This window comes from Nansenia antarctica (genome assembly GCF_963989245.1).
Source record: "Nansenia antarctica genome assembly, chromosome: 1".
NCBI classification, from domain to species: domain Eukaryota; kingdom Metazoa; phylum Chordata; class Actinopteri; order Argentiniformes; family Microstomatidae; genus Nansenia; species Nansenia antarctica.
Window position 1 is genome coordinate 52,137,528 of NC_137674.1, and position 71,820 is coordinate 52,209,347.

Sequence of the window (71,820 nt, forward strand, 5' to 3'; positions counted from 1 at the left end):
CCAGCCTCCCCTGGTAGTGAAGAAGCAGAGTCGTCATCCCTCTTCATAACAGTTCCCTCTCCTCTGTGAAGCACTGTTACTACATCACTGTTACTACATCACTGTTACTACATCACACTGTTACTACATCACTGTTACTACATCACACTGTTACTTCATCACTGTTACTACATCACTGTTACTACATCACACTGTTACTACATCACACAGGTACTATATCACACTGTTACTACATCACACTGTTACTACATCACACTGTTACTACATCACACTGTTACTACATCACACTGTTACTACATCACTGTTACTACATCACACTGTTACTACATCACACAGGTACTATATCACACTGTTACTACATCACACTGTTACTACATCACACTGTTACTACATCACTGTTACTACATCACACTGTTACTACATCACTGTTACTACATCACACTGTTACTACATCACACAGGTACTATATCACACTGTTACTACATCACACTGTTACTACATCACACTGTTACTACATCACACTGTTACTACATCACTGTTACTACATCACACTGTTACTACATCACTTCTTCTTTCGTGTAACGTCAGAGGTCCAACTCGGTGTCGCGTAGCCATGCCCGCATCTCTGGTTCTAGGTCGAAGAGGCTGGCTTCTATAAGGGGCAGATGGTGATTATGTGGTCGGCAGTCTGCTCTGGGTCACCGCACTCGCATGCCGCACTGTCCGCCAGGCCCCACGCCTTCATTGATGTTTTAAAGCGACCGACACCAGTTTGTAGACGGTTCAGTGTGGTCCATTGCCGGCGTGGTAGGTCGTCTCCTCCAATGGCGCCATCTCCTGGGTCCCAGATGTAGCGGTGGATTCGGGAGGGCCCGGCTGACTCCCACTCCTGCTTCCAAGCTGCTGCCAACCATGCATCTCTGGAGATGTCCTCAGAGGTGGAGTTGAGCATGGCTTGTGCTCCCTTGTTGTAAGGGTGGCGGGTCTTGAGTCGGCTTGGAGGTGCTGGTGTTATGGTGGTGTTGTGCAGGATGTGCCAGTCATGCTTTTGTGCCTTCCTGGCCAGGGCGAGGGTGGCAGCCTCCCGTCGGAGGCCGGCCGGTGCTATTCCCGCGAGGACTGGCAAGAGGGACACAGGGTAGGCTTCAAGCATCCAGTTATTATTCTGAGGGAGGTATTGATAGCCACGTCGACCTTTCTCGCATGAGGGCTTCTGCTCCAGACTGGGGCGCAGTATTCCGCTGCAGAGAAGACCAGGGCTTGGGTGGATATTCTTAGCGTCTTAGCGGAGGCTCCCCAGGTTGTACCAGCAAGGCGGCGGATCAGCGCGGCCCTGGATGTCACTTTGGCCTTGACTTCTTCCAGGTGTTGCTTGAAGGATAATGTCCGATCCAGGCGCACTCCAAGGTACTTCGGGGCTTGCTGGACCTCCAGACATTTGTTGTCAACGCGCACCTCAAGTTCCCTACATCACTGTTACTACATCACACTGTTACTACATCACACTGTTACTACATCACTGTTACTACATCACACTGTTACTACATCACACTGTTACTACATCACACACTGTTACTACATCACAACGCTTTATTGATCGACCTTTTGACATTAGAGAGAGATAGGATAAGGATATGGATAGGGTTTGGTTAAGGTTAGGGTTTGGTTAAGGTTAAGGCGTTGGTTAAGGTTAGGGGTTGGTTAAGGTTAAGGCGTTGGTTAAGGTTAGGGTTTGGTTAAGGTTAAGGGTTTGGTTAAGGTTAGGGTTTGGTTAAGGTTAGGGTTTGGTTAAGGTTAGGGTTTGGTTACGATTAGGGTTTGGTTAAGGTTAAGGGTTTGGTTAAGGTTAGGGTTGGTTAAGGTTAGGGTTTGGTTAAGGTTAGGGTTTGGTTAAGGTTAGGGTTTGGTTACGATTAGGGTTTGGTTAAGGTTAAGGGTTTGGTTAAGGTTAAGGGTTTGGTTAAGGTTAGGGTTTGGTTAAGGTTAGGGTTTGGTTAAGGTTAGGGTTGGTTAAGGTTAGGGTTTGGTTAAGGTTAGGGTTTGGTAACGGTTAGGGTTTGGTTAAGGTTAAGGGTTTGGTTAAGGTTAAGGGTTTGGTTAAGGTTAGGGTTTGGTTATGGTTAGGGTTTGGTTACGGTTAGGGTTTGGTTAAGGTTAAGGGTTTGGTTAAGGTTAAGGGTTTGGTTCAGGTTAGGGTTTGGTTAAGGTTAGGGTTTGGTTAATGTTTGGTTAAGGTTAGGGTTTGGTTACGGTTAGGGTTTGGTTAAGGTTAAGGGTTTGGTTAAGGTTAAGGTTTGATTAAGGTGAACTGTTTGGTTAAGGTTAAGGGTTTTGTTAAGGTGAACTGTTTGGTTAAGTTTAGGGTTAAGTTAAGGTTAAGGGTTTGGTTAAGGTTAGGGTTTGGTTAAGGTTAAGGGTTTTGTTAAGGTTAAGGCGTTGGTTAAGGTTAAGGCGTTGGTTAAGGTTAGGGTTTGGAAGGGTCTAGTTAAGGTTAGGGTTTGGTTAAGGTTAGGGTTGGTTAAGGTTAGGGTTGGTTAAGATTAGGGTTTGGTTAAGGTTAACTGTTTGGTTAAGGTTAAGGCGTTGGTTAAGGTTAGGGTTTGGAAGGGTTTAGTTAAGGTAAGGGTTTGGTTAAGGTTAGGGTTGGTTAAAGTTAGGGTTGGTTAAGGTTAGGGTTGGTTAAGGTTAAGGTGTTGGTTAAGGTTAGGGGTTGGAAGGGTTTAGTTAAGGTTAGAGTTTGGTTAAGGTTAGGGTTGGTTAAGGTTAGGGTTGGTTAAGGTTAGGGTTTGGTTAAGGTTAACTGTTTGATTAAGGTTAAGGCATTGGTTAAGGTTAGGGTTTGGAAGGGTTTAGTTAAGGTTAGGGTTTGGATAAGGTTAGGGTTTGGAAGGGTTTGGTTAAGGTTAGGGTTTGGTTAAGGTTAAGGGTTTGGTTAAGGTTAACTGTTTGGTTAAGGTTAAGGGTTTGGTTAAGGTTAACTGTTTGGTTAAGGTTGGGGTTTGGTTAAGGTTAGGGTTTGGTTAAGGTTAGGGTTTGGTTAAGGTTAAGGGTTTGGTTAAGGTTAGGGTTTGGTTAAGGTTAAGGGTTTGGTTAAGGTTAAGGCGTTGGTTAAGGTTAAGGCGTTGGTTAAGGTTAGGGTTTGGAAGGGTTTAGTTAAGGTTAGGGGTTGGTTAAGGTTAGGGTTGGTTAAGGTTAGGGTTTAGCTAAGGTTAGGGTTTGGTTAAGGTTAGGGTTGGTTAAGGTTAGGGTTTGGTTAAGGTTAACTGTTTGGTTAAGGTTAAGGCATTGGTTAAGGTTAGGGTTTGGAAGGGTTTAGTTAAGGTTAGGGTTTGGTTAAGGTTAGGGTTGGTTAAGGTTAGGGTTGGTTAAGGTTAGGGTTGGTTAAGGTTAGGGTTGGTTAAGGTTAGGGTTTAGTTAAGGTTAGGGTTTGGAAGGGTTTAGTTAAGGTTAGGGTTTGGTTAAGGTTAGGGTTGGTTAAGGTTAGGGTTTAGTTAAGGTTAAGGGTTTGGAAGGGTTTAGTTAAGGTTAGGGTTGGTTAAGGTTAGGGTTTAGTTAAGGTTAAGGGTTTGGTTTGGGTTAAGGTTTGGAAGGGTTTAGTTAAGGTTAGGGTTGGTTAGGGTTAATGGGTTGGTTAAGGTTAGGGTTGGTTAAGGTTAACGGGTTGGTTAAGGTTAGGGTTTGGAAGGGTTTAGTTAAGGTTAGGGTTGGTTAAGGTTAACAGGTTGGTTAAGGTTAGGGTTGGTTAAGGTTAATGGGTTGGTTAAGGTTAACAGGTTGGTTAAGGTTAACGGGTTGGTTAAGGTTAACGGGTTGGTTAAGGTTAGGGTTGGTTAAGGTTAACGGGTTGGTTAAGGTTAGGGTTTGGAAGGGTTTAGTTAAGGTTAGGGTTGGTTAAGGTTAACAGGTTGGTTAAGGTTAGGGTTGGTTAAGGTTAACGGGTTGGTTAAGGTTAACGGGTTGGTTAAGGTTAGGGTTGGTTAAGGTTAACAGGTTGGTTAAGGTTAGGGTTGGTTAAGGTTAACGGGTTGGTTAAGGTTAACAGGTTGGTTAAGGTTAGGGTTGGTTAAGGTTAACAGGTTGGTTAAGGTTAGGGTTGGTTAAGGTTATGGTTGGTTAAGGTTAACAGGTTGGTTAAGGTTAACAGGTTGGTTAAGGTTAGGGTTGGTTAAGGTTAACGGGTTGGTTAAGGTTAACGGGTTGGTTAAGGTTAGGGTTGGTTAAGGTTAACAGGTTGGTTAAGGTTAGGGTTGGTTAAGGTTAACGGGTTGGTTAAGGTTAACAGGTTGGTTAAGGTTAGGGTTGGTTAAGGTTAACAGGTTGGTTAAGGTTAGGGTTGGTTAAGGTTAGGGTTGGGGGCAGCAGTGTCAGCTTCCACTTCCTTGTTCCTGTAGGTATTGACAGCTGGCAGAGAGCCAAACCCACAACACATGGTTGGTGTGTGAACCTCCCTCTATTCTCCTCTCCATTCAGCTATGGAGAGAGAGACAGAGAAGGAGGGAGGGAGAGAGAGAGAGAGAGAGGGGGGGGGGGGAGAGAGAGATAAAGACATAAAGAGTGACACCCAGAGAGAGAGAGATAAAGAAATAAAGGGGGAGAGAGAGAGAGACAGAGAGAGTGAGAGAGAGAGAGAGAGAGAGAGAGAGAGAGAGAGAGAGAGAGAGAGAGAGAGAGAGAGACCCTCTCTGACTGATAGACTCACGCTGTGTGTCTGTGCATGGTCGTTATCACAACAACAGCTCATCCAACTGTAAGAAAACAAGATTGGAGTTAAGCTGAGTGAAAAGGCTGACATGGAAATATTACCAGCGGAGTGATATAAATACAACTGGACCAGACTTCCTGCTCTACTCTCCTTTTCCCTGGTGGTTTGTGTCGCAACAATTGCAAAGGGACAGCTGAGCCCACACCCAAAAACAGCCCAGACACAATGCAGCTTGGACACTCTCAGCCTCAATACGAGGAACACATGCAGACATGTCTGTTACTCTAAACTCACAAAAGCGGGGGGAAAGTAGAAAGTATAAAATGTTGATCTGTGTCAGAGTTAGCAGGGTTACATTGTGTTGGTTATGACTGTATGACAGTTTTGTGTCCTACAACATTAACACATTAACATTCAAAATCTCACATTCAAAACCTCAACCCTGGAAACACATCAGGCTAAATTCCAATGAATTAGGCCTAAGTGAGAGTTTATGATGACATTATTGTGACGATTTTCTGAATGAATTTTGAGAGGCTTTTCTAGAAACACCATGTGATTATATGCCTCTCAGACATCTATTTTTCTTGACAATGCGACATTAGGTTATCTATCTTTTCTGTGAATAAATAGAATAGAATATAGTTTGTGTGTTTATACTGATGGTGGCTAATACGCCCTTAACATCATCACACAAATCAAGTAGGCAAGGCAAGGCAAGTTTATTTGTATAGCACATTTCATACAACAGGGGTAATTCAAAGTGCTTTACATATAGCATTACAAAATACAGAAAAAGAAGGATAGTAAGATTATTTTATTTTTTTAATGGCAAGAATGGATACAAATAGAAAATAAATAGATAAACATAATAAGACATTGAATACAAAATATACCGATAAAAGTGTTATTACTGCAACTGTATTCAAGCGCTGCTGTTCCCGATATGGCGTGTGAGATTACAGGTACTGCGTCTGTGTTTAGTACACCGACTGAATCGGACAAGCATAACAAATTCCAGAAAAATATTCATTCACACAATTACATAGCGACCGTGCACGTCCACACGCACTCCCGGAGCGCTAATGGAAAAGTTACTGGAGAGAGAGAGAGAGAGAGTGTGTGTGAGAGAGAGTGAGTGAGAGAGAGAGAGGGTGAGTGAGAGAGAGAGAGCAGGATATATCAGGATATATCAGTCGCCATTACTGACTGGGATGAGAGGGGAGGCAGCGCAGGGCTCGGATTAACGCGCATATCACTAATAACACCACATCTATGAACACAATCCCATTTGGGACAGTCAAGGGAGATACTGGAGGTTCCACGTGACGCGGACGTTCTCGAGGTTTCGACCGATCGAGTTTTTGGGGACTGGATAACGACAGTTGGAATGCTGCTCTCTGTTCCGTGGTCTCGGGGCTGGGAGCGACCATGTTAGGTAGGGGAATGTCTGTTGGAAAGGACCGCATCGACTTTCTTCACACACACTCTGGATTAAATGTGTCCGGGTTTTATTCATTTCAAGTTAGCTGAACATCAGAACTGTTGGGGAGTGAACGACATATTCAGAATAGATGGTTTTCCTAGAGCTTTCGCGTCCTGCGAAATGTGTGAAATTGTATTGTTCGGCTACCTCTGTGTCTGTCTCTGACTGTAGCTGCTAGCTTAGCGCTTAGCTCGCCGTGGCAGCAAGCGGGTTTTTTTTCGTAGTATCGAGGGGAAGGCCCGCTTTCACCAACTGGTTTCCCCAACCTCAGCTGCAACAGGACAGGTAGTCTAGCATTTTGTCCTGTGGTCATTCCTGTAGTTTACTGGTGACATAACATTTGAATGCACGGTTGTGTGCACCGTTGTGTCTGTGTTGTGTGACTACTAAAGCCTGCAGCAGAGACGGTGTTGAGGACAGGCTGGAGTCGGAGGACTGACTGCCTGTGTCAGCTAGCAGCCTTCACTGGGCTAGCTGGCCGGAATGACTTTATGTTCATATTATTGCCAGGCGAGTCCGCAAGTTTTGAGCCGTTTTTAGAGTTTTGTCCCCCCCCCCCCCCCCCCTTGATGCTGATAGCTGCATAGTAGTAGAGACTGTACAAGTCTAGTCAGTCTGCTCTGAGTACGTTTGCAAACGTTTAATGCTTGTCTATGAGATTGTTGTGTGCATGCCATTTGCCAGCAGTCATCACCGAAGGGGGTGCAGCAGGGCTCACCCTGTCCGAATCAGAGAGAGAGAGAGAGAGCATTGTAGACATACATGTATGCCAAATAAGGATCCAGACAACGTGCAAACATGTCTATGCTCCGCATTTCATTTCGAAATATTCTGCCTGGAGCAAAAAGTGTTGATGTTTTCGTCCTTCAACGCATCAGATTGTTGTTCCCCTCCGATCTGGTTCTAATAACCGTGCGACTTAAGTTACAAACTTGACTGACTTGCTGGTCTGTTTGCTTTGTGACCTGTCATGTTTGGGTGTGTTTCGGAGCCTGTTCTCAGGTGAAGAGACTGACAAAAGCCAATCCCCTTGTTGTCAAATATGTGCAGTGAAAAGTGGCTTGTCACTATACTGTAATGTGATAGCTGACAAGATGCTTGTACAGTATCACATTTGTGATATTTCTCTTATAGTTTCTCTTTATCGTTCTTAGAGCCAAGTCGACTATTTTATTTCTAGGTCACTGCCTTTCAAAGGCTGAAGTTGCATGCCATGTTTATCTTCCGCACAAATTGGTTGAAAGACATATCTTTTTCTCCAACCATTTCTTTGTTAAGGAAAATTACAGGGCCAGTGATAACATTATTTCTCGTTTCTTACATACTGACCAGTTTCAAAAGCAATTATATTTCCTTTTATCAGTATGGCCTGTGTGTCTGCACTAGGCTGTTTGACACCCATAGAAGTTTATGTGACTGTCAGATCTTTTAGGCTACACCTAGTAGGAGGTTAGCTGAATGCTAGATTTGATAATCATGGTTTATAATATTGTCACACTTTATATTAAGTTTATACCGGTGTCTCAACACTAATTCATCTGTTATTACATATTAGCCTATTACATTCATGTATTACTATGCTGTTACTTATAGAATAGTGATACGGTACATATTTGCATACGTTATATAATAAAATGAACAAGGCTGTTAGTAATGTTAGTAATTGCATAGGAATAGAGGTAGATACTACCATCTTTATTTACAATTACATTTACTTATTATACAACATGATGATCAAATTTTCTAGTTTCAAGTGTAATTACAGTGTTACTACACAGACCTGTGTAAGGGCAACTTAATGTTAAGTGTCACTACCCATAACATTTTTCATTTCAATAGCAACATAACATTTCATTATAAGCTTTCTTATGTATGTTTTTTAATTATGACCTCTGTTTTTCAGGAAGGTGTTACAAGGGGAGATAGCCAGCTGCCCTAGCCCAGCTTGATGATCTAGGATAGAGGGATTCACCACTAAAAGGGAAAGCCATGATGAACCTGCCCCTAAACTAACCCAACCCGATGGCATTGGAATGATATGTGCTGTGCTGGACACCTTTCCCAGGAAGTGACAAAGCGATGACCGGGGGGATATAATGGCCAAGAACAAGGAGGGACGCCCCCCATCGTTCGCCATCAGTGTGGTTGGACTCTCAGGGACAGAGAAGGATAAGGGCAACTGTGGCGTGGGCAAGTCCTGCCTTTGCAACAGATATGTGCGCTCCAACGCGGACAGCTACTACACTGAGCACACTTCTGTGTTGAGCACAATTGACTTTGGGGGTCGTGTAGTAAACAATGACCACTTCCTGTACTGGGGGGAAGACATCCACCGGGGGGATGATGGACTGGAGTGTAAAATCCAGATCATTGAACAGACAGAGTTCATTGATGATCAGACTTTCTTGCCTCATCGCAGCACAAACCTGCAGCTCTACACTAAACGGGCTGCAGCCTTCAAGCTCCAGTCTGCGGAGAAGCTGATGTACATTTGCACTGACCAGCTCGGCCTGGAACAGGATTTTGATCAGAAACAGATGCCAGATGGAAAGTTGAACATCGATGGGTTTATATTGTGCATAGACGTGAGCAAGGGCTGCAATAGGAAATTTGACGACCAGATGAAATTTGTCAACAGCCTTTATTCCCAAATGGCCAAATCGAAAAAGCCCATCGTCATAGCTGCGACAAAATGTGATGAGTGTGTGGAACAGTATCTTAGGGACCTCCAGGGGTTTGCGGCGAGCAAAAAGAACCTAATAGTGGTGGAAACCTCGGCTAAATCTAGCGTCAACGTAGACCTATGTTTCAACGCACTGACTCAACAGATGGACAAAACGCGAGGCAAACCCAAAACCATCCCCTACCTGGAGGCCTACAAAATTCAAAGACAGTTGGTTGCCACTGTGACGGACAAGTTCGAAAAACTGATCGTGCAGACCGTCAGAGATTACCACACCACTTGGAAGACGGTCAGCAACACGTTAAAAAGCCACCCAGACCATGAGGAATTCATCAATCTGGAGGGGACCAGGAAGGCCCGCAATACCTTCAACAAGCACATTGAACAACTCAAGCAGGAACATATCAAGAGGAGGAGAGAAGATTACTTATTCAGCCTGCCAAAAATCCTCAATAACCTGCTCAGTAACCTGGAGGAGCTGGAGAACATGAGCTGGTCGGAGGCTCAGAACCTGATGAAGACCAGGAGTGAGTTTCAATTCTGGTTTGTGATACTTGACCACACTCCCTGGGAGGAAACAGACCAGGTTGACAAAATCAATGACAGGAGAGTGCCCTTTGACCTCCTCAAAACGATGGAAGGGGAGAAGATCTACCAGAACCATGTCCAGCATTTATTCTCTGAGAAAAGGAGGGTCGAGATGAAGGACAGATTCAAGAAGACGTTGGACCGGGTCCATTTCATCAGCGCCGGACAGCCCTGGGAAGAGGTCATGTGTTTTGTGATGGAGGACGAGGCTTACAAGTATATCAGCGAATCCGATCGCAGGGATGTTTACAGCAGGCATCAGCAGGAAATAGTTGAAAGGGCCAAAGAGGAATTTCAGGAAATGCTTTTTGAGCACGGAGAGCTGTTTTATGACCTGGATTTAAACGCCACCCCGAGCTGTGACAAGATGAGTGAGATACACACAATTCTCAATGAGGAACCAAGATACAGAGCGCTGCAGAAACTAGCCCCTGACAGAGAGTCTCTCCTACTCAAGCACATTGGGTTTGTTTATCACCCCACCAAGGAGACCTGTCTTAGTGGACAGGCCTGCGTCGACATGAAGGTAGAGCAGGTTTTAGCGAACAGGCTAGTGCAGCTAGACCATGGGCGTTCTAATCTCTACTATAACAGTGCCAACATTGATAAAGTCAATCTGTGTCTCTTGGGAAGGGAGGGACTCGCACAAGAACTGGCTAATGAAATCCGCTCCCAGTCCACAGACGACGAATACACACTGGATGGGAAAATCTACGAGCTGGAGCTTCTTCCTGTAGATGTCAACTCCACGTTGCTCTTCAGCCATACATGGGCCTCGACATTCAAACCTCACGGAATCTTCTGTGTGTTCAGCTCCATAGAGTCACTTAACGGCATCGGTGACTGCATAGGCCGAATCAGGGCGGAGTTAACACAGAGCCGGAGGGATAGATTCGCTCAGCCATTGCCATTCATTCTAATCCTAGCGAACCAGAGAGACGCTGTTTGCAAAAATATGCCCATCTTGAGGCACCAGGGCCAACAGCTAGCGAATAAGCTACAGTGCACCTTCGTAGACATCCCCTCTGGGACGTTTCCTCGGAAATTTAACGAGTTTCAAATTAAACAGGCTCTCAGAGGAGTGTTGGAGGGGCTAAAGCACAACATTGACGTGATGAGCCCTCTGCCCTCCATCAAAGACATGTCAGAAACAGATCTGAGGATCGTTATGTGTGCCATGTGTGGGGACCCATTCAGTGTGGACCTCATCCTCTCCCCGTTCCTGGATTCCCATTCCTGCAGTGCCGGGCAGCCCGGTCAAAGCAATACGCTGATCCTGGATAAAATCATCGGTGACAGTCGCAGGAGAATACAGGTCACCGTCCTCTCCTACCACTCCTCCATTGGGATCAGGAAGGACGAGCTGGTCCACGGGTACATCCTGGTCTACTCGGCCAAACGCAAGGCCTCCATGGCCATGCTCCGGGCGTTCCTGGCCGAGGTTCAAGACTCCATCCCGGTCCAAATGGTGGCCATCACAGACAGCCAGGCGGACTTCTTCGAGAACGACGCCATCAAAGAGCTCATGACTGAAGGGGAGCACATCGCCACGGAGATCACAGCCAAGTTCACAGCGCTCTATTCCCTGTCTCAGTACCACAGGCAGACGGAGGTGTTCACACCGTTCTTCAATGAGGTGCTGGAGAAGAAGAGTGGCATCGAGAGCTCCTTCATGTACGACAGCAGCAACAGGGACTGCACAGGCGGTAGCGAAGACGTCTTCCCTCAGTCTCCGCACAGCCATTCCCCGGCCTACAGCTACTACCCAGACTCAGAGGACGACACAGAGGCTCCTCCGCCCTACAGCCCCATAGGAGACGACGTCCAGCTTCTTCCCACGCCTAGCGAGCGCGCTAAATACAGAATCGACCTCGAGGGGAATGAGTACCCGGTCCACAGCACACCCATAGGTGACCATGAGCGCAACCACAAAGTGCCTCCCCCCGTCAGGCCCAAACCTGTCCTCCCCAAGCCCAACGTCAAGAAACTAGACCCCAACCTCCTCAAGACCATTGAGGCAGGCATGAGGAGCAACAGGCGAACAGCGCGAGGCCCCGCGGCTCACGGTGAGGACGTGGAAGCCTCGGACAACTACGCAGACCCTGTGGACACACTGTTGAAGTCAAAGGGCTTCAGCGATCACGACATCTACGCCGTTCCCGAGGACACGCAGAGTCGGATCGTCAAGATGCGCAACTCGTTCGGGGGGCTTCATGTCCTCCACGGGGACGAGGAGAACGGATTCGACCGCAAGTCCCAGGCGGGCAGGAGGCCTTCCAAGTACAGGCACCGCTCCAAGATCCTGTTCAGCAAGACCAAGTACTACCAGAGACGCGTTCACTCTGACATCAGCGATGACGAGTCGGGCCCGGCCATGCAAAAGAAGAAAAAGGGGAGGGCCCACAGGGGGAGTGAGGAGGACCCCCTGCTCTCCCCCGCAGACCCCTGGAAGGGAGGGATAGACAACCCCGCCATCACCTCTGACCCCGAGCAGGATGACATGAAGAAGAAGAAGAAGAAAACGCCAAAGACTAAGGAACCTAAGAAGGTAGATTTTTTTGTGTGATAATGTATTACTTATGTGAATCAGGGGAGGCTGTTGGAGCTAGAAATCAGAGGATGGAATGGAATGAGGTATTGCTATATGTTGCCTTATTACACATCTCATTGCTCATCCTCACAGCTCTGTCCTCAACGGTTAAAACAAATATATTTTATCTTAGTGAGGCTAACCTGGATAAATAAATAAATAAAAATGGGACCAACATTTATCATTTCAGTGTATTGCAGATAGCCTCTCAGATTTATGAAGTCGAGGAATTTCTGGGCATCCCGTATTGTACTGTCTCTCCCCTCCAGTTGGCCAGATATGGATGGCATTTGGAGGAGGCAGATTTGAGGGTGGAGAGGAAATGCATAGAGAGAGAGAGAGAGAGAGAGAGAGAGAGAGAGAGAGAGAGAGAGAGAGAGAGAGAGAGAGAGAGAGAGAGAGAGAGAGAGAGAGAGAGAGAGAGAGAGAGAGAGAGAGAGAGAGAGAGAGAGAGAGAGAGAGAGAGAGAGAGAGAGAGAGAGAGAGAGAGAGAGAGAGAGAGAGAGAGAGAGAGAGAGAGAGAGAGAGAGAGGGAGGGATGGAGAGAGAGAGGGGGAGAGAGAGGGAGGGAGAGAGGGGGAGAGAGAGGGATGGAGAGAGGGAAGAAGGGAGGGAGAGAGAGAGAGAGGGAGGGACGGGGAGGGAGGTAGGTAGGTAGAGAGAGAGGGATGGAGAGAGAGAGGGAAGAAGGGAGGGAGAGAGAGAAGAAGGGAGGGAGAGAGAGAGAGACACATCCCTCTCTATCCCTATCTAGTCTTTCGTAACAAAAAATTGTAAAGTCATGAATCACAGTAGAGATATGGGTACTGGGAGTATTGAGAGTCACAGACACTATCTAGCCTCTATCCTAACTTCATTTCTCATAAGCATGATGATGAATGGCTTATAGCAGCAACACCAGCATGAATAGTTCACTTGTCTCGTTCAACATGTTGTGGGTCTTTGATAATCAGGTCTGTTCTGGAATAGAATAGAAAAAAAAACCTCAGATAGGAAATGTGAGGTCTCTGTCAAGGTATTGGGACTACGGTAATCTCTTCCAATTAGAGCTCCAGTATTTTGACACTTTGAAGAAGTGAAAATCCGCACCTCAGCTTGTACTAATTCTCTCTCTCTCTCTCTCTCTCTCTCTCTCTCTCTCTCTCTCTCTCTCTCTCTCTCTCTCTCTCTCTCTTCCTTTCTCTCTCCATCCCTCCCTCGTCCTGTTTATCTCTCTCTCTCCCACCTCCCCTCCTCTCTCCCACTCCTCCTCCCCTTCTCTCTCTCTCTTCTTCCCACAGCCAAAATCAAAGCCTCCCAAGCCTTTGTACCCCCCTACGCGTAGGAACTGGGAGAGCAACTACTTTGGTGTTCCATTGCAGAGCCTGGTCACCCCTGAGAGACCCATACCCCTCTTCATAGAGAAGTGTGTGGACTACATAGAACGCACCGGTAGGTTCCGTCACTCCTCCCCCGTCAGTGTTGCTGTTCCGAGTGCCTTTATAAGCCGTAAGGATGAAGCGGTTGTTAACCTGTCACTAAAGCCTTTCTATTGTATTCCGTTCTATTCTATTAGATTCTTTGATCTATGGGCTCACGCCCTGACAGAATACATGGGAAATAAATGCATCCCTTCTTTCTCTCTTTCTCTCCCTCCCTCCCTCTGTTTGAAGTAATCAAAGCCCTGGTATGACTGTGTAGGTGGAAGCTGCGTAGTTGAACCCCTGCTTTCAACTGTGCAGTAGTATTGTATCAGTTATTACCCAGGAAAGAAGGATGGATTTAGGAGGTTTTGAGCTGAGCCTTAAGCCCTCACACAGATCTGAGAGGATGTGAAACACCTGCCGTGGTTTCACCTTGTTTCAGTGCGAGACCGTGGTGTCGTGTCTCGGAGAAAGGCACGTGTTTTGACACGCATCACTGCCTCTGCTCACTAACCAATGACGCAAGCTTCAATGATTGTTGAATATGTGGACTTCCTGCCACGGTAGATATGCTACACTAGAGAGATGCGGTATAGATAGATAGAGAGAGGGGGAGGGAGGGAGAGAAAGATGACCTTTATTGCATGTAAAGTACATTTTATTGTGGTGTTTTGTTTTGTTGTGTCTGAAGGCAACTTCTCAGCCCACTATAATGCGGCACAGACGGCCAACATGTTGTCGTCAGATGAGGGAGGCTGCCTTTGACCCCGCCATGTTGGGATCTTGTTGTTTAATGTCTAGAAAATGTGTTTTGATATTCGGGTTGAATTTAATATGAACTTGTTGTGGCTGCTCATAAAATCTGTGATTAAATCCTTCTAATGCAGTCTGTTGTTGCTGAAATAATGCGTTGGAGTTTATCTCTCATTCTCCAGTGACCTCTGTCTCTACGCCTAAGGAGAACATTTGTTAGGGTTATTATGGTATGGTTGCTTGCTAGGTAGGGAGTAACATTTCTTAAGAAGTGCTTAATCCCGTACTTAACTCACTATCCTTTAATAGCAGGATTCTGAGATAAGAGTTTTGAGATTAATTCAGCCCTTGTGTATCAAAGCAGCTTACTCACTGGTACTGCATGCTCTTCCTGTCTTTGTCCTGAGGCCCCCACTGAGCAGTCAAATGATGCAGCGTCACCCCTTTTTCAGCGTAACTTAGGGTCTCGACTCGCTCGCATCTTTACAAAGTACCTCAGTCACCAGTTTGATGCAGTAACACGAGGTGTGGGGGCGGGGTTGGGAGACTCTGTTAGGTGCTTACACACTCAATGGAAAGTTTCATTAAACGTTTCCTCCTTTTCCCCCTTCCCGGTAATGAATTGCATTTGGAGGGCTTTAGAGAGAGAGTGATTTTTAAATGGCTTTTTGACGGAGATGCTTTCGAGAGAACCTCATTGGCTGTCATTCCCTCTGCACTCTGACGGACGCCACCGCTGTGCCAGATGTTTTTGTCGGGTTGTTGTTTTGTCTTTTTCAGTTATTTATTTATTTAAAGCTGCCGCAGAAAATCTCCCACTAGGTTGGTGGGTAATGAGATCTTATTTGTAAAACTGCATTGGACTCTAGCTCACTGCCTGAAACCCGTGGCCTTCTTCAGTATTCCAAGTGTTTGTTTACTTCCAGACCAATATGTTTCCTGGCTGACGTTAATCTGCCAACCTACGGGCAGCATGACAACACTGCTGGGTGGGGGCCCGTAAGCTGATTATGTGTGATCTGCCTGTAGTGGAACGGAGTGGCAGGCAGAATGAGACCAGTTCCTGTCGCTATCGGAAACCCTCCTGTGAGGCTGGGAGGGCAGCGTGGCCTTCAGCCTGGTCAATGGAAACATTGATGACTGGTCGTCAGTAGCCACCGGGCAGGGGAGGCTGGTGGAGGTAGAAATCGGAGGACAGCCTCATTGTGATGGCATGGCATGAGGACTGGAACGGAATTAGGAATTGATGCCCGTCCTCCGATTTCGACCTCCACCAGCCTCCCCAGGTGCCCTGTAGTCCATGTGTTGCATCCCAGGTCATGGTGACCCGGAGACCCTAGGTTGTTTATGTTTATCTTTGTTGAGCCTATAGCCTATTATTTCACTAGGTCAGTTGACTGAAAATGTATATATTTTTTTAAACAAGGTGACTTGGACAAGAGTTGCACGGGGATCGATGATTAAGCGTTACGGTTCGTGACAGGTTAGAGTGAGACTTTGAAGGTGTGTGCGTGTGAGCGTTCGTTCCCGTGTGTGTAAGAGCAGTGCAGCTTGCCGCAGCAGTGTGGCTAGGAGGTAATTGTTACTATTTGTGGTGTCTGTGGTTGTAAGTAGGGCACTTTGTGGCGGTGGGGGAAAGCTAGCAAGCTGAACCGTGTGGTGAGGGTTCTTACCATCACACGCCTGGCCTGGATGTATGGAGACCTACTCTGGTGGTGGAGAGAGAGAGAGAGAGAGAGAGACTCTGTTAGCCCCACTGTGTGTGCTGGCCAGTCCAGAGTCTTAGTGCAGCATGCCGTGTCCATGCGCCCGCGGCAGCATGCGTCTCTGGGCAGATCCCCGTCAGTCCCTCCATCTTCACATGTCAATTCAAATGAGCGTTTGCTCCCGTAGTTGCTGTTCCAAGGCGTCCTTGTTTTGCGTACGGTGCGTACATTTCAGGTTCACAGACGATGCCGCTTTTAGAGACAGAGGGCGTAGAGACTGGCGTGTGTTCTCCACAGTCCCGCTCAAACGCCTCGTTCTCAAGAGAAGTCCCCTTACGCCTTCCCCACCTATTTATGTAACATTCCAACTCCTCCGTATCTGACCCCCCCGACGTCCTCTAACATGCATCTGGTGTGCATTAGCCCTCCACCGCAGAGCGCACTGGCTGTGTCATTAGACGGCAGGGGGCGGGGGGGGGGGGGGGGGGGGGGTGTGCTGTGCTCCGCGACCTGGCTCTGGGTCGGATGGCGTTGGATGGCTCTGCGTGTGCCCTGGGCAGTGTGTGAGCAGCGCAGACCTCCATTAAGCGAAGGCTTTGAAAGCTGCTCTGTTCACTTGTGTTTCCCTGGCCCTTCATGAATAGGGTGGATCTGGGCTGGCGGGGGGGGCTGCTCTTTAGGACTCGCGGTCCCACGAGAAATGGATCATCCTCTTTGGCCTTTTTCTTTCTCTTTGTCGCATACACCAATTCTCTCTCCCTCCTCTCCTCTCTCTCTCTCTCTCTCTCCTCTCTCTCTCTCCACTCTCTCCCTCTGTCACACAAGTCCCGCTGTGCGTGCCAGCCTGAACACGCTCGGCACACCGAACCTGAATGGAAATGCGTCTACTCCTTCCTCGGCTTTTCCATACTTTAGCTCGCAGCTCGATTCGGCTCGCACTTTGAAAGATAACTACTGAGCTGTATCACGCCAGGTCTGTGCAATCACTCTGGCTCCTCTCCTCCTCCATTTTGTGATCCAGTTGCTCGTTGGTTGCCCAGAGAGAGCGGCGAAGCTTCAGAGAGAAAATGTGTTGCCTGTGTGTTGGTTAATTGGATGTGATTGCTCATTTAGTTTCTTCAGCATTCTTCAGGCCCTTGATCAGTGCCTGCCTGCCGCTGTTGTTGTGTCCTGTCCTCCTGTCCCCTGTCCTCCTGTCCTCTGTCCTCCTGTCCCCTGTCTTCCTGTCCTCCTGTCCCCTGTCCTGTCCTCCTGTCCCATCCTCCTGTCCCCTGTCCTCCTGTCCCCTGTCCTGTCCTCCTGTGTCCTGTCCTGTCCTGTCCTGCTGTCCCCTGTCCTGTCCTGTTGTCCCCTGTCCTGTCCTGTCCTGCCGTCCCCTGTCCTGCCGTCCCCTGTCCTGCCGTCCCCTGTCCTGTTGTCTCCTGTCCTGTTGTCTCCTGTCCGGTCCTGTCCTGTCCTGTCCTCTTGTCCTGTCCTCCTGTCCTGTCCTGTCGTCCCCAGCCCTGTGCCCCTCTTCCCTGCACGGTCCACTCCTCTCCTCTGGGCTCTGTGCAGTGATCCGAGCTAGCTCTGCTGACTACCAGCAGTGTTTTAGTCGTGGTTCCACAGCCAGAGTGTGCCCTCTCCCTGGCCTCTCCCCCCCCCCTACCTGACAGAGGCAGAGCAGATGGATGAGCTCAGGGGGAGGGACCGCTACCGCAGGGCTGCTGCTCCTTCTGCACCACCAGGCACGGGAGGAGCAGAGAAGCAGGCCAGAGGAGGCTACGTGTTGTTCCAGATGACTTGTGTCATTAGCCCTCTGAGCTAAAGACTAGTCCTCGGTTTACGCCATCGTCCGGAAGCCGAAATCGGAGGCAGGGCTCATTGGAATGCACAGAACAGAATGAGTAACACGTGTTCGATACTGTTCCTTAATCCTCCCAATCCTCCGCGCGTTCCAGCGAGCACAACCTCTGGTCTACCTCCACCAGGCTCTGTCCTGATTAACTTTCTACCCCGTAGCCTCTGGGATTAGCTGCCTCCTCAGTGGACTAATGCTTGTCAGGCTAGCGCAAGGTGGCTACTCACTCACTCACTCACGTGAGCAGGTACCTAGGGCTGGGTGGTACTCACTCACTCTCTCACTCAGGTGAGCAGCGCTGGGTGGCTACTCACTCACTCACATGAGCAGGTACCTAGCGTTGGGTGGCTAACTCACTCACTCACGTGAGCAGGTACCTTGCGTTGGGTGGCTAACTCACTCACTCACGTGAGCAGGTACCTAGCGCTGGGTGGCTACTAGCTCACGTGAGCAGGTACCTAGCGCTGGGTGGCTACTAGCTCACATGAGCAGGTACCTAGCGCTGGGTGGCTACTAGCTCACATGAGCAGGTACCTAGCGCTGGGTGGCTACTAGCTCACATGAGCAGGTACCTAGCGCTGGGTGGCTACTAGCTCACATGAGCAGGTACCTAGCGCTGGGTGGCTACTAGCTCACATGAGCAGGTACCAGCGCTGGGTGGCTACTAGCTCACATGAGCAGGTACCTAGCGCTGGGTGGCTACTAGCTCACTTATTTACTCAGCGACGCTAGCAGCGAGCCTAGCCGTCAATGTCAAACACACCGGAGTGCGACAATCGCAGTCTAGGAAAGAGCACCGCAGCCTCCCGTGTTGGAATGTAGAAACCCAGGAATGTTTTTTGCTGCAGTTGACTGACAAGTGTACTCCGGATGAGGGTGTATTCTTGTTTAAGTGCATTACAGTAACGTTTCCTGTCCCATATTGAACGACAGAGGCCTATGATATCATGAGTGCACGCTGGATGAGTGAAGGCTCTGTGTGGGAGATGCATTCCTGTCTTCCTGTACCAATCAAATGACATTCCTCGTGATTAGAGCACGCTGTCCTGATGGCCCCGAAGCTGACCCCGAAGCTTTTGCGGGTCCGCTGGGTTTGCTTCCGACGCAGGGTTCTACCACGTGTTCCATACCGTTCCACCAACCTCCACCATATTCTAGCAACGTAAACAAAGTGTGTTGGAGGCCAGTGTGATGGTGTTGGAGGGATCGTCCATGTCTCAGTTCAGACTGGGCCACTGTGGTGCCACTGGTGGGGTGGTTTTACTGATCTGTGGTGAGCAGTGATAGTGTGTTGAATACGTGTGTGTGTGTTGTGCGTATTGTGCGTATTGTGTGTATTGTGCGTGTTGTGCGTGCGTGCGTGCGACACACACACACTCTGCGGAGCAGAGTAGAACGCCGTGGAGGATTTGATTTTCAAGCGATTAGTTCCGGCCCATCCTGGGGCTTCAGTTGGACTGGGAGAGAGAGAGGAAGAGAGGGAGGGAGGGAGGGAGGAGAGAGCAGGGTAAAGGGAGCCCTAGTAGGACTGGGAGAGAGAGAGAGGGGGGGGGGGAAGAGAGGAAGGGAGGAGAGAGCAGGGTAAAGGGAGCCCTAGGCTGCGGTCCCCTTTCTCTACCCTTTCCCTCTGAAGTGTGCACTTGCTCACTTGTCCTCCTGGTGGATTTCAAAGCCCTGGTGTAAGTACAGTAATAGGGTGGAAACTTCCTCCAGCCCCAGTCCATGCTTTTAAGTACATGAAGGGGAGTGAGCGAGTGCACACTTCAGGGAGTAGATAGGATGTGAAATTGGATGGCAGCTTATAGAGGGAGGATTGTCTCCAGGCTGAGCATTAGCAGGCCCTTTGATTCAGCACTGTTCTCTGAGTCTGGTGCTGTGGTGCTGGGTAGCTGTTTGTAGCTGTGGTGCTGGGTAGTTGTGGTAGCTGTGGTAGTTGTGGTAGCTGTTTGTAGCTGTGGTGCTGGGTAGTTGTGGTAGCTGTGTTACTTGTGGTAGCTGTTTGGAGCTGTGGTGCTGGATAGTTGTGGTAGTTGTGGTAGCTGTGGTGCTGGGTAGTTGTGGTAGCTGTGTTACTTGTGGTAGCTGTTTGGAGCTGTGGTGCTGGATAGTTGTGGTAGTTGTGGTAGCTGTGGTGCTGACTAGGGATGCTCCGATTTATCGGCCGCCGATTTCACTCCAAATGACTCGATCGGTGATCGGCAAAAATGGCCGATCGCAAAAAACGTTATTTTTTTATTATTATTTTTTTTTCTTTTCCTGGGGAAGACAGATAACTGAACAGAAAACATAGGAGGACGTAACAGTATGTAAACCATGAAGGCCACGTTTATGATGTCTTTTATACAGCCATATCGACTGACTTGGGCTTCAGGCCCTAACTGGGTGATAGGCCAGACCTTTACTATGCCATAAAAATGGGTCTGCGTTTGCTTGGTGCCTAATGGATCAAAACTTTTGTCTAAAAAGCCAAAAATATGTATTAGGGGTGCAACGGTTCTCGGTTTTTTTACGGACGGTACGGTTTGCGTTCCACGGCTCAATTCACTAGTGAACCGTGACGGTTTTCGGTTTCCGTTTAAAAAAAAAAAAAAAAAATTTTACCTTTATTTTGCCAGGAAGTCACATTGAGATTAAAACCTCTTTTACAAGAGAGACCTGGCCAAGACAGGGTCAAAATAGTAGCTTAAAAAAACAGTTCAGATAACAAGACAGGACATAAGACAGTGGCAACAATACAATAGACAAACAATGGTAGGGGTATTTACAAGGTGATTAAAACATTGAGAAGTCTAACCAAAGCAGGTACAGCGAGCGGTGACCACATCCTTTAATCTACGCTTGAAGATACTTATGGAAATAAGGGCCTCTAATTTAAAAGTAGTCTGTAGGTCATTCCAAGACCAAGGGCCATAATAAGACAAGCTTGCCCTTCCAACATTGTTCATGATAAGTGGCACCTTGTATTGTAGCCATCTACGAGACCTGAGACCCGAGCCACTCGGTATAGGGATGAACTTCAGGCCCAGATAATTCGGTAAGAAGCCAGAGATGATTTTAAACACAAGAGTGTACCAGTGTTGGAGCCTTCTGACAGAAAGAGATGGCCATCCAACCAGACTATACAGTGTACAGTGATGGGTCCTGAAGGCACTATTGGTGATGTATCTTAGAACCGAATGATACAGGGGGTCTAGCTTGGATAAAGTGGACAGAGAAGCAAACCTATATACTGTATCACCATAATCCAATTGTGAAAGGAAAAGGGCGGAGACAAGACGTTTTCTGGAAGCCAAGGAAAAGCAAGATTTAAATCTATACAGGAAGCCCACTGTACGCTTAAGCTTTATGGCGAGAAGATCAATTTGGCCGCGTTCGTAAATTAGCTCTGAGAGCGCCGGAGCGTCCACGTGAATGCCTCGAACGCGGCCTTTGGTCAGAGGTCGAGTTGGTCTGGAACGTTTGTTTCTGAACCGAACCGTACCGAAAACCGTGACCCAAAATACCGAACCGTACCGAACCGTGGGCCAACTGAACCGTTGCACCCCTACTATCCAGTCAGTAGGCCTACAGTTATGTATTTAAAAAAAAATCGGTATCGGTTGATCTTGAGGAAAAAAATCCAGATCGGAGCATCCCTAGTGCTGACTAGTTGTGGTAGCTGTGGTAGTTGTGGTAGTTGTGGTAGTTGTGGTAGTTGTCGTAGCTGTGGTAGCTGTGGTAGCTGTGTTAGTTGTGGTAGCTGTGGTAGCTGTGGTGCTGACTAGCTGTGGTAATTGTGGTAGCTGTGGTAGCTGTGGTGCTGGGTAGCTGTGGTAGCTGTGGTAGCTGTGTTAGTTGTGGTAGCTGTGGTAGCTGTGGTGCTGGGTAGCTGTGGTAGCTGTGGTAGTTGTGGTAGTTGTGGTAGTTGTGGTAGCTGTGGTAGTTGTGGTGCTGAGTAGCTGTGGTAGCTGTGGTAGTTGTGGTAGCTGTGGTAGCTGTGGTGCTGACTAGTTGTGGTAGCTGTGTGGTAGCTGTGGTAGTTGTGGTGCTGGGTAACGGTAGTTGTGGTAGTTGTGGTAGTTGTGTTAGCTGTGGTGCTGACTAGCTGTGGTAGTTGTGGTAGCTGTGGTAGTTGTGGTGCTGGGTAGCTGTGGTAGTTGTGGTGCTGGGTAGCTGTGGTAGTTGTGGTGCTGGGTAGCTGTGGTAGTTGTGGTAGTTGTGTTAATAATAATAATAATAATAATAATTCATTACATTTATATAGCGCTTTTCCGAGGCTCAAAGACGCTGACAATACAGGAGATACGGAAAACACAAAAACAGCAAGCAACATGGACACATGGAACACAGAATCAGCGAACGGGGAGGGGGGGGGGGGGGGGGTGGCAGGGATGGGGGAGATGGCTAGGGGTAGGGGAGGCTGTAGGCATGGGAGAACAGGTAGGTTTTGAGGTGGGATTTAAAAGTGAGGAGTGAGGGTGAGTCTCTGAGTGGTTGAGGGAGAGAGTTCCAGAGGCGGGGTGCAGCTCGTGAAAAGGCACGGTGACCGAAGCCTTTGAGTTTTGAGGGTGGGACAGTGAGGGGAACAATGGATGAGGATCGGAGGGTACGGGTAGGGCGGTGGGGGAGAAGGAGGTCAGTCAGTTAAGGGGGGGCCAGGCTATGGGAGAACAGGTAGGTTTTGAGGTGGGATTTAAAAGTGAGGAGTGAGGGTGAGTCTCTGAGTGGTTGAGGGAGAGAGTTCCAGAGGCGGGGTGCAGCTTGTGAAAAGGCACGGTGACCGAAGCCTTTGAGTTTTGAGGGTGGGACAGTGAGGGGAACAATGGATGAGGATCGGAGGGTACGGGTAGGGCGGTGGGGGAGAAGGAGGTCAGTCAGTTAAGGGGGGGCCAGGCTATGGGAGAACAGGTAGGTTTTGAGGTGGGATTTAAAAGTGAGGAGTGAGGGTGAGTCTCTGAGTGGTTGAGGGAGAGAGTTCCAGAGGCGGGGTGCAGCTCGTGAAAAGGCACGGTGACCGAAGCCTTTGAGTTTTGAGGGTGGGACAGTGAGGGGAACAATGGATGAGGATCGGAGGGTACGGGTAGGGCGGTGGGGGAGAAGGAGGTCAGTCAGGTAAGGGGGGGCCAGGCTATGGAGGGCTTTGTATGTGAGGATGAGGACTTTGAATTGTATACGTTCTTTGATGGGGAGCCAGTGGAGAGAGTGGAGGACAGGAGTGATGTGGTCACGGGAGCGGGTGTTTGAGAGGAGGCGTGCAGCAGAGTTTTGGACCATCTGGAGTCTATGGAGGGAGCGGGAGGTGATGCCGGTGAGTAGGGAGTTGCAGTAGTCAAGGCGGGAGGAGATGAAGGCGTGGATGAGGGATTCAGCAGCGGGGGGGGAGAGGCAGTGTCTGATTTTTGCAATGTTTCGGAGGTGGAAGTAGGATGTCTTGACAATAGAACTGACGTGGGGATCGAATGAGAGGGTGGGGTCCAGAATGAAGCCGAGGTTGCGAGCCAGGGGGGAGGGGGTGATGGTAGTGTCGTCAATGGTGAGTGTGATGGGTCCGGTTTTATTGAGGATGGATTTGGTGCCGATGAGGATGACTTCGGTCTTTTCACTGTTGAGTTTGAGGAAGTTGTGTGTGAGCCAGGTTTTTATTGCAGAGATGCAGTTTTCGATGTGAGTGAGGGGTGGGTTCTGGATGGAGTTTGTGGTGATGTAAATCTGGGTGTCATCGGCGTAGCAGTGGAAGTCCAGGTTGAATTGGCGGATGATGTGACCGAGGGGGAGTGTGTAGCAGAGGAAGAGCAGGGGGCCGAGGACTGAGCCTTGTGGGACCCCCTGTGTGACAGAGGAGGAGGAGGAGGTGTGACCGGAGAGGGAGATGAACTGGTGTCTGTTGGTGAGGTAGGAGGTGAGCCAGTCCAGGGCGGTGCCCTCAACACCCAGTTGGCGCAGCCTTTGAAGGAGGATGGAGTGGGACACTGTGTCGAAGGCTGCGCTCAGGTCGAGTAGAACTAGGATGTTGAGGGCACCTGAGTCTGCAGAGGTGAGGAGATCGTTGATTACTTTGACCAGGGCTGTTTCAGTGCTGTGATGTGGGCGGAAGCCAGATTGAAGGGGTTCATACAGTTTGTTGGATTGGAGGTGGGAGTGAAGTTGGGCAGCGACAACGCGCTCTAGGGTTTTGGAAAGGAATGGTAGGTTGGAGATGGGGCGGTAGTTGGAGAGATTGGCTGGGTCAAGAGTGGGCTTTTTGATAATGGGGGTGACAGCGGCAAGTTTGTAGCTTGAGGGAACGTGGCCTTGGGATAGTGACTGATTGAAGAGGGCAGTGAGGTGGGGGATGAGGGCAGGGAGGCAGGCCTTGGTCAGGGTGGTAGGGAGGGGGTCGAGGGAGCAGGTGGTTGTTTTGGAGGCGGTGATGATAGTAGTGATGAGGGAGGAGTCAACAGGGGAGAAAGTAGTGAGAGGAGTAGGGGGAGGGTAGTCAGGAGGGGGGAAGATGACAGCAGGGGGGGCGGGGGTGGTGGAGTTGGAGATGGAGGCAGTCAGTGAGCTATTGATGTGGGAGATCTTGCTGTTGAAGGCGTGGCGAAAGGAGTTAGTTGTGGTAGCTGTGTTAGTTGTGGTTAGGGGTGGGCATCGATGATCGATGATCGATTAATTGATCGATAAGGTCTTGGTCGATCACAAAATATTTTGCTCGATAATCGTTTTTTTTATAATAATAATAATAATGGAAATTAGTTTGTCCACGTTATGTGTGAGAAATGAACTTTGCATTTGCCTTCGCATTGAATTTCACAACGCAGTACGGCATGACGGAAGTTCCCGTACGTTAGTGTAACCTGACCTCCAGTAATAGGTGCGCGATCTCCACTACTTCCTGAAAGGCACCTTGCATGTTCAATTGATTAATCAGCTGTGCGGTAAAACACACACTGCTTGGAAAATGGCGAAGCGAGCGAAACGAAGCTTAGTGTGGGAGCATTTTGATCTGAAAGGCGACCTCGTTCATTGCAAACACTGCGCAGTGACCTATAAATATAATACGACGACGACCCCGATGAAATACCACCTGCAAGCCGCACACCCGACCCTGACTGCTCCTTCGCTATCGCTACCTTGTACTTCTCAGCCCTCCATCATGCCTCATCTTATACGCGGGAAGTGTGATGCACAACGAGAAGAGAAAATAACGATGTGCCTTCGGAGCGAGTGTTTTCTGCGGCTGGCCTAACTGTCACCAGATTGCGTTCGTCTCTCACCCCTGAACATGTTAACATGATCATCTTTTTGAACAAGAACCAGTAGGCCTGCCGCCTACAGTCTCTCGCTGGAGTTTAAATAGTTGGACGCTCTTAAGGACACTAACGTTTTCAGTCATCCTCCTATTTGTGAGTAACAGTTTTTTTACTGCTCCTATTGTGAGTTACTTATTTTCTATATTTTTATTTATAATGTAAAATGTGTTTTTAAGTTAAACAATTTAGGCTACTCACTGCCTTGTTTAAGAGGATTGTTATCTGACTGTAGTGTCTAGTTAATGTGAATGAATGAATGTGTGCATTGTGCAATTCTGCAATAGCAACACAAATGACGTTTTTTCCCCAAGGAAAACATTTGTTATTTCTGCCGTAGTTTTTTTTATTTTTTATTTTTTAATGAAAAAAAACCTTATTGATTAATCGATAATTGATCGTTAATTCGTTACGATTATCGAACAAAAAATGTTGATCGTTTGCCCACCCCTAGTTGTGGTAGCTGTGTTAGTTGTGGTAGCTGTGTTAGTTGTGGTAGCTGTGTTAGTTGTGGTAGCTGTGTTAGTTGTGGTAGCTGTGTTAGTTGTGGTAGTTGTGGTGCTGGGTAGCTGTGGTAGCTGTGTTAGTTGTGGTAGCTGTGGTAGTTGTGGTAGTTGTGGTGCTGTGGTAGTTGTGGTAGTTGTGGTGCTGGGTAGTTGTGTCTGTCAAGCAGTGCTGTTGGGTGGAGGGCAGGGGGGGCAGTGCTGTTGGGTGGAGGGCAGGGGGGGCAGTGCTGTTGGGTGGAGGGTGGGGGGGCAGTGCTGTTGGGTGGAGGGTGGGGGGGGCAGTGCTGTTGGGTGGAGGGTGGGGGGGGCAGTGCTGTTGGGTGGAGGGTGGGGGGGGCAGTGCTGTTGGGTGGAGGGCGGGGGAGGGCAGTGCTGTTGGGTGGAGGGTGGGGGGGGCAGTGCTGTTGGGTGGAGGGCAGGGGGTTAGACGGCCCTGCCGTCAGCTGGCCTGATGGAGCCTGTGAGTCACTCCCTGCTGACTAGCCCTGACTAGCTATCCTCCCTTCTCCTCCCCTCCAGCCGCCCCACCCCTCTCCCCCCCTCCAGCCCCACCCCTCTCCCCTGACCCTCTCTTCCTCTCTAATGCCCTTCCTCTCCTCTCCTCCCCTCCCCCCTGTTCTCCCCTGTGACACTGGGGATCTGTGTCCAGACTTGACTGAGCGATTTGTCGGTCGACACAAACAACAATTAATTATTCATGTGGGGACGTCTTCTCTCAGAGCTCCAACCCTAGTCCTGACCTCTGCTGTGGTGTTACGCCTCATACTGTCCCCCTGGAACATATGACCTTTTCTGTGGTGTTACGTCTCCTCCTGCCCCCCCTGGAACCATCTGAACCCTTGCGGGAGGCAGAGAGGGAGTTTACTTGGCTACATGTCACACATGGCTACATGTGTCACACATGGCTACATGTTTACTTGGCTACATGTCACACATGGCTACATGTTTACTTGGCTACATGTCACACATGGCTACATGTTTACTTAGCTACATGGCTACATGTTTACTTGTCTACATGTCACACATGGCTACATGGCTACACATGGCTACATGTCACACATGTAGCTTTAACCTGGTGTCCTTGGTCTGATACAGGGCCCTGCAGAAGTAGTCGGATAGTGAAGCATTTTTGTTCTTTCGGCTCGACACTACAAACGCTTGGATTGGAAATCAAACAAATGACTTAAAGTAGATATTCTCATCTTTTATTTGATATTGGTATTTGTGTACATATTGGTTTTCGCCATTTAGAAATAACAACACCTTGTATTTTGTTGTAAGCCGCTTTGGATGAAGGTGTCTGCTAAATTCCAAAAATCGAATGTAAATGAGACAGGGAGGGAGGGAGGGAGGGAGGGGTTGGGGTTTTGCGATGACGCCGCTGCTTTGCTTCATCAAGGTCTCCCGGGCGACCGTTTAGTGGTCCATGTTCTACAAGACAAGATCCTGTTATTCCTTTTGGCAGCCTGTCCACAGCTCTCTATTTCCCATTCCCCCCTCTCCCTCTCCCTCTCTCTCGTTCCCTCTCTCTTCCCCCCCCCGATATGCTCCCTCCCCTCCCCCCTCCATCTCCCTCTTTCTCCCCAGGGCAGGGGCAGGCCAGAGAGGCAGTGAGTGAAGTGGGGGAGGCTGGGAGTTGACAGAAGTGTCCACACGTCAGTTGTGTTGGTCTAACTGGATCAGGCTGGGCACCACTGATCCCCATGGGGAACAGAGGTGAACCTCCAGCCTTCAGCTCTCCAGGCTAACACCGTTTTGTTGCCCTGTTTGGATGCAGCCAGTAACACCGCTGCTGTAGCTGGCTGGCTGGTTTGACTGTAGCTGGCTGGTTTGCCTAGCTGTTGTTGGGTGGTTTGCCTGGTTGTGGCTGGCTGGTCTGTCTAGCTTTGGCTGGCTGGTTTGGCTGTAGCTGGCTGGCTGGTTTGGCTGTAGCTGGCTGGTTTGTCTAGCTGTTGTTGGGTGGTCTGCTTGGTTGTGGCTGGCTGGTCTGCCTGGCTGGTTTGGCTGTAGCAGGCTGGGTGGTCTGCCTGGCTGGTTTGGCTGTAGCAGGCTGGGTGCCACTAGTCCTCCTGCTCTTGAGGTGCTGCTGGCTGGCTGGCTGGCTGGCTGGCTGGCTGGACTGGCCTCAGGAGAGGGTCTGGGTACCTGTGTACAGGCCTGCCCCTGATGCCTCTTCTTAAAACCTGTTTCTGTTGGGATTTGTTTCCAATCTGGGGTTAATGTAATGTTGGGGTTAATGTAATGTTGGGGTTAGCGGTGAAATCGTCATTTTCCTCAGTTCTGTCTTTTGCAGCATGGTCAGATAGTGACAACTGGTCTGAGGAGAGCCCAGTGTTGGCTCAGGCCTGGCCCAGGAGAGCCCAGTGTTGGCTCAGGCCTGGCCCAGGAGAGCCCAGTGTTGGCCCAGGCCAGGCCCAGGAGAGCCCAGTGTTGGCCCAGGCCAGGCCCAGGAGAGCCCAGTGTTGGCCCAGGCCAGGCCCAGGCCAGGCCCCCAGTCCTCTGTCCACACCACAGGCAATGGGGGTGACCCTGTTCTGCTGCCTGTCAGCACTCATCAGCTTCACGATGGCACAACACTGTCAGAGACGCTCCTCACACACTCACACACTCACACACTCACACACTCACTCACTCACTCACTCTCTCACACACACACACACACACACACACACACACACACACACACACACACACACAGCCAGAAACCCTCCCCTTGCCGACAGACCTCAACCTCCACGTCTATCAGGCTGGGTAGCTCCTCCACCTCGTCAACAGAGAGCTGCCAGTGTGTCAGCCAGGCCAAGTCCCGTCACCCCAAGCCAAGATTATTCTTTCCTCCATGCAAGCCAACGGATCTTGTTTATGTAACAGTTTTTCATGGTGCTAGGCTGTTGATGGGCCTTGGCAAAGCATTCTTAATGTTGCCACACGCACACACACACACACGCACGCACACACACACACACACACACACACACACACACACACACACCCACACCCACAGCGTTAGTTGGCTGACGGCTGCACCACAGGTATTAAGTCTTCACAGGGCTTGATGGAGTGAAGTGTTTGAATGAATGAGCAGATCATTGTGCTAAGCTGCGCTAACGTGTGTGTGTGTGTGTGTGTGTGTGTCCACGCTCACTAGGCAGACAAATCCGCACAAACTCTTCTCTCTTTCTAGGGCAACCGAAGAAAGTCTTAAAAGAGAAAGTTCCCAGAATGTGAAGAATTTAGCAGAAAGTTGTAGAAATGTTTAGTCAGTAACAATTGAGGTTTACGTCTAATGCAGTAAAAGCCATAAACAGGCTAGCGTAGCAGGAAGTCCTTTTCTGATGAGGATATTGGCCCTAGGCCTTATCAACCATGGTTTGCCTATTAGGAGTGTTGAGTGTTCAGAGTGTTGAGTGTTCAGAGTGTTGAGTGTTCAGAGTAGGGGTGGGCATCAATGATCGACGATCGATAATTGATCGATAAGGATCTTGGTCGATCACAAAATATTTTGCTCGATAATCATTAATAAATTGGATTATTATTTTTCTTTTTATAATAATAATAATGGAAATTAGTTTGTCCACGTTATGTGTGAGAAATGAACTTTGCATTTGCCTTCGCATTGAATTTCGCAACGCAGTACGGCATGATGCAAAAAGTTCCCGTACGTTAGTGTAACCTCCAGTAATTCCAGGTTCCCCTCAACAAAGAGGCACTGAGAGCGTCTTATAAAAAAGTTCAAGTTTATTACACAGTTGTAAAAAAAGGTTAGCAGAGCAAGCTCGGAACATGGCGAAGCGAGCGAAACGAAGCTTGGTGTGGGAGCATTTTAATCTGAAAGGCGACCTCGTTCATTGCAAACACTGCGCAGTGACCTATAAATACAACACGACAACGACCCCGATGAAATACCACCTGCAAACCGTACACCCGACCCTGATTGCTCCTTCGCTACCTTCTCAGCCCTCCATCATGTCTCATCTTATACGCGGGAGGTGTGATGCACAACGAGAAGAGAAAATAACGATGGCCATCTGCAAATTAATTGAAACAGATATTCTGCCGCTCAGTTTTGTCGAGGGTAGAGGATTTCGTGCGCTGATGCAAATAGTCGAGCCAGCATATCCTGTTCCATCGCGACGTTCTATAACCAGGCGCATAGAAATGCGCTACCAGGAGTCGAAGCAGTTGTTTAAGAGGATTGTTATCTGACTGTAGTGTCTAGTTTGAATGTGAATGAATGAATGTGTGCAATAGCAACACAAATAACGTTTTTTCCCCAAGGAAAACATGCTTGTTATTTCTGCCCTATTTATTTATTTATTTATTTTTTTAATGAAAAAAAAAGCTTATCAATTAATCGATAATTGATCGTTAATTCTTGCGATTATCGAAAAAGAAATGTTGATTGTTTGCCCAGCCCTAGTTCAGAGTGTTGAGTGTTCAGAGTGTTGAGTGTTCAGAGTGTTGAGTGTTCAGAGTGTTGAGTGTTCACAGAGTTGAGAGCCTTGAGTGTTGTGTTGAGTGTGTTGAGAGTGTTGTGTTGAGTGTGTTGAATGTGTGTTGAGTGTGTTCTAGTACAAGCCTGTGTTTGTTCCTCTCCTCATCCATCATATTTATCTCATTATATCCTGCAGAGGATGTTAATGGGTCTCACAGCTGTTCTTCCTCTTCTGAAGATAACGTGTGTGTGTGTGTGTGTGTGTGTGTGTGTGTGTGTGTGTGTGCGGGGGGGGGCAATACGGAAAGTGGAACAGTGATGCTTATCTTCCTCATTCTCCGTCACTTGCACACACACACACACACACACACACACAGTGACTGTCTATCCATAGCCACCGATTCCTAAGAAAGTGTGTGTGTGTGTGTGTGTGTGTGTGTGTGTGTCACTGTCTTCGTGTTTGTGTGTCTGTGCGTGTGCGTTCCAAGTCCGTTGTGTTTGACAGGGTCAGCTGACCGCGGCCTCCAGGCCCGGCCCACCTCAGACACTGGGCTGTGAACAGAACCGGGCCATGCTGGACCATGACGGGGCTTTGACCTGGGAAAACATGTTTTGGGACCAGAGACGTGTTTCTCTGGCAGGGAGCTAGGGAGCGTTTGTCTCTGCTGCCACCAGGGTTGTGTGACGTGTGTTTTGTGTCTCAGCTGATCGAACGACCTGATATAAACATGGCCGTCAACAGAGTCAGGGTAGGAACGGGCGTCTACTCTGTGTATGGGGCTGGTGGTGACATTAGGACCAGGCTAGGACTGCTGCTTCTCACCCCTGCTCTCTCCCCTTCTGATGACGCTCTTGTTTCTGCCCAGGCTGGCCAAGTGTTCAGCCTCCATCCTGCCATCTCTCTGAGACGTAGAGAGAGGTAGAGGTAGAGGGGAAGGAGTGTGTCGGAGCCTAGTCAGTGTTTATGTTAATGACTCACTGCTCTCCTCCGGTGCAGTGTGACAGACAGCCTGCTGCTGCAAGCCTCAGATAAGAGCTCAGAGCCCTCTGCTCCGCTCCCTCCCTCCCTCACTCCCTCCCACCCTCCCTCACTCCTCTCCTCCTCTGCCCCACTCCCTCCCTCCCTCCCTCACTCCTCTCCTCCTCTGCCCCGCTCCCTCCCTCCCTCCCTCCTCTCCTCCTCTGCCCCGCTCCCTCCCCCACTCCTCTCCTCCCGTGTTAAATCTTCTTCTCTGTCAATCCTACGCCTGTACACATTCCTCTGTGATAACACCTTACACACACACACACACACACACACACAGGCCTGCTACAGACAGACAGATCGGTCTGCCAGCTAGGCTGGCTCTCTTTCTCTGAGCTCATCTTTCTCTCCTTTATTTTGAGTCTCTCTCTCCCCCCTCCTCTCTCTACCTCCCTCATCCTTCACTCATGTATTACCTCAGCCACCCTAGCATCCAGGCCATGCGTGTCTACCCTAAACTAAGCTGTGGCCAGAATTCATAGTTGTTGTGCTGTTTGGATTATGCTGCCAAAAGGGAAATGCTTTTGTAAAAGGAATTTGATTTTGTGGAATGTTGCTCAAACCTAGCCAGTCCCTCAGTGTTAGTGCAGGAGCCACAACTGAGGAGGCCTTGTTGTCATACAACTCCTGTGGCAGGGTACACGGATCAGGCCTGGCGCCAGATCTGGATGGGCTGCTTTAACCAACTGCTATGAATGTTGATGTCACGCTAACCCTAACCCATCTATCCTACCTCAGTAACCGCTAGGCTAGGCTAGGCTAGGTCTATGCTGCCTCAGGAACCACCAGGCTAGGCTAGCTCTGTGCTGCCTCAGGAACAACCAGGCTAGGCTAGGCTAGCTCTATGCTGCCTCAAAAACCGCCAGGCTAGGCTAGGCTAGCTCTATGCTGCCTCGGGAACCACCAGGCTAGGCTAGGCTAGCTCTATGCTGCCTCAGGAACCGCCAAGCTAGGCTAGGCTAGCTCTATGCTGCCTCAGAGACCACCAGGCTAGGCTAGGCTAGCTCTATGCTGCCTCAGGGACCACCAGGCTAGGCTAGGCTAGCTCTATGCTGCCTCAGGAACCGCCAGGCTAGGCTAGGCTAGCTCTATGCTGCCTCAGAGACCACCAGGCTAGGCTAGGCTAGCTCTATGCTGCCTCAGGGACTGCTAGGCTAGGCTAGCTCTATGCTGCCTTGGGAACCACCAGACTACGCTAGGTCCTAAATCTCTGCCACATTTGGTAATACACTATTGGTAATATCCCGGCCCTGGTGGGGTTATTGTCTGCAGCACGGAACAGCCAGTCGAAGAGAAGGATTTAGTAGAACCGACGCTGTGAGGAAGGAGCGTCTAGATACCTATCTAGTTAGCGCTGGTGGAGTAGTCCTGTCCTGTCCTGTCCCTTCCCCCCGCGGTGGGAGCCAGAGTGATTTATGGAGCCGGCGCAGCAGGCTAAGGGCAATTATGAACGCAGCAGGGTTTTGGGAGCTGATGAGTGGGCGAGGTTTCTCTGCCTGTTCTGCCTCTCCACACAGAGGAGTGGCTGCATGGCAGGACGCTGGGCGAGGGTGCTGTAACCAGCTCTAAACAGCTGCATCCCACCAACACAGCACTGTAACAGTATATCCTATTAGCCCTTCAGTCGCGTGGGTTGGCAGCAGGAAAACAATGGAATAAAGCTATGAAGCTACTGAACCAGAGAAAGTCGGGCTGTTTTTCGGCCATATTAAGATTCCGGTGTGTCACTGTGATTTAAACGGGTTTATGCGGGGAATCCAGGAGTGCTTCTGAATGTTTTTTTTTGGCATAATACCAGGAAATGGCTGTGTGTTTTTGTGGCGGATGTGTGTTTGGGTCGCCACAACAAGGCTGTTTTGGGCTTAGTCCCCCCCTGCCGGAGCCGATTCACTTTACTGTAAAGGGGTATTGCGTCCCTGCTGTGATGAATGGCTCTCATAAAACGCAGCTTATTTTTTTAAACCAATTTCCTGTGGAATGTGGAATCTCAGGCCTCTGTGGCTGGTAGTGGTGAAGAGAAGAGAGGAGGGGAGGGAGAGGAGAGGAGAGGAGAGGAGAGGAGAGGAGGAGAGGAGAGGAGAGGAGAGGAGAGGAGAGGAGAGGAGAGGAGAGGAGAGGAGAGGAGAGGAGAGGAGAGGAGAGGAGAGGAGAGGAGAGGAGAGGAGAGGAGAGGAGAGGAGAGGAGAGGAGAGGAGAGGAGAGGAGAGGAGAGGAGAGGGGAGGGGAGGGGAGGGGAGGGGAGGGGAGGGGAGGGGAGGGGAGGGGAGGGGAGAGGAGAGGAGAGGAGGGGAGGGGAGGGGAGGGGAGGGGAGGGAGGGGGGGGGAGGAGGGGAGAGGAGGGGAGGCGAGGGGAGGGGAGTGGAGTGGAGTGACTGGAGTCTGCTCCCATATTGTGATGAGTGTTAATCATTACGAGACAAGCCAGCTGAGGAGCTGTAGTTGTTGTTCACATATTGCATCTGACTGGAGTGGAGCAGATGGACATTATCATAGTAATAAACCATTGGTGGTAGTAAAAGGATCCAGGCAGGTGGCCAGCAGGTAAAGTTGTAGTGGAGGTGTGTGTGTGAGCGTTCTATTGTCCCTCAGGTGATGATGCTGTATATGGCCATGTAGGAACGGTCGTAAAACGTTATATAAAGATTATCGCTGAATGTCAAATCTAATCTGATCCAGAAATTTGACTGTTGGCTGTCATTTCCTTGGCAGAGAGAGAGAGAGAGAGAGAGAGAGAGAGAGAGAGAGAGAGAGAGAGAGAGAGAGAGAGAGAGAGAGAGAGAGAGAGAGAGAGAGAGAGAGAGAGAGAGAGAGAGAGAGAGAGAGAGAGAGAGAGAGAGAGAGAGAGAGAGAGAGAGAGAGAGAGAGAGAGAGAGAGAGAGAGAGAGAGAGAGAGAGAGAGAGAGAGAGAGAGAGAGAGAGAGAAGAGAGAGAGAGAGAGAGAGAGAGAGAGAGAGAGAGAGAGAGAGAGAGAGAGAGAGAGAGAGAGAGAGAGAGAGAGAGAGATGAGACAGACGAGACGAATCTCCTTAACTATTCCTACAGTATACTGTATTCCTACAGTCTGAATGGATTGCACGTCAGGGGTCAGGACTTCTGTGTCAGAGCAGCTTCTACACCGAGTCTATATTAACGTAATCTATTAGCCTAGCTACGTTAGCTTAACTGGACCTCAAGGTTTTCAGCAGGTTCGAGCAGTTCAGGGTTATAGCGTTAGCTAGCTGGCTAGATAAGTTAACTTAGGCTGTGTCCACCAACAAGCTGTATATTTAGCTAAACGGAACCAAGCTATGGTAAATAGATAGCTAGTGCTAAAATTCACCATCTCTGTAGTCAGCTCTAAAATACGCAATCAAACAGTGCAAGCACCCAATGCTGTTCTGTGAATGAGACAAGCTATTGACTGATGGCTGCCTACTGCCAAATCATATTATTACAGCAAACATGTCGGTAGTTTGGCATCTGTTCTCTGAACAACAACGAGAGGCTCATCCGACTTCTGTTTTCGTTTTTGCGATTTCAAAATAAAAGCGTGAGCTAAGCGTTGTTGAAAATCAATGACACATCGCTTGTCAACTAACACAGCTTGTTTTATGAGCCTGCTAACAATGTAAAGTAGTGTTATATTTAACTAGGGGTGTAATGGATCACCTAACTCACCAGCAACTCCATCGTAAAGTTTGCAGACGACACCACCGTGGTGGGCTGCATCTCGGGGGGGGACGAGGCGGCGTACAGGGATGAGGTAGAGCAACTGAGCAAGCTGTGCAAGGTTAACAACCTGCTGCTGAACAAGTCAAAGACCCAGGAAATCATCGTAGACTTCAGGAGAAAAAAGTCAGAGATCCAGCCCCTGCTCATCGACGGAGAGAGCGTGGAGAGAGTCTCAACCCTCCGATTCCTGGGGGTGCACATGCAGGATGACCTGTCCTGGAAGGACAACACAACAGCCACCATCAAGAAGGCACAACAGCGGCTCTACATCCTGAGAGTCCTCAGGAAGGAACACAGCAAGCAGGAGATACTGGTGACCTTCTACCGCGGCGCAGTGGAGAGCATCCTCACCTACGGCATCTGCAACTGGTTCTCCAGCTGCACAACCGCGGAGAGAAATGCGCTACAGAGAGTCGTGAGAACAGCCCAGAAGATCACCGGCGCCCCCCTCCCCTCTCTGGAAGAGCTGTACAACACACGCTGTCTCAGGAAGGCCTCCAAGATCTCCAGGGACCCAACCCACCCTGGGTACGAACACTTTACCCGGCTGCCCTCGAAAAGGCGGTACAGGACCATGGCCGCAAGGACAAACAGACTGAAGAACAGCTTCTACCCCAGGGCCATCCAGGCCCTGAACACAGCAAAGACCTGGGTTCTGAGCCATGGACAGTCTGGACGGATTGATGGCAGCTGCTGGACTGAAAAAATCAGGTGTAGTGCTGAGGCACAAATATGTACATTTCAAGCCTGCAAACTGCGACACTTTAAATGAATGTGCAATAACACTATGTGCAATATGACAACCCTAGTCGTCTATCTGTACAGTATAGTATAGTGGATAGTGTACATAGCCTTTATTTATGTAAACCAGCTCCTTCCCTTGTGTTTTTTTTAAAGTTTTTTTTCTTTCTTTCCTAACACCAGGGGAGCCACCCCTCCTAAATGTCGTTGTTTGGTACCTGTACTATAGCAATGACAATAAAGACCATTCATTCAACTCACGGATCGGATCACGGTTTTTGAGTCACGGATCGGATTTTTTTAAATTATTTTTTTATTTTTTATAAAAACGGCTTTTTCCTTGAATTCTGTAAAAACACCACTTTTATTATGTGAAAAAAACAACATTCAAGATGTCAAAACTGGTAATATATATTATTATTATTATATAATAGTGCAATATGAGAGAGGGAGGCGCCTGGTTGCAGCAGTGAATCACCAGGCTCTTTAAAGCAGACAAATAAACTTGTTTTATGCCACTTTATTAACTAAATAATAAAGTGAACCCCTCCTTTGAACACGGTATGAAAAAAATGCCTACATTATCAGAATAATTATCTGTTGTCGAGCTACCTTTTTGGTGCCTCCCGTCATAATTGACAGAGAAGCCAAAGTGCTCCCATACATGGGTTTTTAAATGACGAGGGAGGCATTTCGAGTTCTTCTCCGCCGAACAACGTAACTAGCACTCGCCATGATACACTTGGGCCGCGTTCGTAAATTCGCTTTGAGAGTGCCGGAGCGCACACTGGGTCCGACGTCATAAAGGGACCAAGTAATTTGATTGGACAAGAGGCGTTCCTTGAATGCTGATCAGATTCCAGAGCGGATTTACGAACGCAGCCTTGTTGTGGATTCCCAGCTTCATGTGTAGTGAGTAAACAACAGATTCTTTTTTTTTTGGCATTTTCAACCTATCTTTGCGCTTTAGAGTAAAACAAAACACGCAACTGTCGCGTCTATCTTTTCATGGCAACTCTACATTGTGATTTACAAGAGATATTAACAAATGTTTTACATGCGTGCCGTACCGTGGAGGGCGATCCGTTACACCCCTATAGTTAACTAGGTAGCAGTGGGATTACTCATCGAATCCAATGCATTGCAATAGTTTGGCCGTTTTCAAATTAAAAGTCCGAACATTTTTATTGGTGACTTGTTCCCCCTTTCACCAGCCGCTGTCCCAATTTTTTGTGAACCATAAGTTCCCACTGTCTGGCTTTAAGAAGAAAAGGACATGCTAGATTAATTGTGTATTATGCACAAAATAGATTAATTATGGAGGAAAAAGCGTGCATATCACACTGTCAGACAGAGCTCCACAGACAGAAGGTGACCACTATCATAACAACACAAAGTTTGAAACAGCTCCTCGGAAAGGAGACCCCACTCCCAGCAACCAAGCAGCTGAGAAGATCAGGCAAAGTGCTGCACCTAAACTGCCAAAATATCCAATGCAGAGGTGGGTTGTGTGAGTGTAGAGAAGAGTAGCAACATTGACTTAATGGTTTTGTGAGAGGAGCTTCTTCAGAGCAAACAAATGATTTTAAGTCCTAACCGCTTTTTATAACACCAGCCCCCGCCGAACCACCCCTCCCGTCCGCAATGACTTTGGGTAGTTCTCTATTTTTTCACCATAGTTGTGTTTGCATCCCTGGTTTAGGGACGTTGTGCTGTACCGTCACTCTGTCACTTGTAATGGGAAGGCGGTGTTGTTCTCCTGTGAGAGGAGGTGATGGAGAGGGTGCTGACTGGTGGTTGTTAGGCTTAGACTGGTTTTAGACTGGGCTTAGACTGGGCCTGGACTGGACCTGGACTGGGTTTAGACTGGGCCTGGGCTGGGCTTAGACTGGGCTTAGACTGGGCCTGGACTGGGCCTGGGCTGGGCTTAGACTGGGCCTGGGCTGGGCTTAGACTGGGCCTGGGCTGGGCTTAGACTGGGCCTAGACTGACACTGGTGTGTCAGGGCAGTGATGTGGGTGTGCCAGGGGGTGATGTGGGTGTGTCAGAGGTGATGTGGGTGTGTCAGGGGGTGATGTGGGTGTGTCAGGGTAGTGATGTGGGTGTGTCAGGGTAGTGATGTGGGTGTGTCAGGGTAGTGATGTGGGTGTGTCAGAGGTGATGTGGGTGTGTCAGAGGCAGGGCTCGACAGTGCGACTGTTTTGGTCGCATTTGCGAGTGAATATATTTCTGTGCGACTTGGAAATACATTCAATCGCACCAGTGCGACTAAAAGACTGCTGAACTGTCATGCGCAGTCAAACTTATGTGTATAAGCGATGAGGGAATGAAAACTGTGAACAGAAACGCGTGTCGCAGAAATGCTTCACGCGAGTCCTATATGCGCTTAAAATGCGCATAATGGTTATATGGGATACAGCTCTCATAGTTCGTAGCGCTGTGTTTTGTTAGCTGCTAGCTGCTAGCAGCGTTTGCTTCCGGTTTCATTACAAAGAGTAATTACCCTATATGTGCCTGACGTCTAACAACATTCAAATGACTCTAACTTCATCTTTTTTCGGATTTCAATGTATGACACATCATTTGAAAGCTTATGATCCGTAGTTCCAATCCACAACACGTCACATTTGAAAGTGTTTATGTAATTTTTTTACATTTGAAAGTGTTTTTTGTTTATATACATTTATATTATACAATTTACCAGTCATATTCTGGAATGTGTCTAAATGTTAAAGTTCCATAAGTATAAGCAAAATAAAGTAACAGTTTGTAAATAAATAGTAGCATTTAAAAAAAATAAAAAAACACGAACCATGACCCAAAAACCGAGGTTCATACCGAACCGTGGGCCAACTGAAATTAATATTCTTCTTACTTCCCCTTTACATTGTGTGAGTCTCCATTTTTATTACGGCCAAGAGCCGGTTATGATCATTTTGATATGTTATGATTATGATAATTTGTTGTCGTTGTTGACGAAAATTGCGCAATTTTCATTGTGCTACTGAAATTCTTGGTGTGCTACTACATTTTTCAACATGGTAGCACAGTGCTACCTGGGGAAAAGGTAAGCGTCAAGGGTGTGTCAGAGGTGATGTGGGTGTGTCAGGGGTGATGTGGGTGTGTCAGGACAGTGATGTGGGTGTGTCAGCTAGATATTAGTGTGCCATTAATTAGGTGCAATGACCAGCCAGTCTGCGGAGAGCAGGAATTAGAGGGTGTAATTAGCCTAGCGCTGTTGGAGCTGGATGCTGTTATTTAGCCTAGCTAGCTGTATGCTGTTATTTAGCCTAGCTAGCTGTATGCTGTTATTTAGCCTAGCTAGCTGGATGCTGTTATTTAGCCTAGCTAGCTGGATGCTGTTATTTAGCCTAGCTAGCTGTATGCTGTTATTTAGCCTAGCTAGCTGTATGCTGTTATTTAGCCTAGCTAGCTTGATGCTGTTATTTAGCCTAGCTAGCTGGATGCTGTTATTTAGCCTAGCTAGCTGGATGCTGTTATTTAGCCTAGCTAGCTGGATGCTGTTATTTAGCCTAGATAGCTGTATTCTGTTATTTAGCCTAGCTAGCTGGATGCTGTTATTTAGCCTAGCTAGCTGTATGCTGTTATTTAGCCTAGCTAGCTGGATGCTGTTATTTAGCCTAGCTAGCTGGATGCTGTTATTTAGCCTAGCTAGCTGGATGCTGTTATTTAGCCTAGCTAGCTGGATGCTGTTATTTAGCCTAGCTAGCTGTATGCTGTTATTTAGCCTAGCTAGCTGTATGCTGTTATTTAGCCTAGCTAGCTGGATGCTGTTATTTAGCCTAGCTAGCTGTATGCTGTTATTTAGCCTAGCTAGCTGTATGCTTTTATTTAGCCTAGCTAGCTGTATGCTTTTATTTAGCCTAGCTAGCTGTATGCTTTTATTTAGCCTAGCTAGCTGTATGCTTTTATTTAGCCTAGCTAGCTGGCGCTGGCGTTTGGCTTGGGTTTGCCCTCTGAACAGGACAGTGACTATCGTTGTGTTAGCCTGTTATCATCAGGCTTCTAATTAGGGCTGCAACAACGAATCGATGAAATCAATAAAAATCGATAATGAAATTCGTTGGCGACAAATTCCATTATCGATTCGTCGGGTCTTGTTCCATAACAAACCTACTTCCTGTTGACGCACGCCACACTGTCTTGCGGAGCCGCCGCGGCGGCTACATTTAAATCATGGCGGAGGCGGAGAAAACGTCTCGACCGAAATCGTCACATTAAAAGCTACCCTCAGCAGGGTAAGTTATACGAGTTTAACGTTGGCTGTACCCATGCCATACGTTGCGTTTTGAAGTGAGGATCATTCGTTTCACTGGCACAGCTGTAGGCCTAAGTTAGTTCTTCTCGTTTATCTAATAGATTCTCCCTCTTAATGACCTATTGTATTTTTAGCTTGCTATTCGCATTCTATGCCTTCAGCACCGGAGTATGCTCATAGTCACTTGTATTAGTAAGGAGACGCACTTGTGAGTTCTGGCGAAGCGTCAGCTAAATGACTAATGTAATGCGATAGCCAGTGAGTGTTTGCTCGCATTCATGAATTCAATATTGCATTACAAGTGTATTTAGCTAGCTGGCTAACGTCAGTGGTAGAGCAGAGGTGATAAGCTAAAGGCTAGCTAGTGGTAGCCTACCAAGCTACCCGTGAGTTAGAGTGAGGCACTGACTGTAGCCTAGCCTATTGTATGGAGTGAGAGGACACATTGCATTGTTTTGGAGCATATCTGTTATATAAAAACATTAGTGTCTTGTCTGTAGCCTATATTGCACTTTGGGTTACTGACCTTTACATTAAGCAAAGTTATTACCTAAAACAATGCATGTATTGAGCTAGAGTTCAACTACTTTATTGAAACAATCTACCGCCAATGTCCGCCATAGTCCATGGCCTGTTAAACCTATTTGATGTAGCAAAGCCTTTTTTATTTATATTATTTATATATTTTTATTAATACTTATTCATTTTGCACATGTATAGGCCTGGCTGATTTAGAAAACATAAAATCAAATTTGCAAAAGAAATCTGTTTTTTTCATTTTTATCCGATATATCCGATTTATCAAAATAATCGTTAGTTGCAGCCCTACTTCTAATGAAATATTGTTTGCAGGAAATGAGAAGCGAAGCCTTGACTGGCAGCATGACCAGGGACCTCTGTAACATGGAACCTGTTATCTTCTTATCTTATCATGTCATGTGTGTGTGTTGTGTGTGTGTGTGTTGTGTGTGTTGTGTGTGCGTAGTGTGTGTGTAGTGTGTCTGTATAGTGTGTGTGTGCACGCGCAGCAGTGTTCATGCCTCTGCCTGTGAGGTTGCATTCTGCTGACAATGCCAGGACACACACACACTCCCACACGCACACTCCCTCTCAGGAATAGATTGTGCAAGGGCAGATTGGGAAATGCAAATCTTTCCAATAATCCTGTTCAGACCCAAGGCCTTGATGAATGTGTAGTCGACTTTGGTGTGTTTAGTGTGGAGTGTTAAGTGTTTAGTGTGGAGTGTTTGGTGTTTAATATGTAGTGTGGAGTGTTAAGTATTTAGTGTGGAGTGTTTAGTGTTTAGTGTGGAGTGTTTAGTAGTTAGTGTGGAGTGTTTAGTATTTAGTGTGGAGTGTTTAGTGTTTAGTGTGGAGTGTTTAGTGTGGAGTGTTTAGTGTGGAGTGTTTAGTATTTAGTGTGGAGTGTTTAGTATTTAGTGTGGAGTGTTTAGTGTGGAGTGTTTAGTGTGGAGTGTTTAGTGTGGAGTGTTTAGTGTGGAGTGTTTAGTAGTTAGTGTGGAGTGTTTAGTATTTAGTGTGGAGTGTTTAGTGTTTAGTGTGGAGTGTTTAGTGTGGAGTGTTTAGTGTGGAGTGTTTAGTATTTAGTGTGGAGTGTTTAGTATTTAGTGTGGAGTGTTTAGTGTGGAGTGTGGAGTGTTTAGTGTGGAGTGTTTAGTGTGGAGTGTTTAGTGTTGAGTGTGGAGTGTTTAGTGTGGAGTGTTTAGTGTGGAGTGTTTAGTGTGGAGTGTTGAGTGTTAAGTGTGGAGTGTGGAGTGTTTAGTATTTAGTGTGGAGTGTTTAGTGTGGAGTGTTTAGTGTGGAGTGTTTAGTGTGGAGTGTTTAGTGTGGAGTGTTTAGTGTGGAGTGTTGAGTGTTGAGTGTGGAGTGTTGAGTGTTAAGTGTGGAGTGTTTAGTGTGGAGTGTTTAGTGTGGAGTGTTTAGTGTGGAGTGTTTAGTATGGAGTGTTTAGTGTGCAGTGTGGAGTGTTTAGTAGGGATGTCCCGATCCGATATTGATATTGGATATCGCTGCGATATTGGTCCTGAATGCTGGATCAGAAAACACCAGAAAAAAAACAGTAGTAGTCAGTGGTCACGTGCATGAGAGTTGGCTAGTAGCTACCTGTGTGTAATGAGTCTGACAATGTCATGATGCCAGCTGGTGAAATCATAAACCATTTGCTTAAGTAATTTTTCGGTTATTTATATAGTCTGAAACTACAGATGGTAAGCTTTCAAATGATGCGTCATACATTGAAATCAGGAAATAAGTCAAGACGACACAGATATTTGAATGTTGGTGCACCGAATGGGAATGCGACAGGAGAAAAGTGACTGATCAAACAACAAATGCTAACAGCTAGCGGCTAACAGTGGTACATCGCTAGGAACGTCTAACTGCGTTTTTATATCATCACAACATGCTGAGAGAACCGCAGATACCTGGAGCCCAGGTATCGGTATCGGTAGTGAAAAAATGGGATCGGGACATCCCTAGTGTTTAGTGTGGAGTGTTTAGTGTGGAGTGAGTGTTTAGTGTTTAGTGTGGAGTGTTTAGTGTGGAGTGTTTAGTATGGAGTGAGTGTTAAGTGTTTAGAGTGGAGTGTTTAGTATGGAGTGAGTGTTTAGTGTTTAGTGTGGAGTGTTTAGTGTTTAGTGTGGAGTGTTTAGTGTTTAGTGTGGAGTGTTTAGTATGGAGTGAGTGTTTAGTGTGTAGTGTGGAGTGTTTAGTGTTTAGTGTGGAGTGTTTAGTATGGAGTGAGTGTTTAGTGTGTAGTGTTTAGTATGGAGTGAGTGTTTAGTGTGTGATTCACCTGGATCACAACCTGACAATTAACAGCTAGAAATTCAGCTCCTACCCGTTCCTCTGCACATGTGCTGCAGTCTGTCTATAGTGTGCATGTGAACTTCAACATTGTGTGTGTGTGTGTGTGTGTGTGTGTGTGTGTGTGTGTGTGTCAGCCTGGCTGGCTGCTGTAACACAGGACCTGCAGTAACATGTCAGAGTATGTCAGGAATGTGAGAACTCTATACTGTAATACGTTCACATTGGTTGAGATAGAGGGGTGTGTGAGAGAGAGAGAAGCTGTGTATTTCCATATCAGCACCTAGGATGCACACACACACACACAAACACACTCTGCCTCAGCTCGCTGGCTGTGCTGCAAGGTCACACACACTGCAGCAACACAGGACGGTCACAGGACAGAGCAGCCGTTATTACCATGGCGATGAGGTGCTCCTAAACACCGCTCCCAGATCAGCTGCTAGCGGACTGACTACCGCTCAACCCCTACATGGATGCTCCTAAGCACTGCTCTCAGATCAGCTGTTCGAAAATAATTTTCGAAAAGCACGTTGTATTGCGTTGGTGTATGAAATATTCTGAACTAAAATAAACTAAACTAAAGTTGGCTTTTATTTATTTGACAGCTATTTGACAACTATTCAGCTGCTTCTCAAACACTTCTATGAGTTTTCAGGATAAATTACAGGGGAGTCTTACTGCTGAAAAACATCAACAACAACAGGAAGTGACCAGCGTATTTGTACAGCGATGTCATGCTGCTAACTCTGGCTGCAACAGGGGAGGCCGGCGGAGGTAGAAATCGGAGGACAGGCTGCACAGAACGAGGAGCGGTATCAAACACGTGTGTTGTTGGTGTTGGTCGCACAGCGGCTGTTGATTGGCTGAGAGAAGAGGCACGTGTGTTAGAGAGTTGTTGGTTGGCTGAGAGAAGATGGTCGCCTCATACACACGGGTCTCATGTTACTAGGTTAGAGATGCAGGTGGTGCTCGTCCTAGCTTTAGGGCCCCTCTCCCTCCCAGCCCCCCTCCCTCCCTCCCCAGCCCCCCCTCTCTCTCTCCCTCGCCCCAGCAGAGAGAAGGCCCGGCCATGCTCTGTGCCACTCCAGATCCCAGCTGTAGGGTTTCATTATGATGGGCAGCACAGTGAACGATAGGAAAAAAGGAGCAGAGTCTGCGTTTTCATGCTCCCCTCTCTGATGTTGAGTTACTGCTGCAGTCGGGAGCCAGCGTGGGGACTTTCTCTCTCTCTCTCTCTCTCTCTCTCTCTCTCTCTCTCTCTCTCTCTGTCTCTGTCGACGTCTCTCTCTCTCTCTCTCCCTCTCTCTCCCTGCTCACTGGTGAACATCAGAACACTGTTGACAGCAGGTTAAGTGTTCAGCGTAGTGTTCTAATGCTACTGTTGTGATGTGGGTCTCTAAAGACGTGTTCTCTTGTCGTGTGTTGCTGTTGCAGGCTTGACAACAGAGGGGCTGTATCGCGTCAGCGGGAACAAAACGGACCAGGACAACATCCAGAAGCAGTTTGATCATGGTACCTGCCTGCCTTCATTTACATAAACACGCACATCATCTGTCCTCTCCTGGTGCCGTGGTAACCATTCTTTCAGGGGTTTTTTCCTCTTTTTTTTGTCTTCTATTAAGAAACAGAAACTAAAAACAGAAAATGTTAAATCCCCTACGTGTCTGTGGAAGAAGAGGATTGAAAGAAAACAATTAGGGGACCACACATACACACTTCGGTGATGACAGTTTTAATGTCCCCATGGTTGTCGAAGATGAAGGTGGTCAGAGGTGATACAAGACACGCTGAATGAATTACTGTGAATCAATGAGCCGTTTGAACCACACTGGGGATTGGCTGCTTTTATTAACCTGTCAATAAGGAGACAGATGGGGATGTCACCTGATGTGATTTAGATATTGATATAGTCACCGCTGAATAACAATCATAATTCCCCACTCTACTGCCTTGAGAGTATATAAATATGAGCTGTGGCAGTTGAGCCATAAATATGGTCCGTAGACTCTGGGTCAAAATGGACTGCTTGGCCGTATAGCCTGACTTCCACCAGCAATCAATTCTACTTTTTTTTCCTGCTTAGAACTGAATTATTGCATAGGCTCTGTGCTGTATTTCCTTGGAGGAAACGGGAGCGATGGATGTTAGTTCGCTCTCTCTCTCTCTCTCTCTTTCTCTCTCTCTCTGTGGACCCATTGTGAGCCTTTTCTCTTTGTGTTCATCCATCTTTCAAATTCAATAGCAGTCAGCTGTAGCCAGTGAGCTGAGGAGAGGAGGAGAGGAGGAGGGGAGTCTGTGTTAGACCTTCTAGTCCACCAGACCTTTACAGGCCTCAATATACCTGCTGGCCTGGAACCAATAGACTAAGTCTATCTGTCTTTCCCCTCTCCCTCCATCTCCTCTCTCTGCCTGGCTTCACACTCTCTCTCTCTCTCTCTCTCTCTCTTCCAGAGGAAGTGGTGAATTAAGTGCATTTTTGTCTCTGTGTGTTTCTGCGGTCTGAGACTTGTTACTGTGAGAGATCCACTGTGACAGCTGTCACTTCACCTTAGGCCCTGCTCTTACCAGCTCCCCCTCTCTCCCACTCCCTTTCTTTCTCTCTCTTGTTCTCTCCATCCATCTCCCTCTCTTTCACTCTTTAATTTCTCTCTCCCACTTCATTTCTCCCTCTCTCTCTCTCACTCCCTCCCCTTCTCCCGCTCTCTCTCTCTCACACACCCTTCCCTCTCTCTCTCTCCCACCCTTCCCCCCCTCTCTCTCTCTCTCTCTCTCTCTCACTCCCTCCCCTTCCCCCCTCTCTCTGTCTCTCTCTCTGCAGACCACAGTGTGGACCTGTATGTGATGGACGTAGCGGTGAACGCGGTGGCCGGGGCGCTCAAGGCCTTCTTCGCTGACCTCCCGGACCCCCTCATCCCCTACACCCTGCACCCAGAGCTGGTGGAGGCAGCCAGTGAGTACACGCACGCACACACGCACACACACACACACACACACACACACACGCTAGTCCCTACCCTCTGGACACATGCTCTCTGGAGGACACAGTGTCACTAGCTACCAGCTGTGGGGGAGAGGAGGAGGAGGAGAGAGGGGGGAGGCTGCTACATCCTTAGGAGCTAGAGCAGGGTGGGTGAGGTCAGCTCTCTAGTTCTGTCCCTCCCTCCCTCCCTCCACAGAGCTAGGTAGAGGGGCTGGTTAGCTAGTTCTCCCCCCCCCCCCCCCCCCAGAGCTAGGTAGAGAGGCTGGTTAGCTAGTCCCCCCCCACCCCCCTCCACAGAGCTAGGTAGAGAGGCTGGTTAGCTAGTCCCCCCCCCCCCCTCCACAGACCTAGGTTTATTTGTTTATTTATTGGATCCCCATTTGCTATACCCATAGGCATGAGCTACTTTTAGTGGGGTCCACATTTAAAACATACATAACAAATAACATTTAACAAAACATACTTAAATTACAAATATCAAACATTAAAATATATCATACATTATACAATTTTACATTTGGCATAATATGAAACACTTATTCTAGTTACATAAAAATACAACAAACTACAACCATGTTAGAGAGGACTACACATTTCCATCTACGGTGCGTCACCATCTAGTGTCACAGGTTTGCTGTATCCAGGTGTTTCCTTATCTGCTTTTTGAACATATGTTTACTTGTAACGTTTATCATTTCTGTTGGTAGTAGGTTCCATGACTTCATGGCTCTGTATCCCACCGTGCGTCTAAGAAAATTGGTATTAGCTTTAGGGAGTGAAAACCCTCCTTCCGTTACTCGTCTAGTGACATAGGTATGTGAAGCCAAGTTATTATTTAGTTTGGTATACTGATCTTACGGAGTTTTAGACTGTAAAGGCTCCATGTTGACAAAAGAAGTGCAGCGGCCATCCTGTCTTCAACTTTTAGCCATTGGAGACCAGCATGCATACTATGTATGCTAGTTCTATATGGACACTGTAGAGCAGTGTAGAGCTGGACACTGTAAAGCAGTGTAGAGCTGGACACTGTAGAGCAGTTCTGTACTAACTGTAGTTTGCTCAGGTCTTTCTTTGTAGTATTAGCCCAAACTATCTGGCAGTAATCCAGCTGTGACAGAACCAGAGAAGTAACAACCAGTTTCCTTAGATCAGGTGCAAGATAGTTTCTGCATCGTCTGACTACGGCTAGTGCTTTGCCCATTTTATTGACAATAGTGTCAATGTGCTTTGACCAGAACAGTTTGTCATCAAGGATGATTCCCAATAGCTTAGTTTCTTTTACTTGCTGAATAGATGTTCCTTCAATACACAGTCTCAGCTCTGGCTCTGCTCTGAGAGATTGATTTGACCCAAAGATGATGCTTTTTGTTTTGGCTAAGTTATGTACCATCTTTTCATTAGGGATGTCCCGATCCGATCCACGGTATCGGTATCTGTGCGATATTGGTCCAGAATGCTGGATCGCAGATCGCACATAAAAAAAAATAATGCTGCGATCTGCGTGGCCGATCTGGTGTGTCACTCACGTGATGACAACAGTAGGTAGTCAGTGGTCACGTGCATGACAGTTGGCTAGTAGCTACCTGTGTGTAATGAGTCTGACACCAGCTGGTGAAAATCTGGTGAAATCATAAACCATTTGCCTAAGTAATCTTTCGGTTTTTAGTTGTTGTTTTTTTAGGTAGGGGCTGGTTAGCTAGTCGTCGTCGTCGTCCCCTCCACAGAGCTAGGTAGCAGGGGGCTGGTCAGCTGGTCCCCCCCCCCTCCACAGAGCTAGGTAGAGGGGCTGGTTAGCTAGTTCTCTCCCCCCCCCCCCCCCCCTCCGCAGAGCTAGGTAGAGGGGCTGGTTAGCTAGTTCACCCCCCCAGAGCTAGGTAGAGGGGCTGGTTAGCTAGTTCTCCCCCCCCCCCCCTCCACAGAGCTAGGTAGAGGGGCTGTCCCTGTGTCCCCACCACAGCACTGCCTCACCTCACAGCTGAGCTACGTTGCTAAGACACAGGGCTTCAAGGCTGACGTCTAACCTTCCACACTGGCCCGCCGGGCTTCTCACCGCAGACAACACTGGTAAATCTACGGGTTCACGTGTACCTGGACCAAACACTGGTAAACCGACAGATTCACGTGTGTACCTCGACCAAACACTGGTAAACCTACAGGTTCACGTGTGTACCTGGACCAAACACTGGTAAACCTACGGGTTCACGTGTACCTGGACCAAACACTGGTAAACCTACAGGTTCACGTGTGTACAACGACTAGGGTTGGGTATCGTTTGGGTTTTATCCGGTACCGGTACCTAACCGATACTTTAAAAACGGTACCGGTACCGAAACGGTACTTAATTCGGTACTTTTGATTTTTTAAAATGACATATATATATATAATAATAACACGGTCGACAACATTAAACAGCTTTTCACTTTTTTATTGCTGAGGCACAATATATATTAGTTAAATATACACTCAAATTAAAATAAATTAAAATAAAACTCCTGCTGACTGAGGCACAATATACATATATATAATATTACAGTGAAATATACACTCAAATAAATAAAAATAAAACTCCCACCTCAGCAATTCTTTTGCAAAAAGATTTTGCCTTCTCTGGCAAAATACGACACCTCTCTTGAATTTTTTATTGTCATTTTGACTTTTGTTTTGTTTTGACATAATTGTCTAATGGCACAGATTTATAAACATAAAGCCCTCAGCCCTCCGATTCCTGGGGGTGCACATACAGGATGACCTGTCCTGGAAGAACAACACAGCAGTCACCATCAAGAAGGCACAACAGCGGCTCTACTTCCTGAGAGTCCTCAGGAAGGAACACAACAAGCAGGAGATACTGGTGGCCTACTACCGCGGCGGAGTGGAGAGCATCCTCACCTACTGCATCTGCGTGTGGTTCTCCAGCTGCACAACCGCGGAGAGAAATGCGCTACAGAGAGTCGTGAGAACAGCCCAGAAGATCACCGGCGCCCCCCTCCCCTCTCTGGAAGAGCTGTACAACACACGCTGTCTCAGGAAGGCCTCCAAGATCTCCAGAGACCCAACCCACCCTGGGTACGTACACTTTACCCGGCTGCCCTCGAAAAGGCGGTACAGGACCATGGCCGCAAGGACAAACAGACTGAAGCACAGCTTCTACCCCAGGGCCATCCAGGCCCTGAACACAGCAAAGACCTAGGTTCTGGGCCCTGGACAGTCTGGACGGATTGATGGCAGCTGCTGGACTGAAAAAAAATCAGGTGTAGTGCTGAGGCACAAATATGTACATTTCAAGCCTGCAAACTGCGACACTTTAAATGAATGTGCAATAACACTATGTGCAATATGACAACCCTAGTCGTCTATCTAGTCGTCTATCTGTACAGTATAGTATAGTGGATAGTGTACATAGCCTTTATTTATGTAAACCAGCTCCTTCCCTTCTTGTCTTTTTTAGTTAGTTTTTTTCTTTCCTAGCACCAGGGGAGCCACCCCTCCTACAGCCCGTTCCAAATTATTATGCAAATGATATTTTTCTCAGATTTTCCTAAATAGTCGATGCAAATGACAATCAGTATAATTTTCAAGTCATCAACCGTTAGAGTATAATTCAAATTTTATTGAACAAACCTCCCAATGATAACAGTATTTTTTTTTTTAATAAAAAACTTAAAATCCACTGTTCCAAATTATTATGCACAACAGAGTTTCAAAACATTTTATAGGTTGTAAAGAACTACAAATGGTAATTTGATGAATTTAGGGTTAGGAGGTCATATTAGGAGGTCATATTTACTTAAATCAAAAGCTATTTCAAACAAAAACCTACGGGTTCATGTGTGTACCTAGACCAAATACTGGTAAACCTACGGGTTCACGTGTGTACCTAGACCAAACACTGGTAAACCTACGGGTTCACGTGTGTACCTAGACCAAATACTGGTAAACCTACGGGTTCATGTGTGTACCTAGACCAAACACTGGTAAACCTACAGGTTCACGTGTGTACCTGGACCAAACACTGGTAAACCTATGGGTTCACGTGTGTACCTAGTGTGTACCTAGTGTGTACCTAGACCAAACACTGGTAAACCCGCCCCGAGACACAACGGAGGTGGAAGGTATAAACCAGTCAGACCAGTACCAGCGGTCACACCAGCCACGTCCTCCTCCTACCACAGCAGAGCTACGTCACACACACCTCCCTCTTACTCCTGCTCCAGTCCGTTTCTAAACAGAGCTGGGTCCTGTGTTCTAGTCACACACACACCTACACACACACACACACACACACACACACGCACAGGGGTCTGGTTTGGCTTTCACCTTTTTAGAGTCATTTAGTGGAACGTAACAAGGATGGATGGTGCTGGTCTGGTGCCAGGGAGGGCGAGGGGAGATATTCTACACAGTGTAACGAATAGCAGATGTGAAAGAGTCACGCTGTAGGAGGTTGGAGGCACAGGTCTAACTCTAGAGCTAGTTTGGGGAGTTGTTCTCTAGTGTGTCAAGTGCAATTAGCAGGGTTGGTCTGCCTGCCACACACCTGTGTTAGCCCGCTGAGCTGAAGCCTAGCCTAGACCAGGGCAGGGTTCAGTCTCTGGGCCCCGGCTGGGTGAGTCATCAGGTGGGCGTGGCTGAGAGTTCTGCCCCATCATCCTCTCCTCCTCCTCAACCCAGTCAGGTAGAAATCACAGGGGAATAGGTAATGAGATCCATGTCCTGCAATGTCAGGCCTCTCTCTACACACACACACACACACACACACACACCTCCCTCTTACTGTATCCATACATACACAGTCCCTCTTCTCCCTCAGTTTCTACAGTATAAAACAAGCCTATATTAATATTCCAATAATAACAATTCACACCTAAAAGCCGCATCACGCACCCCTCTCATCTCCTCCAACTAATTCCTGCCTTAGGATGCCATTTCCATGCGTTGTGCGTGTGCGTTTGCGTGTGCCTGTGTGTCTGTGTGTGTGTGTCAGCTGTAGTATTATAATCCTGGGCCTGCAGTAATGTATTACTGATCACTATGGAAGCGGCCTGCTGTGGATTACTGTCCTAGAAATAGGCCTGCCTCTCCTCCTCCTCCCCTCTGAGAGAGATGGAGGAGGGAGAGAGAGATGGAGCAGGGAGAGAGAGATGGAGGGAGGGAGAGAGAGATGGAGGAGGGAGAGAGAGGGATCAGAGAGAAAGAGAGCCCTGGAGCCTGTCTCTCAGGGACAGAGGCAGTTCAGAGAGGGAGGGGTGGAGACAGAGAGAGTGAGGAAAATGGGAGGGAAGGAGTGAGAAAAGATAGAGCAATCGGGATGAGAGAGAGAGAGTGGTAGACCTGGAGGTTGTCTCTCAGGGAGAGGGGCAGTTCAGAGAAAAGATCCTTTTCTCTGATGATGGTGGAAGGGTAGCGCAGCTTAGCCTGGTGTTACCTGACCTAGCGTAGCGTAGCCTGGTGTTACCTGCCCTAGCATAGAGTAGCCTGGTGTTACCTGCCCTAGCGTAGCATAGCCTGGTGTTACCTGCCCTAGCGTAGCCTGGTGTTACCTGCCCTAGCGTAGCCTGGTGTTACCTGCCCTAGCGTAGCCTGATGTTTCCTGCCCAAGCGTAGCCTGGTGTTACCTGCCCTAGCGTAGCCTGGTGTTACCTGCCCTAGCGTAGCTTAGCCTGGTGTTACCTGCCCTAGCGTAGCCTGGTGTTACCTGCCCTAGCGTAGCATCACAGTATGATACAGGAGTGTGGAGGTGGTTGGAGCCTCTCCAAGTCTGTCATGGCCTTGCTGCAACGTGCTCTACCTGTAGCTCTCTCTCTCTCCCTCTTCCTCTCTCTCTCCCTCTCCCTCTCTCTCTCTCCCTCTTCCTCTCTTTCTCCCTCTCTCTCTCTTCCTTTCTCTCTCTCCCTCTTCCTCTCTCTCTCCCTCTCTTCTTCTCTTTCTCCCTCTTCCTCTCTCCCTCTTTCTCTCTACATCTCTCTCTTTACATCTTCCTCCCTCTCTCTCTACCTCTTCCTCTCTCTCCCCCCCTCTTCCTCTCTCTCTCTCTCTCTCTCTCCCCCTCTTCCGCTCTCTCTCTCCCTCTCTCTCCCTCTCCCTCTCTTCCTCTCTCTCTCTCTCTCCCTCCTTCTCCCTCTCTCTCTCTGGGCTCATTGCTGTCTGACAATGTTGTCGTGTTCTTGATTGGTCACTAATGCCATCCACAGCAGCCCAGGAGGACCAGGGGTAATCACATGGTCTGAAAGGGGAGATTTGAAAGGCTTCATGAGGTGAATGTTGATGTTGAATACTCAAAAGAGTTTGGGAGTTTAGTTTAGAAGCATTCCAGCTCTGCTGTGTAAAGTGTGTTCTTACTCCAACCACTCGCATCGATTCCGAGTCGCACGCCCGAGAGAGAACAACTTTGCTACTTTATTCAATTTACTCACCTGCGGGAATGTTGTTACTCCAGTATAGTTAATTACTCACTGAAGAGAATGTGCAGAGAGTACAGTTAGGTATGGAGCAGGGTGTTCCTCCGTCTCCTCAGGCCCAGTGTTTCGGCCTGGCGTGTGTCGTTGCGTGGGCGTCCATTGGCCGGTCCGTCGTCTCTGTGTTGCAATGACAGAGTGTGGTTTGACAAAGTGTGGTTTGACAGTGTGTGTTTGACAGTGTGTTTGGAATGGAATGGAATGGAATGGACTTTATTTGTCATTGCTACAGTACAGGTACCAAACAACGAAATTTAGGAGAAATTTAGTTTGTCTTCTGTCCTCTCCCGAGGTAGCGAGGTAGTAAAATGGTTGCCTCTGTCCTCCTTGTTCACAGAGATCGTGGACCACATGGAGAGACTGCAGGTGCTGAAGGAGATCGTCAGGAAGTTCCCGGCAGTCAACTACGAGGTGTTTAAGTTTGTCATCACCCACCTCAACAGGTAAGGCTGTCCTCCTGCACCGCGTCACCTCGGCAACCATCAACCTTCGTTTTCTTTTTCTCAGAGGAGATTGAGGGAGAGTTTCCGCACTCTGCAATACGAGCTCCATACCTAGCGCATTTATTATTATATATGTTTTTCACCCTCGGGTCTTCATCAGTCTTTTAATTTTTTTGGCTACCTGGTGTAATATGATTTGTAGAGGCATACGATCTATTTTGATGTCGGTATTAGGTATATAAATTATATAGCCTACATATAGGCCTTTATTGGCTACAACTATGCATAGTTGCATAACTTGCGCATAACGCATGGCACAGACACGGAGCCCTGCGAAGCCTGCCTTCAGTAAGCTTGATCGTTAATCTAACTGTTGTCCATCTATATGCTTCTGAAAACATTAAATAATATTTATAGGCTATAGCCTAGCCTACCCTCGTTTGGCCATAATAGCCTATTCTCGGTGACAGGCGAATCTCCTTAACTATTCCTACAGTATACTGTATTCCTACAGCCTGAATGGATTGCGCGTAAGGGGTCAGGACTTGCTGTGAACCGGTAACTTTACTCCGTTGAGCGCAGTTTGATTGGACCGTCAATACTAGCTCTGTAGTTTTTTTTTGCTAATGTTACTGTATTCCGTGTCAGAGCAGCTTCTCTTAGCTACACCGAGTCTATATTAACTTAAGCTATTAGGCTAGCTAGCTTAGCTACGTTAGCTTAACTGGACCTCATGGTTTTCAGCAGGTTCGAGCAGTTCAGCGTTATAGCGTTAGCTAGCTGGCTAGATAAGTTATCTTAGGCTGTGTCCACCAACGAGCTGTATATTTAGCTAAACGGCACCAAGCTAAGGTAAATAGCTAGCTAGTGCTAACGTTCACCATCTCTGTAGTCAGCTCTATATCGCCAGTGGACACGCACCTAATGTCATCATTCCGTTTATAACAGCAGTTAACGTTACACTGCTTTCATTTTCAGAATGAGGGAATTTGATGAGAGCGATGCAGTTCATGTGCAACAACTGGATGCAGGGAGCAAGTGTAGTGGGAAGTAGGGATGCAGAAAGTTCGGCCATTGAATATATTGGGCCGAAAATAGCACAAAAAAAGCACATTCGTGTGAAAAGGCTATTGAACGAGCTATTGACTGATGCCTGCCTACTACCAAGTCATATAATTACAGCAAACATGTCAGTAGATTGTAGGGATGTCCTGATCTGATCCACGGCATTGGTATCTGCCCGATATTGGTCCAGAATGCTGGATCGCAGATTGGACATGAAAAAAAATAGCCTCCGATCTGATCTGGTGTGTCACTCACATGATGACAACAGTAGTAGTCAGTGGTCACGTGCATGACAGTTGGCTAGTAGCTACCTGTGTGTAATGAGTCTGACACCAGCTGGTGAAATCATAAACCATTTGCCTAAGTAATCTTTCGTTTTTTTACATAGTCTGAAGCTACAGATTGTAAGCTTTCAAATGATGCGTCATACATTGAAATCGGAAAAAAATGAAAAACGGCACGAGTATTTGAATGTTGGTGCACCTCAAGAATGGGAATGCGACAGGAGAAAAGTGACTGATCAAACCACAACAACAAACGCTGCTAGCGGCTAACAGTGGTACATAGCTACGAACGTCTAACTGCGTTTTTATAACATCACAACATGCTGAGAGAACATGGACATGTTAAAAACACATAACTACACATAATTAGATGAACACACTGTCCTTGCTTTTGAACACGTCCTAAAACAAAAGTATGTTTACAAGTCATTATCACTTGCCGGTAGCCTACGGCAAACGAAAACAGTGAATCTAAATGTAGTGATCCTGTAGTGATCGTTAAACTGTTGTATATTATATCGAGTGGCTGCTTTAAAACTTCAAGTTGCCTGTTATGTAAAAACCAGATGTTGTTGACACAATAAGTTTCACTTTTCGACCCCTTCGATTCTGCGACTGACACCAGCGGGTGTCACCAGGCTACACTTTATAAAAGGGTGCTATAATTGCTTTGCCATTTGTAAGAGAAGATAAATAGAATAAAAACCTGAAAGCACTAAAACAAGAAATCAGTCAGTAACTTTTTATTTTGCTACAATGCTGAATGCTGCTAAATTTTGTAACTTTAAACCAGTTGGTCACTGAGTACTGCAGAGTACTGTTTTTGTTGCTTGAATAATTTTAATAATTAATTTAATAATAATTTTGCCATTTAGCAGACACTTTTAATCCAAAGCGATTTACAATTACGAATTACAGGGACATTCCCCCTGGAGTAACTGAGGGCTAAGTGCCTTACTCAAGGGCACACTAGTAGTGGTGTGGTTTCAGGCGGGATTTGAACTCACAACCTTCCGATCACAAGTCCAACTCACTATCCACTAGACCAGCGTTTCTCAACCTTTTTTCAGTCACGGCACCCTTCAAAAGTTGATAAAATCTCAAGGCACCCCAGTCTAAAATATAGCTATTCAAAAACGACACTGCATCACCCAGACAGCCCCACACACACACACACACACACACACACACACACACACACACACACACACACACACACACACACACACTCAGCGGCTATTGATACAAATAAAAGTTTTATTATTATTATTATTATTATTATTGAGAGAGAGAGGAGGGAGTGAAAAAGGCAAGTGTGCATCAAAGGCATCAGGCACGTAACTGTGCTGTATAAACATGACACAGTGACCGAACAAACGCGGGAATTTATGGAACACATTCATTTTCATATTCCCACATTTGATTGGAAACACCTATCCAGTCCATTCAACGTAAACACCAGGGATGCAGAAAATGCGTCTCTCTCTCCCGCTGCGCGCATCCTTGTCTGGATGTATTAAATTCATTGCATGAAAACGAAACTGTGCGTTATTTCCCGAACTTTCCAACCCTGCTTAGCTTCCGAAGTCGGACGAGAGAATAATGTCACCGATCATCCATATAGAACAACCACCTCCACACGCTGCCGGCGAGCGAGACTGCCCTGCCCGATCGGACCCTTTTTCGGGAGCGGGGAACATAGGATATCCGGTATTGACATTGTGACATGGGAAAGGGGCGCGCGAGACAGATTTCGATGATGTATTGCATTTATTTATTTATAGATTTATTCATTCATTCATATGAACGTCAGAATATAGAATTATTTGACGGCACCCTTGAAGATGCCAGGCGGCGCCCCAGTGTGCCGCGGCACCCCAGTTGAGAAACGCTGCACTAGACCACCACTACCCACCACTATGAATAAAGGCTGGCAGTCTTTAATAGCCAACTGTTGTTGTAGACTATATACTGGGGAAGTATTTGTTATTATTCCGGGGCAAAAAAATAAATACAAATATTGGATCGGTATCGCAGATACCTGAAGCCCAGGTATCGGTAGTGAAAAAGTGGGATCGGGACATCCCTAGTAGTTTGGCATCTGTCCTCTGAACGACAACGAGAGGCACATTCCGCCATTCCGTTTTCGCGATTTCAAAATAAAAGCGCAAGCTAAGCCTTGTTGAAAATCAATGACACATCGCAATTCAACTAACACAGTTTGTTTTGTGAGCCTGCTAACAATGTAAAGTAGTGTTATAGTTAACTAGGTAGAGTGGGGATTACTCACCGAATCCAATGCATTGCAATATTTTGGCTAAGATTGATGCCACAGTTCAGGTTAAGTCAGTGAACCATAAGTTCCCACTGCCTGACTAAAAAAATTATTAAAAAAGGACATGCTCGATGTGTATTATGCACAAAAGAGATTAATTATGGAGGAAAGGGCGTGCATATCACACTGTCAGACAGAGCTCCACAGACAGAAGGTGACCACTATCATAACAACACAAAGTGTGAAACAACTCCTCGGAAAGGAGACCCCACTCCCAGCAACCAAGCAGCTGAGAAGATCAGGCAAAGTGCTGCACCTAAACTGCCAGTACCTATGTGTAATCGCATATCCAATGCAGAGGTGGGTTGTGTGAGTGTAGAGAAGAGTAGCCAGTTTTGTGAGAGGAGCTTCTTCAGAGCAAACGATTGAATTAAGTCATAACCACTTTTTATAAGACTAGCCCCCACCGTACCGCTCCTCCCGCCCGCAACCACTCGGGGTAGTTCTCCCCTTTTTTTTTTTTTTTGTGTTTGCATCCCTGATGCAAGCTGTCCAAAAGAATCTTCTTCCCTTAAAACGCTAACGCTATTAAATACAAATATATAGTGGAGGTTAAAATAAGAGTATGACTTGGCCAGGAGTTTTTTTTTTTTTTTTTTGCTTTAATCCATGCATACTAGAGACTTGTACACTACATACTAGAGACTTGTATACTAGATGGTGGAGGTAGAAATTAGAAATCGAAGGACGGGCTCATTGTGTGCATTTTCCCCAGTATGAAAAAAGGTTAAATATATTGGAATGCATGCAAGTTTTATGAGGAATTCCATGCATTACAAATTGCCCACAATGAGCATAGTATAGAAGTGTCTAGTATGTAGTGTAGAAGTGTCTAGTATGTAGTATTGAAGACTGGTATGTAGTATAGAAGCGTCTAGTATGTAGTATAGAAGTCTCTAGTATGTAGTGTTGAAGACTGGTATGTAGTGTACAAGTATGTAGTATAGAAGTCTCTAGTATGTAGTGTTGAAGACTGGTATGTAGTGTACAAGTATCTAGTATGTAGTGTACAAATGTCTAGTGTGTAGTGTAGAAGACTAGTAGGTAGTGTACAAGTGTCTAGTATGTAGTGTAGAAGACTAGTAGGTAGTGTACAAGTGTCTAGTGTGTAGTGTAGAAGACTAGTAGGTAGTGTACAAGTGTCTAGTGTGTAGTGTAGAAGACTAGTAGGTAGTGTACAAGTGTCTAGTGTGTAGTGTAGAAGACTAGTAGGTAGTGTACAAGTGTCTAGTGTGTAGTGTAGAAGACTAGTAGGTTGTGTACAAGTGTGTAGTGTAGAAGACTAGTAGGTAGTGTACAAGTGTGTAGTGTAGAAGACTAGTAGGTAGTGTACAAGTGTGTAGTGTAGAAGTGTAACTGTGTCTCTGTCTCCCAGGGTGAGCCAGCAGAGTAAGACCACCCTGATGACAGCAGACAACCTGTCCATCTGCTTCTGGCCCACGCTGATGAGGCCAGACTTTGAGAACAAGGACACCCTCTCCACCACCAAGCTCAACCAGTCGGTCATCGAGTCCTTCATCCACCAGAGCCCTTACTTCTTCTACGGGGGGGACATAGCCGAGAGCTCCAGCAACGAGGGGACCCCCCCGCCACACCACTGCCAGAACATGGTGGAGGCCCTGCTGCCCCTCCAGCTGCCCCCCCCTCTCCAGCCCCAGCAGATCCAACACCAGCTGCAGCCAGACCCTCTCATCTAGCCCCTCCCCCACGGCCCAGCACCAAGCACCTCCAGGCCCCAGACCCCAGGCTCGCCTAACACCCCGACCCCCCCCAGGCCAGAGGCCCCAGGCTGGTGCCGGGGCTGAGTGGTGGTTGTGGTTGTGGTTGTGGGGAAGTTGAGGCCAGACAGTTCCTATGGAGTCCCTCTTGACTGCAAACTTTCTAATCTACATGATGCAACTTTATTCTCTGTTCCACTCTAAGGACATGTGACTGGACCCTGGGGGGGATTGACAGGTTGACAGGCTGACGGGCTGACCCCCCCCCCCCCCCCAGGAGTAAAAAAATAAATAATAATAAAATAAAATAAAAAAACAACGACAACAACAAGCATTTTTCTTCTTTCTGTGCCGTTTGACCTATTACCTGTCTCGGTCGTGAGGGCGAGGAGAGGGAAGGCTTGTCCGTGGCGGTCGCGAACACCTACCGTCAAAGACGCCACATGCCTCCGAGGGCATGGAATCATTTGCTAACTCGACACCTTGCAATATAAGGAAAAATATATTTATACTGTTTCTTTGTTTGTTTTAAAAAAGAAAAAAGGAAAGAAAAAGACTGTGGAACCCTTCATTCAAGTGGACTTGCCGTTACATCATTGCACGATCTGTTTTAAAGGCTCCGAAGGCCATGTTTGTCTTGCTTGTTTTTTTTATGATTTGGCGATTGGACTCTTTAATTATTATTTTATTTTTTACAAGTCCGGTTTTTATCTGAGGGGTTGGAGGGATGGTGGTGGCTGGAACTGTGGTCTCTATCTCCCCCCCCCCCCCCCGATCCCAATGCCTCGCACTGTTGGGGAGGGAGGGAGGGGACTAAAGTGAAAGGTGGTGTCACGTACTGTACACCAATCGGGGACTAGTCTTGCCAGGCCACGCCCGTAGCTGCAGCAGAACTAGGCTAGACTGAGCCTAAACCAGGACTAACACAGAACCCACAACGTTCTGGAGCTTCTAAAGGGAGGATCCCACTAGAACCCTGATGGCACATCTCCATGGAAACTTACACATTCAAAGCATTCTGGGTCTCTCTCCATGTTCCGTTCTGTTCTGTCATTGGTTAATCGACGGCGTCTCGGTGCTCCCCACCACAGAGATGTCTGTGTTGTTCTGTTCGTTTGTTGAACTAAATTTGCATGTCTTTTTGCCACTTAAATGAATTATGAACGATTATTAAAAAAAGAAAAATACTCTGAAACTTACAGTCAAGATTAACCGCTTTCATTCAGATCTTATTTTTTATCTAACTTGGTTGAGGGAACATTAAAATGGGGTCAAATTGTATCCATTGTTCATTTTTTAATGTCATTGCAAGATGTCAACTCTTAATATCATATTTTGGTTATATGTGGAATTGTTTCCCTAAGTAGAGGAATAAAAGTATATATAAGTATATATATTTATCAGCAGATTTATGCTGATAGAGCAGAAATACCACGGGGTACTGAAATTCTGTATAATCTTGTAAAACCTATACTCTGATTTCTTTGTGCTATGATGTACTAAAACATTTGGGGTTTAGATTAATTGACTGTGTACCTAATTCCCTATCATATGATCTTCTGAATAAAAGACTCATTGCTTCTTTGTAGATGGTACTGAATTTTGTTTGCTGTAAAAGTCGCTGCTTAGAAGAAAGTTCTGGAAAAGAAACGTAGTCTTTGTTGGAAGGACGGACGGACGATGGATGGATGGATGGATGGATGGATGGATGGATGGATGGATGAGAGAGGGGTGGAGGGAGCTTCGTTCACACTGCAGTGACATGTGACCCAAATGGCCGACACGCGACTTGGGTCTGATTTATGCATGACCGTGGGAACAGCGCAAGTCACATGAAATCAGACTTTTTAAAATCCGGATACATATCTGATATTTAGCAACGCGCCCGCCGTCTGAACTGTCAAGTCGCGTTTAATGCGACTTTTACGTCGCTCTAGCAGGGTTGCCAGATGGGATTGACAATTTACAGCCTAACCAGCCCATAACCGCTAAATCCAGTAGCCCATTCGGCAGTAACCCGCCCCATCTGGTAACCCTGCACTCTAGACGCACTTGCTCGTATCTTGTTCATATTATAGCGAACGTGTCCTTGGTAGTGTAACTCGCCCCATGCGGGAGTCGAACCCCGACCTGCCACATAACCGACGGCCGCGCTAACCATTAGACCAAGAGAGTTAACTCCCTTGGAGGAGCTGTTAACGGGGCCTCATACAGGATCGTTACACTATCCTCACCGTTCGGGAAAGCGTGCCCTCACGCTTCACTATGTCAAGTCCCTCACGTGGACACGCTCTCCGATGGCCTTCCTTCCATCCCACTTCTGACACCAGTGTAGCGAACGGGAATCTTCTAGTGTAACTCGCCCCATGCGGGAGTCGAACCCCGACCTCCCACATAACCGACGGCCGCGCTAACCATTAGACCAAGAGAGTTAACTCCCTTGGAGGAGCTGTTAACGGGGCCTCATACAGGATCGTTACACTATCTTTGGCGGCTTCCGCTGCACAAAAACATGAAAATGACACCGGTTGTAACATTATCGTGTTATGTTATCATATATATTTATATCATAAATCTAGATATACTTGAAGTATACAGAGTAGACCTGTATCCTACAAAGACACTTAGATTTAGATTTAGTAATCTAAAAATTAATTAGACCCCTATACTTTCTTTTATTTATTTTGTTGTTTCTTTTTATTTTACTACTCGATCTTTTCAGTTTGTAAAGCGTCTTTGAGTGTCTAGAAAAGCGCTATATAAGTCTAATGTATTATTATTATTATCCATGCTGCGAGTGACATCCTGACGTCATTGGTATTGTCCTTCTGCACATGCAGAAGGTTCATGTGAAACTGTTCAGGGCCGTGGAATGTTCACACGGGAGTGTAGGTCAAATATAGGTCACATTTTAAAAGTAATGTGAACTGCCAAACAAAAAAATCGAATCTGTGTAAAAAATCGGAATTGAGCATCAAGACCTGCCATGTGAACGTAGCCTAACAGAAAGAGGGGGAGTTTCCTAGAAGCTACATAGCACTCTCATTGAAACATCCTACGAAGCTATGTAGCTTTCAGGAAAATCATCCCTCAGGTGGACATGGTAAAGTTTCAAGACAATTTCTTCCATTTCTCTATGGACCCTACAGTGGTAGGGTTGGGGGTCGGGGAAGGGGGTAAGACTGCAGCTGCTAGATAACCTTTTGTGTAGACTCATAAAGCGACCTTATTATTTACTTGTAAGATCTGCCTCATTCATTCACGCCGGTGTACAAACTTCCCATTTTAACATCACCTGCTATGACTACCGTATTTTCCGGACTATAAATCGCCGGAGTATAAGTCACATCAGTCAAAAAATGCGTCATGAAGAGGAAAAAAACATATATAAGTCGCATTTATTTAGAAATGTATTTCACAAAATCCAAGACCAAGAACAGACATTTAATCTGGAAAGGCAAGTTTATTCAACTACACAATAGCACACAGAACAACAGGCTGAATAGAAGTCAGGTATCTTAACGTAACACATTAACAGTTATTCAGCAACACAATAGCATAAACAGGGTATCCGCGGTGTCTTGAAAAGTATTAAAAGTTGATAAATCAATTTTGGGAAAATCAAGACCCTTAATAAGTATAATTAAATATAATAAAAATAAAAAGTCTTATCACGATTTTATGAGGTCTTGAATTTTGTAGGTCTTTTTCTGAATGAGAGTTTGAGTCCTAAAAACTTTTAGTAAGTTTATTAGTTTTATTAAAAAACAAAGATGAACCGGAAATTCTGTTGTATGATAGTGGTCTAGTTAAAGTTAAGTTAAGTTGCATGCAAGTACCTTAGGGTGATAGAAACACTTTTATCCAAAGACACAAGTGAGATCTGCTTTTTTTCAAAATGGCCGCCAACAATACATCAGAGCCCATTGGCAATTACCACACCCCATATATTTGCTACTGTTATAGCTATAATTACAAATGTTGTGTCAAACTGTACATTTGTGCGGTCAGAGAATCCAATTAAATACGTTTCAAGGATGAAAACCCAATATTTTTCTTCTTACCATGACAATCTGGGGTAAAATATGCCGCAGATTGTATATATATATTTTTTTCATTCAAAAATAAGTGTGATACGGTGATTTTCCAAATCTTTTATTTTAAATTGTTTTAAGTGGTCCAGCTACTTCCATAATGTTACATGTGTCCTTTAGTAGCATTATATTTAGACCAATCAGGTGCAACCTAAGCAAGTTAATGTGCACCAGTGGCTGTGACAAATGTTCCAGATCTGACAAACATTTTGAGATGACAGACATTTTTGATGAACACATGAGGTTGGTATAACTTTATTATTGATTACAGACCTTTCTAATGTTAGCTAACTAGGTATAGCTAGCAGTAGTATAGGTAGTTTTATTATTAGATTGAAGCATGCACCTGTTGTTTTGGACATGAAGAAAAACATGCAACGATGTGTCCATCATCTTCAACGCAACCAAAGTCCTCTGGCAAGAGTATCTCCCCATGAAGCAGGCTTTTACAGGTTCCTTCTCAAACTTCTGTGAAGCAGATCCGATCCCTCCCATGCTAAGATCATTCCTACACATGCTTCTTGATGGATCAGGTATTGATCAGCCACCTCCTGGACCTGAGATGTCCCAGGTTGCAACATCCACTGGGCAGCAAATCATTTTCAACTCCGTAAGACACAGATCCAAGAAGCCTGACAGTGTTTCTCAGCATAAAAAAGAGAAGAAAACGCCAGCATGGCTATATCTGGCAATGAAACTACACCTTCAAACTGGCAGCAGACATATGGTGGAGGCCATGCATAATCGAGGACTATGTGTGTCATATCACCGCAACAAGCTAATGTTTCATTTATTCAGTGGTATAGGAGCAGCATATAGTTGTCACAAGCCCAGAGCGCCCTCTGTCGGCTGTAGACGGTAATGTTTACTCCTTGGTTCATGTCTGTCAGTATGAAATTCTATATATTGATATATAAGTCGCACCTGACTATAAGTCGCAGGACCAGACAAACTATGAAAAAAAGTGTGACTTATAGTCTGGAAAATACGGTATGTATTATAGTAAATAAATGATTTTGAGAAGAAAAACTATTCTAAACAAGTTTGGTTTTACTCCATAATGGTTTCCAAATAAAGTTTCATTTTTTCCAATCATGTGTCGAAATTCTAATATAATATATGCCATTTAGCTGACGCTTTTATCCAAAGCGACTTACATTGCAGTGAGTGCATACATTTCCGTATATATTGTCCCAGCGGGATGCTTGTGTCAGTAGGTGACTTTATTCTTACAAAAACCATAAAAGCTCAAACTATACCAGATATACACAACTATTAGAGGAAACAGGTGTCAGATTTCAGTAATGATAAAGGCAATAAAAGAGATAAAATCTTAAAATGATGCGCACAAATATAAATAAAAACGTTCTGACTAGACAGTGGATGGTGGTTTTGGTGGCAGACTTGATAGTAACTAAGTGTACAGGTTAAGACACCCACATGGCCTGTATAAGCCTATGCCCAAATTAATGAAGATCAACCATGCAATCACATCCCACAGTCAATAATGAAGGCCACAGCCCTCACAGTGCTAGGGTGTCTTTGATGAGCCTTCTCATGGTGGTGCTGACAGAGGTGCCCAGGGAGTCCGTGATCTGGAAGGTGAACTTGTAAATTCTCATGTGCATAATGAAGATGATTATGCTAGAAATATATCTAGAGTCCAATGAGGATCATTATCACTGGGGATCATATTGTATTTGGATAACAGAAGAATATTGCATGACAGGACGGCAATAAGCTCTAGTCTCAGGTGTCATGGTGATACAGCATTATTCTCCACCATGGTAGGGGAGCCCAGTTTGGTCCCCATCACGCCCCCCTCTGGCGATAACATAGGAAAGACTGCCACCTGGCGGGCACAACATGCCACAACAACAAGAATTGATTGATTGAACAAAATTGGGTTTTGGATAATTTAATCATAATAATTTTGACATTTAGCAGACACTTTTAATCCAAAGCGACTTACAATTACAAATTACAGGGACATTCCCGCTGGAGTAACTGAGGGCTAAGTGCCTTACTCAAGGGCACACTAGTAGTGGTGTGGTTTCAGGCGGGATTTGGGACGTCTGAGTTTTGAGTCAGACAACCAGAGGACCAGAGAAGCGACTCAACAGACTTATTTCACTGGTTGCACAGTCAATGGAAACATACAGATAAGTCAAAGTCAAAGTCAGCTTTATTGTCAATACAATATATGTACAGACATACAGAGGGCTGAAATTGTGTTTCGAGTTATCGTCTCATTAGGACAGCCAATGTAATGCGTTGTTTTTTTGATTTTGCATTCCTTGTTTTGTGGTAAACTAATCTCTTTCTGATCGTCCCGTTCACAAAAACCGAAGGTGATAAGTCACGTAATATGGCGAAATAAATGTGTGGTGGCCTGGGAAAACCCTTCACATGGTGGCATTTTGACATTTTCATTTTTTAATATTTCCATAAATTAGAAGTTCTCAGCTATTCATAACTGGTTGAATGACTGAGATAGCCCTTTATTTTAAAAAGTTATGAGCATTTTAATGTAGCATGTCAAAAAAAGTGAAAGGGGAGAAATCCTCCCCTTTCTCCTCCGGGTCGGGGGACGGGGGAGGAGCCTATGCAGATCGGCCGGTCTCGTTTGTCTGCTTGTGTCTGCTCGCCTCGTCGGTATGCGAGGGACAGATCCATTTGTGTGTCTTCTAGTTAAGATTGTATTACTTTATGCTTATTGTGAGCATCAGTAAACTGGCAATAACACAGGTGGAAGTATCGTCTCTCCTTTCGCTCATGTGTGCGTGCATTGTTTAACTGAGAATGAGACACGTTCAACGTGATGTTGTTTCGCTAGCAAACTACCCGCCACAAAAACATCAAAATAAGTACTTTCTCTTTTGTTTTCTTAAAATGTTTATTCACCATAATGTAGTATGGAGTTCAAAGTACTAGAATACCACATAATATCAAAATCGCCAAAATCGCGATTTTCATCTATATTTGCTCTTTGCCACGAACGAACGCCAGCGACATCCGACGGGTTTTCCCAGGCCACCACACAAATGTTCGTTCACACAATACAACATATTGTAGCGAACGGGAACTTGTAGTGTAACTCGCCCCATGCGGGAGTCGAACCCCGATCTCCTGCATAACCGTCGGCCGCGCTAACCACTACACCAAGAGAGTTAACTTGAGAGTTAACTCCCTTGGAGGAGCTGTTAACGGGCCTCTTACAGGATCGTTACACTATCCGCACCGTTCGGGAGAGCGTGCCCTCACGCTTCACTATGTCAAGTCCCTCACGTGGACACGGCTCTCCGATGGCCTTCCTTCCATCCCAACTTTCTGACACCAGTGTAGCGAACGAGAGTTAACTCCCTTGGTGGAGCTGTTAACGGGGCCTCATTCAGGATCGTTACACTATCCTCACCGTTCGGGAGAGCGTGCCCTCACGCTTCACTATGTCAAGTCCCTCACGTGGACACGGCTCTCCGATGGCCTTCCTTCCATCCCAACTTTCTGACACCAGTGTAGCGAACGGGAACTGGTAGTGTAACTCGCCCCATGCGGGAGTCGAACCCCGATCTCCCGCATGACCGCCGGCCGCGCTAACCACAATACCAAGAGAGTTAACTCCCTTGGAGGAGCTGTTAACGGGGCCTCATACAGGATCGTTACACTATCCTCACCGTTCGGGAGAGCGTGCCCTCACGCTTCACTATGTCAAGTCCCTCACGTGGACACGGCTCTCCGATGGCCTTCCTTCCATCCCACTTCTGACACCAGTGTAGCGAACGGGAACTGGTAGTGTAACTCGCCCCATGCGGGAGTCGAACCCCGACCTCCCGCATGACCGCCGGCCGCGCTAACCACTACACCAAGAGAGTTAACTCGAGAGTTAACTCCCTTGGAGGAGCTGTTAACGGGCCTCTTACAGGATCGTTACAATATATTGAAAAATATGAAAAATACATGTGGGATGGAGGTACGGGGATGATATGTGGCAAGTCCACTCGCCAACTAAAGCACTTGATTATAAACATACTAGGCTCTGTTTCTAACAAGTAGGCTTCTAACAAAAGCACTGTTTGGGACAACTCGTTTCTAAAAAGTGAGTTACAATCACTTGATGTAGGGGGATGGTTGATGATGGCTTCTCGATCGTTTCCGATCAACGAACAAAGACATCGTGTTTCCCCTACTCCACCACGTCCCAACGTGTGTTTCTGTAATCATTTTCTCCTCCTTGTTGCATAAAAAAAAATCAAGACTTGCTCCTCTCAGGAGACCACTATTGATAAATAATAATCCACAGATAGGCACAGTCACAGTGCTGAAATGAAAATATCTAGCCACACACCACATATCATCGCCCTATATGTATGTCATCATATTTTTAAATATAAAACGGAGGTACGATATATGGCAGATATAGGCTATGTATGGTATATTATGGCAGTTTCTCACGGCTGTCCTGTTCTGTTGTTCAAAGAATATAATATAAAACGCATCACATGTTTGTCATTGTGTGAAAATGTTTCTGTAGCGAAGAACCATGGTTCAATCTGGAGCTGATGAACTCCTGACGGCAATAGCACGTTGTGGGTGCAATTGTGCAAGAATAACACTATTTACAGCGCTGTCATTTATTGCTATATTTATTACTGTTATATATAAATGTGAACATTACAGATACCTGGTCAACACAGCTTGGGATTCCAAGGAAATTACATGGAACTATGTGTGAAAGGGACAACATTGCAATATATATTACAGTTATTTAAAAAATATATATATATAATCAACTTTCATTCGTTAGTAATGAAAACTCCCTCAGTCTCGATCAATCTCCTAGATCAATCTCCTCTCCACTTACGTTACATCTACAATATGGCATGCATACGTTATTATATATATATATACTGTATATATATAGTTCTAAGATGACAAATAAGATAATAAGATGATTAAATGGCATAGTAATAAGGAGAGGAGGCATTGTAGAGGTTAGAGGTCGCTGGCATGAATCCTGGGTTGGGCACTGGACTGACCACTGGATGCCTGCTTATTTTAGGTCTCATGTCATCTCCTATCATCAAGCCCCTCACTTAACCCAGAAAGTAGCTCCAGCAATGGTACATGGCATTTGACCCTGTAATCCTCTTTGAATGTGTATTTATTGTTGTTATTATTATTATTACTACTATAATTGTAATTATAATAATAATTATAAATAATAATAATAACAATACAATGTTATTAAAATGTATTCCATAATAATGTCAGTAATAATAATCGTTTTCATAATAATTGAATGAATAAACAACAACATAATCATAATAATACACTTTATTTGTAGCACATTTCACACAGGGAGGTGCAGTACAATGCACTGTATAATAAAGAAAACAAATACATAGATTAGATATAGATTAAAACATGATTATTTATGCAATCATGCAGTGTCACATGGATTGTTTCTTGCTCAGTACAGTAACGTTGTCAAAACAATGGCAATACATATAAATATGAATTAAATACAGAGAAGATGGCACTTATATGAAGATATATATTCCATATACAGGTGAGGGTGGAGCATTATTCATCTTTAAAAAATCATAAGTGATAAAGGCAAACAAATCATGAAATCTCGATTAACATAATGTTGCAGAGTAAAACAACATTCTTTGTTGTACAGTATAATACTTAAGAATGCTGCACAGTAGCAGCTAACTGACCTTGATAGTTTTCTCATAATGTGAATGTCTGTCCATCTATTCTATTAAAATGTTGCCTTCTGGAATAACTTCATTATGCATTAAAACAAGTCCTTCAATACCGTACACAGTATGTAAAGTGCTATATGTTGTTCGACACCTCAACAAAACAGGTCATTTATTCACAGTTCTTAATGCTTATTCTCCAAATAACTCTCTACTCACCAAAAATGACTAGGATAATTTTTGCACCTGAACAGTGTCCAAGATTTACAGTCCATCTTCAATGGAGATTCTCCGGGCCTATTTTTTTCTTATATACTTTTTATTTTTTACTTGTTTTTCTTATATATGTTACGGTACATGTGGGAAAACGGTTTATGTCTGCATTTCCCGGGACATGCCAGCATAAACCGTCGACTTGGTACATGCTAGCATGTCCCGGGACATGTACCGTAACATATACACATATAAACATGCTTTAAGTTATATTCATTAGTGTGGCACATTAGGTGTATGTAGATCAGGGGTCCATTCCATGCATTACGCAAGCCCATCCTCATTCTACCTTGACAGGCCTTATGTAGACAAGGCAACATACAATAGTGACTTACTGGGTCAATATCCCTGTTGCTACAGTACCTATTGTAGTATATTTTCATCATGTCATATTATAGGGATGTTATAAAAAGTGATGGTCTTGAAGAATACAGTTGAGTTGTATAGTTTTCAGAGTCAAAGAACTACTGTTCAGCATATGGGATTCTACACGCTCAGTTGCATTGGCCAATTATGTGGGTGTACAGATGGACGCTGAAACAACTTTAGGTCGTAACTCCTTAAGCTCAGGGTCACTATTGGGGCCCTTACTAGCAACTGATGATAGAGGGTCCCTGGGTAAGATGAAACCACTTGGGAATTAACACAAACACGGTTGCTAGGGAGAGGGTGTAGATGAAACCACTTGGGGATTTTAGAGAGAGGATTACATTGTACGAAACCATCTGGCATGCATACATATGACAATGACATATGAGCTTTAAAGCATGCAGTCCAGACAAAGAGGTCAGTCTGGGCCTATCTTGTTTCTGTGGTACTGGACTCATAATTCTGCAAGAATGGGTAAATGATTTGATTCAATAAAAAAGTACTTTCTTTACCTTAAACTACTACATTAAACAATACTATCACTGGACATGGGACACTGGACTTGCTCTTTACAAGTTGCTCTTATAATGACAGTATGCAGATACACTGGTCCCTATTCCACTTGTGTAATGCCAAAAAAAACAGAACTCTTGTTACAAAGTAATAACAACATTACTGATCTTGTATAATGTTATAACTGTTAATACAGTGTCATTGCTAAACTAATAACAGCTTTATTACAAAAGTGCAGCGTAAGAGCAGCTGAATGTCGGGTGTTACCAGAATCTGTGCTGCATTGAATTAGGCGTTGAGAGACTCTGAAACACCACTGTTACTGCTGGAATTTGCAATGGTTGAGATATTATAGCCATCTGGAAAACCAAAAAGAAATCAGTCAGATACAGTTAAATACCTACACAGGAAGAAACTCATCGTAACTCATCTCAATGTCAACAAATAAAATGTTTCTTATCTACACATTTACACTTACTCCTCCTCCCCAGTCTTCTGAAGAAGTCCAATGCACTGGTTGACGATGTTCCACCTGTTCCCGCACCGGTGCTCTGGAATGGAGATACAATGTGGATTGTATAAAACAATATAAACTTTAGGTAGCAAACCTGATCTGAAACTATCAAAACCCAACTGAACAATGTAGAAACGTTGTTTCTGTCAAATGAGGAAGAAGGAGATAATAATAAAGAGCTTCCCACTGCTGTCAGGACTATAGAGTCACTACGTATCTTCCACCGTAGATTGAAAACCCATCTCTTAAAGCTACATCTTAACTGTCCCTCCTAAAGACCTCCTCATCCCCACTACTCCCTTGTACAGTTTCTCTAAGTCCTAGCATTTATTTATTTTTCTTATGATGACTGGTGGATATATGATTCACTTACTTAGACAAATGTATTTCTTGTAAGACGCTTTGGATAAAAGCGTCTGCTAAAGGCCAAAAAATGTAAAAGTAAATAATAAAGTGGACTAAGCTAGTACTTTCCTCTAATCTCTTTTATTTTCCTACAGTATCTGTGTCTTGTTGTTGTAAAAAGTATTTGAGTCTTGAAAAAAGTGCTATAGAAATTGTATGTATTTGTATTATTATGCTACACCAGTTACACTTAATTGTTTTATCCTTAGGTGTGCAGAGATTTATAATACAGTTTACAGTATGATATCTCTCCCTGTATAAACAAGCATAACATGCTATTAACAGTAAAGAATAGTACATAAAATAGAGTAACAGTGTGTAATGTTCTTACCCTTGTACGGTTAGAGCCTCCGCTTACTGAAGAGAATGTTCCTACTATAGCTGCCCGGATCTGAAAGCAGATGATATGTCTGAAACAGCACATATTTACAGTAACACATATTACAGTACATTGGTAATAATGTAAAGACTTTACACAAGCACACACACACACACACACACACACACACACACACACACACACACACACACACACACACACACACACACACACACATACCTTGGAATCTAGAAGTGTCCCAAATACCAAAATAAAGAAACCCTTGGAAACATGGAATGAAGAATATAATATTAATCTTCTGTGCATACCTCACTGTACAGTATTTCTCAGGGTTAACCCTAACCCATTGTTATGCAATGTAATCATTTGACACTTTGGGACATATTACTGATCCCAAATGCCCTTATTTTGGAGCATTACATTTGGAAATGTGAAACAAGGATTTATGTGTATGAAACTAGAACCATAAACCCACCAATACATGTGCAGTTACCTGTAATGAATTGAAGAATGCAAACGCAATATGGATGCCCACATTCTCTGGACTAGTCATGGTTCCTACTCCCAGCCCCCAGGTAAGTCCAAAGAACGGCGTCAGAATGGCCAGACACCTGGCCATGACCATCATAGAATTCTTCTCATCTGATTGGCTGGAATCTCCAGAACCTTTCCTCAGAATTGTATACAGAACCACAATCAGGATGATTAAGTTGACAAGCACTATGGTCAGGGCAGGGATCACAAATGCTAGGAGGGCCATGGTCTTATCAAAGTTTAGCCAACACGCCTCTCTTTCCCTAATGTAACCACCACTTGGAGCTGTTGCAGCCACGGTAACCACAGCGATAATAAGAGGTCCGCCGTAGCCCAGTGAGAAGCCAATAGCCAGCATAGTCGACTTTGACATGTGGGAAAAGACCATGACTGTCCGGTACAAAAGAAGGAGGCCTGTAAGAAGCATCCAAAAGAACAGGGCGAGATAGAAAAAGTGGATGAAAAATGTTGCAGCGCTACATGGACCTATTGGTGTTGTGAAGTCTTCGCCTGGGTTTTCAGCTGGATTCTTCACTATCGCTGCCCCAATGATGAACCAGATGTTGGCAATCAGGAGAGACACAGCGATGTTCACTATGGAGACGTGACGCATGTACGAAGTGTTGTTCCTTGTTACAGCCTTCCATACAACCCCCTCAATAATGAGACATATGACCAAGCTTCCCATTGATATACCCACTCCAATGTACGATATTATATCTAAAAGTACTCGTACTGCTTTGGGAATGTTGGACGACATCAGGATGGAGAAGGAGGTGAGATGATTACAGGTACAGGTAACAGTTCCAACTGTTCCATCCTCATCAGACTGCAGTTCACATCCTTCGTCATCCCATCCCCCCATACCTTCAAAGAGACTGAAGTTCCAGAACACACACTGAGGATTGGCCGTAAGGGACTGGTTAACCTTATCGAAGCTCAATGTCACATTATCAATTGTCCCATTCAACTTTATCAGCACAACAAATCCATTGATTGTGTTGTCGTTGACACTCTGATTGCTACCGTTCCTGGCAGGTAAGACATTGTTGAGGGAGGAGAATGTTACCGTGGTTATGAAGACGGTGCGAGAATCAATTTCAGGAATGTCTAACTGGACACTGGAGTTCAAGTCAGCACTGAATGAGTTTCCAACGGTGGTCCTGTTTAACAGAATGCGCCGAGTTGAGATAATAAACGAGTCTCCAACCAGTCCATTTGTAATAGTTTCGACGGAGCCCAGTAA

General features: G+C 46.3%; 2 protein-coding genes across 3 annotated transcripts in view; one reads left to right on the forward strand and one right to left on the reverse strand.

Annotated features, from left to right (window-relative positions):
• Positions 1-8,284: 8,284 nt before the first annotated feature.
• arhgap5 (Rho GTPase activating protein 5) lies at positions 8,285-59,408 on the forward strand (the record flags this gene model as incomplete). 2 transcript variants are annotated; one of them, XM_080536368.1, is made up of 6 exons in its annotated part: positions 8,285-12,007; positions 13,330-13,480; positions 43,979-44,056; positions 45,363-45,494; positions 52,317-52,422; positions 57,482-59,408. In XM_080536368.1, the coding sequence occupies 6 exons, from the start codon at positions 8,285-8,287 to the stop codon at positions 57,801-57,803; spliced, it is 4,512 nt and encodes a 1,503-aa protein (XP_080392494.1). In that variant the 3' UTR covers positions 57,804-59,408. The 2 variants fall into 2 exon arrangements, with proteins under 2 accessions (XP_080392494.1, XP_080392495.1); XM_080536369.1 differs by having other exon boundaries at positions 13,336-13,480.
• A 4,033-nt stretch (positions 59,409-63,441) lies between these two features.
• Positions 63,442-71,820, reverse strand: part of LOC308151114 (adhesion G-protein coupled receptor F1-like) — a gene marked incomplete at both ends in the record, with an annotated part of 13,454 nt that continues 5,075 nt past the window's right edge. The window contains 5 exons of the mRNA XM_080523934.1: positions 63,442-63,574; positions 69,260-69,332; positions 70,059-70,110; positions 70,260-70,301; positions 70,534-71,820. The exon at positions 70,534-71,820 is cut by the window's right edge and continues 96 nt beyond it. Of these exons, the coding sequence (XP_080380060.1) occupies positions 63,442-63,574; positions 69,260-69,332; positions 70,059-70,110; positions 70,260-70,301; positions 70,534-71,820 (1,587 nt within the window). The remainder of the gene's footprint in view (positions 63,575-69,259; positions 69,333-70,058; positions 70,111-70,259; positions 70,302-70,533) is intronic.